Source organism: Phaseolus vulgaris, chromosome 8 (assembly GCF_000499845.2).
Source record: "Phaseolus vulgaris cultivar G19833 chromosome 8, P. vulgaris v2.0, whole genome shotgun sequence".
In the NCBI taxonomy this organism is placed as follows: Eukaryota; Viridiplantae; Streptophyta; class Magnoliopsida; order Fabales; family Fabaceae; genus Phaseolus; species Phaseolus vulgaris.
Genome location: NC_023752.2, coordinates 20,084,768 through 20,156,856, shown reverse-complemented (window position 1 = coordinate 20,156,856; position 72,089 = coordinate 20,084,768). Strand labels below are relative to the sequence as shown.

The 72,089-nt window shown below is 37.2% G+C and overlaps 2 protein-coding genes across 2 annotated transcripts; one reads left to right on the top strand and one right to left on the bottom strand.

Annotated features, from left to right (window-relative positions):
• The first annotated feature begins 17,254 nt into the window (after positions 1-17,254).
• On the top strand, positions 17,255-42,120 carry LOC137825749 (putative E3 ubiquitin-protein ligase RING1a). The gene is made up of 10 exons (XM_068631508.1): positions 17,255-17,408; positions 17,818-17,857; positions 22,640-22,698; positions 38,749-38,830; positions 38,927-39,047; positions 39,131-39,169; positions 40,123-40,584; positions 41,124-41,231; positions 41,315-41,500; positions 41,816-42,120. The coding sequence occupies exons 1-10, from the start codon at positions 17,354-17,356 to the stop codon at positions 41,879-41,881; spliced, it is 1,218 nt and encodes a 405-aa protein (XP_068487609.1). The 5' UTR covers positions 17,255-17,353; the 3' UTR covers positions 41,882-42,120.
• Positions 42,121-63,112: 20,992 nt separating this feature from the next.
• Positions 63,113-63,688, bottom strand: LOC137824725 (uncharacterized). The gene has a single exon (XM_068630396.1). The coding sequence runs from the start codon at positions 63,686-63,688 to the stop codon at positions 63,113-63,115; it is 576 nt and encodes a 191-aa protein (XP_068486497.1).
• Between the last annotated feature and the right edge of the window lie 8,401 nt (positions 63,689-72,089).

The window sequence follows — 72,089 nt, the reverse complement described above, 5'->3', positions numbered from 1 at the left end:
GTACAACAACTATGCAAAGATTTGTGAGGAAACTACCGTTAAATATATATATATATATTATATTAAATATGTGTTTTATAATTATTAAAAATTTACATGATATCATTAAAAAATAAAAATTACCCTTAATTTTATTTGTATATAATATTTAATAATATTATTAATAAAAATAAAATAGTTATTTCTATAATAATAATATTATTAATTATAATAAATAAATATATTAATTAATTATTTAAATATTTTCAAAGGAAAGAGTAAATTTGTAAACTTGCAGTTTACATCTTTTAAAAAAATAAAAAATTTTCACACAACTATAACATCACTCACAAACTTTAATAAACTTTTCTCACAAATCTACTCTAACATACCCCAATCCAAACAACCTCACTTTCCTCTTAAATCACCCCCAAATACACCCCCTCAGATCTCCTCCTCAATCCAAAACACCATTAAGAAAGGTTGTACACTTAAAACAGTTTGTCCTTATAAATTGAGAAAACATAGTTAATATTTTGATTAAGAATGTAACATTTTAATTATATATTGATAAGAATTTAGATTGATAATTGAATGGTTATACTAGTAATTATTTAAAACTTAATTATAGATTCTCTCACCAATTAGGTTTATGGGTTCAAGGAGCAATTATTAATAAGTGAAGATTTTAAAATATGAATTATTCTTTTTACGCATAATTTATTCCATGGTTATTGAGTGTTAGAGTGTTTTTATAGCTACTCCCGTTAAATCAAGAAATTGAGGAGAACATATCTTGATAGTTAAGAATAAGGAAGAGGATGTTTTGACACTAGAAAGACAGTAGTCTTGTGAATCGTTTCCTTTTTAAAACTAAGTGGTGCTTGTGGATTATCTCATCCTAGAAATAAGTGGTGTTCACTAGTGAGACTATGTAAGATATTCCAAGAAAATCACATAACATGAAATCACATCAACAAAGCAACATTGTTATTCTAAATCCTAAAGTAATATGAAATTGTAAAGAGGAAGAACCCTTAAGAGATAGAGGCTTTAAGAAACAAGAATGCATAGAGGGTAGGGCTTTCTACATCAAAGTTTCATTAAGATAACTTGAGTTCACAATCCACTAACCTTAACGATGTACGTTACTCGAGGGATGTATAAAAAAACCATGTTAATAAATATTTAAATAACTAACTAAAAATAAAATTGATAAAAATGGAAGTAAATGTAAGATTGGTGGTAATATAATCTATTAGGTAGATCTAATGAAAATCAATTTCACAACGATCGGTGATTGGACCGTAACCATGATGAATATAGTTTTATGTAAAAATTTCTTAGTTAAGATGACACACTAACCCTAACAAGGATGTTTCAAGGAATAAAATGTAAAAAAAAATTAATAAATATTTAAGTAAGCAAATAAAAACAAAATATTGAAAATGACAAATGAAATAAAAAATTTAAATAAATATAAATCAAATCCATCAAGTGGACCTAACCGAAACTCATTCACGATGATTGGACTATAAGCATGATGAACAAATATTTGTGTTAAAGTTTCAATTAAGATAACTTGAGTGGGAAACACACTACCCTTCAAAAGGTACGTTAATCTAGAATAATAATGAATAAAACAACAATGTTAATAAATATTTAAGTAATGAAATAAAAATAAAATTATTGAAAAGGAAAATTGTAATAAAAATGTAAATGAATATAAGATTGATGTAATATCGAATTGATCAGGTGGTCCCAACCAAAAAACCCTTCATGATTATTGGACCTTAACCATGAAAAACAATTTTGTGTCAAAGTTTCATTGGTTAAGATAACTTGAGTACGTAACACACTAGCCATAAAAATGTACATTACTCGAGGCTATTACTATATAAAACAACAATGTAAACACATATTTAAGTAATTAAGTAAAAATGTAAGAGTGGTGGTAATATAATCTATTAGGTAGATCTAATGAAAATTCATTTCACAACGATTGATGGTTGGGTTGTAACCATGATGAACACACTACAACAAATATTACTTTAGGCAACAACATAAAACCATGACCTAAAGTTAGGAAACTATTTTTTAGCCGTGGTCTAGGTGAACATGATTGTTTATAATAAACCATAGTTTTTATAAAGACAACAATTTTAAAATCGTTGCCTAAAATCTTTATAACAACCACAATTTTAAAAGCATTGCTTAAAGTATTGACAAAAACAACAATACATTTTTTTTTTAATTTTAGAGGAATTACTGATGGAGATCAAGCCCAAGAGGACATGGAGGCCAATCAACAAGATCAAGAGGAGGTGGAGGCACAAATAGAAGACGCCCATGGAGGTCAAAGTCCACCTCAAAGGATTACAAGAAGCATGTTCAAAGCTTTGGGAGCTAGAGGACATTTATTTTCTCTTTTTGTAATTTCTTTAGTTGAAGGTGCTTAGAGGGAAACATTAGAAACCTCTTTTGTTTTAGCATCTTTTAGTCTTTAGTTAGGAGTCTTAGGGGGGGTGTGTTAGTAGATAGGTGTAGGAGTAGAAAAGGAGGTGCCAAAGTGAAGGAAGAGGTCACACCTTCCTCATGCTTTGTTTTAGGCGCAAATTCTAGAAGCTTTTTGGGAGGGAGTTTTTGAATTTGTGTAGCTTATATTTCAGCACCTTAGGCTATAAATAGAGGTGCTCTCTTTGTATTTTTCAGATTGGAATTAATCTAAGAAAACTCTACTCAAATTTTGAGTGAACTTTGGAGAGCTTTTGGAGCCTTCTTCTCTAGTCTTATCTTGATGGATCAATGGAGTCCTCAAGTGGCGGCATCACTCTTATCTAGGAGCATTCCACACTTCTAGTGGCGAGATCATCCAACATTCTTCCATCTTCATGAGCACTCTCTTCTCCTTCCTTTCTTCTCTTTCAATTGTTCATGTTGTCTTGTGTTCTTGAGTTTTTTGGTTCGGTTTTTTTCTGTTTTTCCAGCACCTATGTTCTGTTCTTGCCTTTTAATTTCAATTCTGTTCGGTTCCTTTTAGTTTCTCCTCTTTTTTGGTTCAATTTGACTAAAATTGGTTCATCCAAATGAGTTTGGGATTTTGTACTAGTTTTTGGTGAGTTCTTGTCTTAGAACAATGATCCAACTCTAAGAAAAGTGCCTCTATAATGTCCAACTCAAGGTGATTCCTAAGAAGGTCAAGAACCTTTCTCTATGTGGCTAGTGGAATCACATCAATTACACATACAAAAGTTCAAGATGGAAATAAGTATTGAAGGATAATGTGTATTGAAATAGTAATGACCTAACAAGAATCTCACATATTTCAATGGATGTGTTAAAACTACCTAATCAAAATAATTGTCTTCTAGTAGAATGATAAGGATCAAGTCTTCAAAATTAAAATTACAAGCTTAGTTAAACTAACATAATGCATTGTTTCTTTACTACATATCAATAAGTTCATTCTTCTTCAAGATTGTCTTCATAGTCTTCATTGCCTTTAAGCAACAAAAAAATACAAAAACATATATATTAATTAAGTCTAATTGAAACAAAATAAATATAGCAACTACCAAAATATAATTGTATAAATAAAAGTGTTTTAATTAATCAATAACATGTCTTAATCAAATCAATTACACTTTCATGTAACACTAGACAATTTCATGTACGTGTTTACAAAACAACATCAAGAGTACCACATATTCCAATATGTATCACTAAACTTATTAACATGATTGAAATTCCAATACGATTATCTATGTGTTTATATCTCCATGATCCAACACATGTCATCCTCCTTAGTTACAACACATGTCATCCTCTTTAGTTACAACACATGTCATCATATTATTTATGTCATCCTCCTCTATATCTGGATTTTGCTGCTTTACCATAAATTTACAATTGCCTCTAGATCTTCAATTTTCTTCGCCATGCCACTCACTTCATTTGCATGTTCTTTTCTTATAGCAACAATTTCTTCCTTTTTTTTTAAATGTTGATGGTGTCGTAGTCTTTCCATAATAACGTACTCTCCCAAGTTTCTCTTTCCCAAATATAGATTGAAATGCTTGTTTCGAAGATTCACTGGAGTTTTCAATAAAACCTTGAAGCTTAGTATAATAAAAGAGAATGCATTTTAATTATTAAAAAGAATAGATTTTAATATGTACTTTATAAATATTTGTAAACTTACAATAACATTATATGTTTCTTCATCCATTTCTTTTCCTCTTCGGTCTTCTCGACGTTGACAAGTTGTAATAAACATTTTAACTTGGGTAACTTTTTCTCCTACCTTTTTCTTGGCACACTACAACAATTACATATTGAAAAGCAATAACAAAAAATTAATAGGATGCTTTTGTATTGGATTTAAAATATGGAGACTTAATTAGAAATATCTTACTAATTCAACATGAATTCTAGCAAAATTGGTTGGTCCCATACAATGAATATAGTTTTGTTGTGCTTTATTTGCAACATTTTGCTCACTAATGCTTTACATTGTAACAAGAGAAAATGACAATGAAGGTAGATAGTAATGCAATTTTAAAGTAATAAGTATTAAATAATCTTACCCTGATAGTGCTAGTGTTACAACATTTCATCAATTGTTTGAAATGATCTTAAAAAATAAATAATGGACAAATTTTTAGGTGATCCTTTAATATGGAGTACTTTAAAAATTGTATTTTATTGATAAAACTCTTGTACCATTTCCATGTTGTTGGGTATGAAGCCAAGACCAATTGGGTTGGGCTGACTAGACACATGTTGATGTGAATGCAACAACAAGAATACATGATTCTTTGACATTCTTAGGAGCAACTTGAGTTGGTCATGAAATGACACTTTACTTAGAATTGGATCAATGTTCTAATTCAAGAACTCACCAAGACTTTGCACCAAACCAAAGCTCATATGGAAGTCCATATATTGTCAAATGGAATCAACAACAAAGAATGAAGAACAGAATTAAACAACCGAACAGAAATGAAAAGGAAAGCTACTGCACTGAACAAAAAAATGGAAACAAAGCTAGAAACACAGATTGTAATCGGTACACATGAAAGGAAACACTAGAAACTAAGAAACTACCGAATGAAAATTGAAGAAATGAAAGAAGAACACTTATAGAAAGGAGCTTGCTGGATTTTGAGACTTGGAGAAGCAATTCACGCCACTTGGAGCCTTGTTCCAAGATAAGTGAAGGAGTGCCGCCACTTGAAGCTCACCATAGCTCACAAGATAAGGCAAAGGAAGAAGAAGACTCAAGACTCACAATTTCTCTCTAAATTTGAGTATAGTCTCTCTACTTTAAATTCCAAATCTCATTTGTACAAGGGCAGCACCTTTATTTATAGCCTATAAGGTGCTGAAATGCAAAGCCAAATGTGCCACAAATGAGACTCAAATTCGGCGCCAACTAGTGCATGAAGGAAGTGTGACTTTCCTTCCTAGTTTGGCACCTCCTAACTCCTATCTACACTCCCCCTTAGCCTCCCTTACTACTTACACCTATTTATTACATCCGCACCCTTATTCTATAAAAGAAATAAGAAGATCCATCTTATTATACTCTTGTCCCAAAGCTCTTGCCATGCTCCTAGTGATTCGTTGGGCTTGGGCCCCTTGTTGGGCTTGGACCTCTTGTTGGGCTTGGGCTTCATGGGCTTGAGCATCCTCTACTTGGTTTCCATCACATGTTTAGTAAGTGGGCTTAATCATTGTGTCCCTTTTATAATCTTTATTTAAAGAGATCATTGTACTTGTAATTGGGGTGCAACATGACAGAATGAAAACCTAATAGTTGCTCGTGTGGATGTAGGTTGCAGTTAAATATTGTGTCGTTTATTTTTCTACAGTTGATTCGTGATTGTGTGTGTTGTTTCTGTGTGCGTTTTTCCCATCATATGCATTATTTATGTAAGTAAATATTGTTTTCTCTCCTTTATCACTAATAATGAACTTTTCTTATAAAAAGAATTCGAATTATTGTATTTTCATAAATGTATGATCATTAAATCAATATAAGTTTATTTTTCATACTGTAACATATGCCATACACGAGCCTTGTTGTCTTTATGATTGAGCCAAACTTTGAAATTTGTGCAAATCAAGCGACAAAAGTAATAATTCCTAGCTATCGTGCCATGGAAATAACTTAAGTCAGTTACAATCTTGTCACAGGGCTAATTGGTTGTCCATCAATGTCCAAGATAACCTCTAAAAGCTCTTCAGTAGATCCTCCATGTATTCCTAAGCATTGAATTTGTCCTCCTGCTTTTTTTCTTATTTGCTCCTATTTTAACACTGAACTCATAAAATGAAATATTTAAAAAAAAACACAAATATTTAAAAATGTTGTCAATTTGTAATAATAAAACATTTACCTTCTATCATATTCACTTCACCATCTTCATCTTGGTATGCCTTTTCTTCTCCAACATATTGTTATTCAGCCTCACTTCCATTTTGACCATTTTATTCTTCATGTTCATTGTTTCCATCTTCTTTAAGAAATTGAACTATTATTAACATTGATGGACACAAATTTGTTTGTGTCTTATTAGGAGCATCTTGTTCTTTTGTCGTTAATTCAACATCTTCAATCACTACTCCTTCCTTAGATTTTGAGTTGTCATCCATCATTCTTGTCTTTATTCTAACTTGACCTTCTACCTTTGAACTATCAACTTTGTAGAGCATTGAAGGTTGATGTTGTGCTGCTTTTGGTTAAAAGCTTAGTTTAGGATGTTTAGAATTCTTGTAAAGATCAATCCTAGTCCTTTGCACAAGCTGGTTCAATCTATTTTAAAAGAGAAAAGTGTTTTTCTAAGCAAAGAGAAAAACAGACGGTTGAAACCACGATATAATCGATTGTTAGTCACTTAGCTTGACTGAAAGTTTTCAAAACTGTTTTTGACTTGGTTGACTAACTGTCATAACAAATTCAACTGGTTAAAACGACATTTCCACCGGTTGATTGTCACATTTCATAACAGCTTTTCAAAAACATGTTAAATCAGTTTTTAGTTGGATTAAAACTGTTTTGGCTCATGATTGACTGCCTAGAACGACTAGTTTTAAGAGCTATAAATATGGTTTCTATTTGAATTTAAAAAACAACAAGTATACACAGAAAGTGAGATTGAAACTGTTTTTGAGAAGACATTCAAATCAAAGTTTTGCAAGATTGCTAAGTAGCTGTGCATTGGTTCAATGTCTGATCTTAGGAGCTCTGTGATTCCTGTAAATCCAAGTGTAATATGTTCCTTTCTAATTCTTGTATTAGTTTCTTTTTCTGTAATTGTGAAGTGTGTAAACTTGTAAGGTCAAAGGGTATTCTAACTAAGGTTGTGTGAAGGCAAAAAGGGTGAGTGGTTCTTGTGGTATCAAGATCACCTCTTTGTGGTGTTATGTATTGTAATCCGTGATTGGTTACTAGTGGAAACCCAGTGGTTGTTCTAGGGACTGGATGTACCTCAGGGTTGAGTGTACCAGTATAAATTGGTTGTGTAATCTCTCTCTCTCTCTCTCTCTCTCACTCCTTATAAACTGTTTGATTTGTTTTTCTTATTTTTGTTACCATAAACAACTGGTTAAAACGAAGTTTCAGCCGATTGAAATTCTGCAAACAGTTTCAATTACCTTGTTTGATTGGCTTCCTTGATTACTTCTTCTGTGATTGTTGATAAAGCTTCATTCTTATTCAATCTTTGTGAAAATATTTTGTCAAACAATTCACCTCCCCTCTTGTTTAGGCCATTAATTCTAACAATTGTCATCAAGAGCTAGGTTCTTGAAAAATATTCAAGTTCTATTTTTTTTTTTAAACTGCTTTAATGGCTGGTAAACTACCTTTAGGGGAAGGTGCTTCTATAAACAAACCACCACTGTTTTGTGGTGTAAATTACCAGTTTTGGAAAGCTAGGATGAAGATTTTTATGCATTCCACAGATAAAGGTATCTAGGAAGCAATTGAAAATGGTCCTTTTATTCCTCAAGTTAAAAAAGATGATGTCTTAGCTGATAAGCCTCCATCTGAATGGACTGAGGCTGATAGCAAGAAATCAAATTTTGATTGGATTGTTAAAACTATTATAACCTCTACTTTAAGTTGTGATGAGTTTTTCAGGGTATCACAATGTAATTCAACAAAGGAGATGTGGGACATCCTTGAAGTGACACATGAAGGAACTAATGATGTAAAAAGGGCAAGAAAGCGTGCTCTCATCCAAGAGTATGAGTTATTCAGAATGCAGAAAGAGGAGACAATCTCTGATGTGCAGAAACGGTTTTCCCACATTGTGAACCATTTGATGAGCCTTGGAAAGAACTTTGACAAAGAGGAGCTGAACATAAAGATCTTGAAGTCTCTTGATAGATCTTGGCAGCCAAAGGTCACTGCTATTTCTGAGTCAAAGGATTTAACATCCATGACAACAACTTCTTTGTTTGGTAAGCTAAGGGAGCATGAACTTGAGATCAATAGGTTGGTTGTTCAAGAAAGTGAGGACAAACACAACAAGGGTATTGCACTTAAAGCTGCCAACCAGAAAAGACAACAAGACTCCAATGATAATGATGAAAACACTATGAGCTTACTGTTAAGGAAGTTTAGCAAATTCTTGAAAAAGAATAAAGGACAATCTTCAAAGAGGTACAATTCTAAGAAGCTAAATGACTTTAATTCTAACAAATATACTTGTTATAACTGTGGTGAATAGAGACATATCAAAGTTGAATGTCCTAATAATGAGAGCAAGGAAAATGTTGATTTCAAAGGAGAAAGAAGAGGAAAAACTAAGAAGGCATACATAGCTTGGGATGATAATGAGATATCCTCCTCCAACTCTTCAGAAGATGAAGAAGAAAATTTATGCTTGAAAGCATCAACATCAAGCATGTAAGCTCATCCTCATCAATCAAAGGTAACAATTATTACCAATTACTTGAAGCTTTCAATGAAACACATGAAAAAGCTAATAGATTGGCTCTCTTGAACAACCAGTTGAAAGGATTGAACAACTGGCTTGAAAATAAAGTTAAAACACTGGAAGAAGAGTTAGAAAATCTACAGTTGATTTTGAAAACTTGGATTTGATTTACAAAAAATTTGCTTGCATGTGTGACTCTAGTTTTTGTGAAAACTGTGAATCTCTTGAAAAGAAGGTTCACTACCTTGTGAAAACTGTTGATAAGCTTACAACTGGAAAACTCCAACTTTGAGAATGTTCTTGCATCTCAAAATTGTGTCTTTGGAAAAGCTGGCTTAGGATTTTATCCACAGAGCAAAGAGAATGGGATTTCAAAACCTTTTTCATCAGTGTCACAAAATCAACCGATTAAAAGAACGAAACAACCGGTTGTTACATGCTTTTACTGTATGAAGAGAGGTCATTCTGTTAGATTCTGCAGATTTCGTAAATTTCTTGTTCCTAAAGGTATCTTTAAATGGATTCCAAGAAATTTTGATGGTTCTAAAGATAAATCTAACATGAAAGGTCCCAAGTTCTTTAAGGAATCAATCTTATGATTTGATAAGCTTTCTTTTGCAGATTTTTGCCTCCACGTGAAGGATCTGTAGAATCAGGATCTCATGAATGCAAATAAGCAAGAGAATGCCTTGTTCTGATATTGTGTACTGCTTCATATGTGTACTTTAAAATCTTGAAGAATAACTCTTTGTTCTTTCTATAGTTGATCATTTCATTCTAAATAAAATTCTGATTTTTTTTTATTATGTTTGTTTTGTATTCCTTCTGTTTCAATACAAAAATAACAAATGTGCTTTAATCTGGATCCATGTATGTTCAAGTCTTTTAAAAGCATTTGGTTTTTCAAACTTCTCTAAGCTGTTGCAGAAATTCAACCGATTATTTCTATGAAATAACCGATTGTTTTAGCCCTGTCAGCACTGGTCAAATCTGTTCTAAATCTTTGTGCTTTATTGCTATTCTGTTCAAGCCCAGTGACGTTTGTGGTCAATAATGCTTTAATTAAAGCTTTAAATACGAATTTTCTCTACAATAACTGTTCTTCATGAAATAGATTCCTCTAAGCATTGGAAATTAAAACTGCTTTTAAGTTTGGTCAAATCAACATGTGTTTTCTGTGCTTTCTGTTATGTCTGACAGAACTGCCTTATGGTTCTGATTTGATTCCTTTTTTAGTTTTGAATACAACCCATTAAATGCCAACTTTGACTGACTGTTCTGGTTATATATGTGAGGCCATTAGTTGCTATTATTCACCAAGAACAATCTATTTTTCTTCTCTCTGCACTAAATTTGTTTCTGCAGTGTGCTCTCATCTTTTCTCTCTAAACCATGACATCAACTCCTGCATCATTTAAAAGAATGAAGACAAGGGAAGTAAGGAGTGGTGGAAAAATAGAAGGTTGGTTCTCAGGAGAATCAGAACTGATAGAAAAATACCTGCATGAAACTAGTAGGAAGATTGTTAACACTCCAAAGCTTGTCTCTTTCACCTTGATGAAGCAACAAAATCTGACCGTAGTAAGGAGTCTTCTAAAAGAGCAAAGGATGAAGAGATTCCTTGAGTTTTCTGGAAACATCTACCCAGATTTGGTGAAGGTATTCTACAAACCTTCAATTCAATGGTGACACTCTCAACTCTCATGTGAAGGGGGTGGATATTGTAATCACCAATGATGTGTGGACAGTTATAATTGGGCTGAAGTTTTTTAGATTAAGAATCAACAAAGGCAATCTTGGAGTGATAAAAGAATTCAATAAAATGAAAGTCTACAAGAACTGTCTCAAGAATCCTCTCTCAAAGGTGAGAAATTTTTTTGTAGGAGGATTTGCCTTCATTGTGTCCTGGATTGTCACACCAAGGGGGAGCAGTCATTCTACTCTCTCTGAAGACGACTTGCTGTTAATCTACTACATCATGAACAAAGTGAAGCTCAACTGGATTCACATCTTCAAAGACCATATGCAAAAGGCTATAAGGTTAAGTGCCTTCCATTATCCCTATGCTATTTTGATTTCTAAATTTCTACATTATTTTGAAGTAGATATTGAAGAAGAACTGGCTGAGATTGTAAAGCCTTCAAGTGAGATCAATAGTGGTTTCCTAAGCAAAATGGGGTTTACCAAGATTGGTGGAAGGTGGGTAAGCAAGGATGGTGACCAAACTGGCTCAAGTGGGACTCATGATAAAGAAGAGACTGAAGATGCAACAAATCTAGAAGAACCGGCTGTTGAGACTCATGGAGTTGTTCCAAGTACTTATCACATGGGAGAAAGGACGACTTCAATGTCTCCTTTTGAGAGGCTCATGGTAAACCAAATGGATAACTTTGTTGAGAACTAGAGAAATATTCATGAGCTGTGTGAATCAAGATTTCAGCATATGGATTCAAGGTTCCAGACCTTGGATGAATAGATTGAAGAGGTTCAGAACCAACTTCTTGATCTGTAATATGGAAGGAATGACGAAAGCAAGTTTGAGGCCTTCATTTAAATTTCTGGTATACTTTTCTGAACCCTTGTTTTTCCTCTTTTATGCTGTTTTTTAATCCTTCTATCTTTCTATTTGTGAAAAGATATAGGGGGAGAAGTGAGCTTTGGGTTGTAATGTTATAATATCCGCATCTATTTTTGTTTTGCACTTTTTATTGAACATTACTATAACTGTTTTTGATTTGATATAAAAATATAAAACTCTGATACAAATTTTAATCGGTTATTCCTGCGAAATAACCGATTGTTTTTCTATTCTGCACCTATGCATGTTTGACTGGTTTCTCACATTGATTTGGCTGATGTTCTTCATTGGAAATCACCTAGTGGAAACTAGTTTGTGGTGCCTGCTTAACTGGAATAGATTATCCTGTATTTCTATGTTTTTCTGTGAATGTAGGTTAAACAAGATTCTAAAATAGAACATTCCAAAAAGCATCCCAAGGATTTGTCTCCATCAAATAAGGGGAGATTGTAGAACATGGAAGCTTTGATGATCCAAATTTGTGTTGAAGGTTGATGCATGTGCTGCTTTTGGTTAAAAGCTTAATCTAGGGTGTTTAGAATTCTTGTAAAGATCATACCTAGTCCTTTGCACAAGTTGGTTCAATCTATTTTAAAAGAGAAAAGTGTTTTTCCAAGCAAAGAGAAAAACATCCGGTTGAAACCACGATATAATCGATTGTTAGTCACTTAGCTTGGTTGAAGGTTTTCAAAACTGTTTTTGACTTGGTTGACTAACTGTCATAACCAATTCAACCGGTTAAAACAAAATTTCAACCGGTTGATTGTCACATTTCATAACAGCTTTTCAAAAACATGTTAAATCAATTTTTAGTTGGATTAAAATTGTTTTGGCTTATGTTGACTGCCTAGAACGACTAGTTTTAAGAGCTATAAATATGGTTTCTATTTGAATTTCAAAAACAACAAGTACACAGAAAGTGAGATTGAAAATGTTTTTGAGAAGAGATTCAAATCAAAGTTTTGCAATATTGCTAAGTAGTAGTGCATTGGTTCAAGGTCTGATCTTAGGAGCTATGTGATTCCTGTAAATCCAGGTGTAATATGTTCCTTTCTGATTCTTGTATTAGTTTCTTTTTCTGTAATTGTGAAATGTGTAAACCTGTAAGGTCAGAGGGTGTTCTGACTAAGGTTGTGTGAAGGCAAAGAGGGTGAGTGGTTCTTGTGGTATCAAGATCACCTCTTTGTGGTGTTGTGTATTGTAATCTGTGATTGGTTACTAGTGGAAACCCAGTGGTTGTTCTAGGGACTGGATGTAGCTCAGGATTGAGTGAACCAGTATAAATTGGCAGTGTAATCTCTCCCTCTCTCTCTCTCTCCTTATAAACTGTTTGATTTGATTTTGTTATTGTTGCTGCCATAAACAACCGGTCAAAACGAAGTTTCAACTGATTGAAATTCTGCAAACAATTTCAATTACCTTGTTTTATGGGCTTACTTGATTACTTCTTCTGTGATTATTGATAAAGCTTCATTCTTATCCAATTTTTGCGAAAATATTTTGTCAAACAATTGACCCCCCGTCTTGTTTAGGCCATTAATTCTAACAAACTTTAGCTTGTATTGATTTCATTGACACTAGAATTACTAAGTTGAGTCAATGCTCTTTCAAGTGCTTATAGTTTTTCCTTTGACTAATTACTTGCAATTGTTGTCTTGAAATTGCAATCACTAGAATATACTAGGTGCAGTAGTACATTCATTTATTGTCAATTTTTCACATTTGACTTTCCTTTTCCTCAACAATTCTTTGCCTGATTTTACTTGAGGAAGTTCCAAATTTGCAGCACTCATTTGAATCTTGTCTTGATTTTTCATCTATCGTTTTAAGTTTGCTTCCTATCTCATTATCTGAAAACAACAATTTGATATACCAACATGAAAGTTAAAAAAAACATAGTTAATCATGTTATTAACATGCTATAAGAAGGATAATCAAACTTGGGTGTAGTAGGAACGTCCAAACTTATGACAAAAATGAGAGATGTGTACGATACAATTTGAATGGTAGGTTATCATATTCTCAACAATATATACTACATGCATGTATAACCTTTTTTTTTTCTTAGTCATTAATCATTAAACAACACAAAAAGCATATCCACTTCATATATTTTCTATAAGGAATGGTCGTCTTAATTTCTGACAAATATTCCACTAATTAATTCAGTGCAAGGAATGAAGATTGAAAGGAAATGTTAGTTATATACTATAACATTGGTCCAACCATTTTACATTTTCTCTATAGACCTTATATTATTATTGTTATTCCTGCAACAAGGTCATAATATAAATTAAAATCACTATACCTTATTGACTAAGTTTTCATCCTCTTTACTTGGCTAGCTAGGCAACTACAAAGGTAGATATGAAACAAGGAAACAAAAAAATTTCATTTCAAACTTGTACTAACTAAAAGGCAAACACTTTATCTTTAGTATGGGCAATCTCCTCTGGTTTCAAACTTTGTTCCAACAGCTGGTTTATCTTTGCATGCATATTTACAATTAAAAGATACGAGAAGGTAGTTATAGAATATAACAACCATAAAGTAAAATTTAATTGCTAATGCATATTTTAAAGTATTGAATGCAAGAAGACATGCTATAAAAGGAAAAAAAGATAATATAACAATTTAACAAACAATTAAGAAAACAAATTAAGTGGACTGAAAATAATAATAAGTATAGATAAACTAAAATTATACTTCTACAACTTAAAGTCCAAGAATTCTCATATTAAACAATTTGACATCTTATCAGCATTAATCGTCCCCCTCTTGGTCCATGTAGTCAAACAAAGTCTCATCAGAATAATTCTTCTCCAAATTTTCTCTTAAACCATGACCTCTACTATGTTTAGACAACACTTTTATATGTGTGGTCTATTTTAGCGTTGCCTAAAGTAAAAAAATGTTGTAGTGCCATAGTTTTGTGTAAAAATTTCTTAGCTAAGATCTTGAGTCCACAACACACTAACCCTAACAAGGTATGTTTTCAAAGGAAATAATGTATAAAACAACAATGTTAATAAATATTTAAGTAAGCAAATAAAAATAAAAATATTGAAAATGAAAAATGAAATAAAAATTTAAATAAATATAAATCAAATCCATCAAGTGGACCTAATCGAAACTCATTCACGATGATTGGACTATAAGCATGATGAACAAATGTTGTCTCAAAGTTTCATTGATTAAGATAACTTGAGTGGGCAACGTACTATCCTTCAAAAGGTACGTTACTCTAGGATAATAATATATAAAACGACGATGTTAATCAATATTTAAGTAATGAAATAAAAATAAAATTAATGAAAAGGACAAATGCAATAAAAATGTAAATGAATATAAGATTGGTGGTAATATCGAACCCATCAGGTGGTTCCCAACCAAAAACCCTTCATGATGATTGGACCTTGACCATGAGGACCAAATTTGTGTCAAAGTTTCATTGGTTAAGATAATTTGACTACAAAACACACTAGCCTTAACAATGTATATTACTCGAGGCTATTAATGTATGAAACAACAATGTCAACACATATCTAAGTAATTAAATAAAAGTAAAAATAATGAAAATGACAAATAAAATAAAGTTGTAAATAAATATAAGATTGCTGGCAATATCAAATCTATGAGGTGGACTCAATGGAAACCCTTTCACCGTGATTGGACCGCAATCATGATGAAAACGTTGTGTCAAAAATTTCATTGCTTAAGGTAACTTGAGTGCACAACACACTAATTCTAACAAGGTATGTTACTTGAGAGCAATAATGTATAACACAAAAATGTTAATAAATATTGACGTAATTAAATTAAAAAATAAAAATAAAATTGATAAATAAAATAAAAATTTAAATAAATATAAGATTGATGGTAATGTCTAATATTCCATCACGTGACCCAATGAAAACCCTTCATGATGAGTGAACCATAACCATGATGAACAAAGTTTTGTGGGATGAGACAACTTAAGCGTGCAACACACTAACCTTAACAACATACATTACTTTAGGATAATAATGTATATAACAACAATATCAATAAATATTTATGTAATTAAATAAAAATAAAATTAATGAAAAAATAAAATAAAATGAGAATGTAAATATAAGATTTGTGGTAATATCAATTTTGAGGTGGACCCAACAAAAACTCATTCGTGGTGATTGGACCGTAACAATGATGAAAAAATTTTTGTGTTAAAGTTTCATTAGATAACTTGAGTGAACAAAATACTAACCCTAACACATAGTACATTACTTGATGGTAATAATGTATAAATTAACAATGTCAATAAATATTTAAGTAATTAAATAAAAATAAAATTAGTGAAGAAAAAAAATAAAATGAAAATGTAAATAAATATAAGATTGATGATAATATTAAATCTATCAATGAACCTAACGAAAACTCCTTCACAGTGTGATTATATCTTCATTGTGATGAATAATATATTTATGTAAGTTTCATTGGTTAAGATAACTTGAGTGCACACGACACTAATCCTAATATGGTATGTTACTTGAGGATAACAATCTTTAAAACAGACAATGTTAATAAATATTTAAGTAATTAAATAAAACTAAAATGAATGAAAATGACAGATGAAATAAAAATGTAAATAAATGTAAGATTGGTGGTAATGTCAAATGCATTAGGTGGACCCAACAAAGGTCTCTTCATAGTGATTGGACCGTAACTATGATGGTCGAACTTCTATATCAAAGTTTCATTGGTTAAGAGAACTTGAGTGCACAACACACAAACCCTAACAAGGCATGTTAATGAGGGGCAATCATATATAAAATAAAAGTCTCAACGTTACTCTTTCTTTGTTACCTTCCTTTTGAAAAAATGTTAATAAATATTTAAGTAATTAAATAAAACTAAAATTAATGAAAATGACAGATGAAATAAAAATGTAAATAAATGTAAGATTGGTGGTAATGTCAAATGCATTAGGTGGACCCAACAAAGGTCTCTTCATAGTGATTGGACCGTAACTATGATGGTCGAACTTCTATATCAAAGTTTCATTGGTTAAGAGAACTTGAGTGCACAACACACAAACCCTAACAAGGCATGTTAATGAGGGGCAATCATATATAAAATAAAAGTCTCAACGTTACTCTTTCTTTGTTACCTTCCTTTTGATAAAATGTTAATAAATATTTAAGTAATTAAATAAAACTAAAATTAATGAAAATGTCAGATGAAATAAAATGGTAAATAAATGTAAGATTGGTGGTAATATCAAATCCATCAGGTGGACCCAACGAAAGTCCCTTCATAGTGATTGGACCGTAACTATGATGGTCGAACTTCTGTATCAAAGTTTCATTGGTTAAGAGAACTTGAGTGCACAACGCACAAACCCTAACAAGACATGTTAATGAGGGGCAACCATGTATAAAACAAAAGTCTCAACCTTACTCTTTCTTTGTTACCTTTCTTTTGACAATGTTAATAAATATTGAAGTAATTAAATAAAACTAAAATTAATGAAAATGACAGATGAAATAAAATGGTAAATAAATGTAAGATTGGTGGTAATATCAAATCCATCAGGTGGACCCAACGAAAGTCCCTTCCTAGTGATTGGACCGCAACTATGATGATCGAACTTCTGTGTCAAACTTTCATTGGTTAAGAGAACTTGAGTTCACAACACACAAACCCTAACAAGGCATGTTAATGAGGCGCAATCGTGTATAAAAAGAAGTCTCAACCTTACTCTTTCTTTGTCACCTTTCTTTTGCTGCTTCCACCTATTCTTTTCTTTCTTCAAATATATTAGAGAATAGCTAGTGTAGAACACACTTGAAACACCAAGGTTAACCCTATGCATAATAAGAGAAGGAAGCAAAAGCAAAAGCTTCGCCAAAATGTACCTCAAGGTTAGTTTTGTTAATTAATTACTATCAATGTTTTCGATACTGGTTATTGAGATTACAGTCATGATTCCCAAATTTTTTATTTATCTAGATGCATCATAATTGTATTTGCATTGGTTATGTGTGTTCTCAATTTCTTGAAATGTTAAGGAACATGGTGAAGTTTAAATCATGATTGCAATTTAAAACATTAAATTTTGTGATCAATTTTCCAAATCATTTAGAATTCTCTTCTATATATGTGGAATTTGTTAGTCTTTGACATTCATTGCTCACGATCCTGCTTTTATCTTTACAATTATTTTTTTGCTTTATCTTTACAACTATTTTTGTTGATGTTGTACTGTTATTGTTGTTGGATTTTTTTTTTATTGTTGTTGTTTACCTTCTCTTCTCTTACATGTTTTCTTAGGTCCTACAAGTCAACCGGTGATTGACGACGATGATAAAGTGTATGTTAGCCCAATTTTTATTTACCTATTTTCTGTTTTATTAAATTTAATTTCCCTTTTTATTTTTTCCAGACTTTATTTTTAATTAGACTTTATTTTTAATTTGTTGCTCTGTGAATTTTCTTATATTAGTTAATTCTAACATAATTAATTGTGTTATTTTTTTTTCAATTTGTGCACAATAATCTTATTAAAGGTTCATTTTTTTAATTATAATTGAAGTAATGATCATTAAATAATATTTTTGTTAATTGAAATTTGTGCCTTTTGTGCAATTTTAGTTTCTTGAATTCTAATTTTGTAAATTGAGTCTTCAATGCCTTCCAACAAAAAATTGGCATCTTTCTCAAGCATCAAAAATATTTTTTAAGATAATGTTATCGATTCTACTATTTTGTTGTCTTCATAAAAGAAAAACTTTTTTTCTAGTCAATTAGTGTATGCAAATTAATTTTCAGCTATATTTATTCATTAACTTATTTTTGCAAAATTTATACCAATTCTTTGAAAGACAAGTTTCATTATGAAAGGGAAAAGTTCAGTGAAGAGTTTCTATTTAAATTGGTTTAACTTTATTCAATCCAAATGACTAGAATAGTCATATGTTAACAATATTGACATATTCATTTGGAGAGGTTGTTCCAAAATGTTGTTTAGGATTTTATTAATTAAAAAATGTGCAAACCTTTGTTCTCTCTTTTGGTATAGTGTTCTTATATATTTTTGTTTTTTTTAGTTTTATGTTTTTTTCAATGTGATTGTACTGATAATATGAGTTTTACTAAAAAAACATATGTTCTTATCTTTTTATTATAAATATTTTTTTATTGTTTTTTACTTGAATTTTAGTTTCTTTTTTCAAAGTAAACAATTATACAGAATAGTGATTTACTCAATTTGATATTTACAGAATATTCTACAAATAATTTGAAATAATGTTAGCTTTAAAATTTAAATATAAAGTTTAAAGGGTTTTGCAATTATCTGGATAATTCTTAACTGGTAGATGGTGTAATGTACAAGCATTTATACTTTTAAAAAGACTTTTAATACTAGATTAATCTTAATTACAAAAAGTATTCTATATTAGTAAACAAATTATTCCTAGAAAATTCCTTAATCTCAAGACATTAATAACATCAAATAATATATACAAATGCACAATCTTCTTAACAAATACTTAACTTCAATAAGTGAAAGATGTGACAAAATGTTTATTTATGATATTGAAGATTTGGAAGTCTCCTTCATATATACGCTCTTAATTAGTTGTGATAACATTTGTCTTGACCTTGGGGTGCTCCAACCCATAAACATGATGTATCATCTTTATAACACCTCCTGTAAAATATACCTTTAAACATAAAAAAATTATGGAGGCACATTACATAAAGATTCCTAGAATTATTGTATGAATACTGCATAACCTCTTGATCCTTTATACCTAAACTATAACAATGTCTATCTTTAATTTTTGTTTTCTCCTTCGGGATTATGAATTTGACCAAAAACACAAATGTTTTGATTTTGAAACAACTTGTTATTGAGATTTTTTTCTTCTTGTATATCTGATGCAATCTCCATCTCATTGTGAATTTTGCAAGAGTGTTATTGAGATTCAGCTGCATATGTTTTTGCATTTCACCAGCCACATGTTTTTTTACATTGTTGATACGTATCTCCTACACATCATAAGCTAACAAAACGGAAATAGATACTATCCTGATGTTTCCTCCTTCCCACTCTGCTCACCACTTACACAAATGATATTTATATCAGACTTCCAACTTTTGAACAATACCCTATTAAACTCTTTTTATGGGCATGTATGGTTTAATAGTTTAGTTTGGTGTAACTAAAAGTATGGTTATGAGGCAAAAGGTTGATGGGTAGAAGGTTGATTAAAGAGTTACTTATCATCACTCATAAGGATTGGTCCTTAACCTTTCCTTACTTACTAAATAGTAGTTTTTATGGTGTAAACTCTTCGTGAGTGTTGTCTAACAACTAGAGGTTAAGTGTCCTTTAAATCAACATATTTGTTTGTTGTAGTGGTTGGTGTTGTAAAGCACATTCAATCTTCATCCTCTTTAGATGGTATTGTTAGGCTCTATGTCTATTGCTATGATGTCCTTCATTCTGTGGTGTATTCTTTCTTCTTTTGTTCTGAAATCTATTGGAAAGTCCAATGATAGTGAAGGGTGTCTCTCATTCATCTTGTCAATAAGACACAATTCAAATAATGATACTCTAATACTATAATGCTAATTTAAGTATCAAGTTAACTCTAAGTGGATTGAATGTTTAAGAATATTTTGTAATTATTTGGAAAACAAAAAGCAACTGGTAGACAATCTAATAGATGAATTTTGATAAAAACAGTTTTTTTTTAAACTTGAATTCAAAGGTTTAATAGAGTAGAGAACATACAAGTATAAGAAGAACATATAGTTTTGTTATTGATTCAGTTGTATCTAGTTTTCTTTCAACAAATTCTATAAGATTTTTATTATAACTAATCTTAGTTGTAATAACTATTTTTTCCTATCCCTTTTTGGCTTACATGAGTGTGTGTTACTCTTAAAAAACTCTTAATTCCTCTTCCTAAAATAAAAAAAACATCATATATTCTTAAGTTGTTTTCAACTTTCACAAATATTATTTAATCTGCTACTTTTGACTAAATAGAAATTTTAATAAAAATGGTAGAAAAAAACTCAAAGATATACTAATGCATCTTTGATGATAATACCTCTTCATTTAATAATAGATACATCATAAACTAGATGGTTTGATAGTTTATGATTCCATATGTAATAAGGATTTAATAATATAATAAATTTTGTTCTTGTGTTCATGATTTTCAGTCTTTTATAAGCTTTGAAGAAAATCTTCTTGTCATTTTTTTTAGAGATTACAAATAGTTTTGATTTTGTGCAATGTGCTTTGATAATTTCTTTTTTTTTTTGACAATATTTGTTATAAAAATACATAGGATATCATATGGAATATAGATAATATCTTTCCTTTCGTATGCGAAGTATTACTTTCAAATGAGTGAAAGGGTGGTTAATGAGTTTGAAATTAAAGATATTTTATAGTGCAATCAATATTGGATTTAATTTGTAATTCTGTAAAAATATTTTTATTAATTTTATTCATTTATATCTCTAGGAAAATATGTTTGACATCACGTTGTGAAATCTTAATATACAATAAAAAAAATTATGGATATAAATAAGTTATTTTTAGGATAAAGGCTCTGTTTAGCTAAGGTTCTATTAGTATTTTTAGGAGTGACAAAGCGGGCCACCCTGCAAAGTTATTGCGGGCTAGAATTCTCAACCCGCCCCACATAAGAGCTGGCCCGCGGGTTTGCGGGCCAGCCCGCGTTTTTTTTAAATTAAATATATTTTTTTTTACATTTTGTTCTTAAAAAATTGTCAAATTAAACCTGTATATTTGTTACTATCAAACTTAAATTCTTTTTCTTCCTTTCCAAACATAGTCAAACATCAAAACATTAAACGTTAAGATAAATATCAAATATCACTATTCTCCCACTTTCAAAACATTAAAAATACCTAATTCCAAAACATTATTGACGCGATTGTGTTGTGTTTCTTTCTTTGAAATTTTGTGAAAACTTAATTATGTTGCCTTGCTGCTGCTAAGTGCCAATTTTTTTTTTCTTGCGGGTTAGCGAGCCCGCCTGCCCCGCCCCGCTGCTGGCCCGCGCGAGTTGCGGGCTAATGCGGGACGGGCCAATGCGGGTTAGCGGGTTGAAAATGTCAGTCCGCCCGCGTGTTTTAGCAACGCCGCGGGCCGGTCTGCACGGCCCGCCCCGCTTTGCCATCCCTAAGTATTTTAGTTTAATTAGATGAATATATCTTAATGGACTTTGAGTATTTTAAAACTAATCTTATTTATTAAAATACCTAACGTGTTTTGTTTTTTTTAAGCATTAAAATACCTAACTAAGGCCATCCCAATATGCTTAGACTATTTGAAATTAGATTGCCTCAATATAATATATTTCCCTCCCGAATGTAATCGAAATGTCCGATCAACAACGGTGCTTACTTTTAGATATTATATATATATATATATATATATATATAAAATCCTCATATAGTTTTATGATATAGGGTTTGTTTGGACAAAATTTAAACACGAAAAAGAAAGATAAGTCAAAAGAAAAAATTAAATTCTTTTTTTAACTTGTGTTTTTAGTTTATTATAAAGTGTTTTTTTCATTTTTTTAGAATAATTTCTTGATAAGTTTATTGTGATATATTTTTTTTATCAGTAGATAATAAATTAATAATTAAAAAAAAGTACTGGAAGGTATCTCATTCTTATATCTATCTAACTAACCACCAAAACCACATTGAAAATCACATCACTACAAATTTACTGTAATATATACTTGTTTAATATAGTATACAATCATGTCTCATACACCTTACTAAAGGTTTTGGTATAAGTATTTTTTCTAAAATTTGAGACTAAACGTGTCAATTTTAGATAAACCAAATTGAAACATTTTAAACATAAAGAAATAAAGGAACAAACTTACCTCAGTTAAAAGTGTAATAAAAAACAATATAATATTATTAAATTGTTATTATCTATTGTGTACTGGGCCTCTTGTTTGTTTAATTTTATCGTTTTAATGAATTTAATATATATTGTCAAGCTAGAAAAACTATATAATTCAACCAAAAAGTGTAAGTTTGACAACTTTGAGTTTTCACAATATCCTAACGTTTGATTTTTTAGGTTGTTTGCTTTAAACTTGGAGGAGATGCGAAAGGATGTTGAATGCCCAATCTGTCTTGGTATGTATATACTTTATTTTAGAGAACTAAAATATAATGGAAGTAGGGTTTTGTTGAAACATAATTGTTTTAGTAAAATAAGACAATGATTACTGTACTGTTTTTAATTGTCAAGATAATTGTGATAAAATGTTATATGATGATAAATTCATGCTATCTTTTTAGTGAACAACAAATTTTGATATCAAAACTTAACTAAAAGTCTTAGGTGGTTTTTGATGAAGCTAATTCAAAATTAAGTTATAAAATGTCATGTTCTGATTAACTTTGGAATTAAGTTTTATTTGTATTGTTGCTTATAAAGTGTATACCGGCAAGCAAACCTTTTCCATTTTTGTTTTACTTAATAAACTTTATCAGCAGAGGTTATTCTCTGTCAATTTGGACATAAACAAATAAATTCAAAGCATGTGTGCATGAACATACTTCTTTTGATGTATGTGCTTCTATAAAAATCCCAACATTTATCTCTCATTCTTTGCTTAGTTTTGCATCTTCTTGTGCTCTAGTGTCTTATATTTAGCTCATGGTCATACCACCCCTTGACTATACTCACATTTATATCATGTTTTTAATCATACACAACCTATGATAATCTAAAGACATGGTTAGTTTTGTTTTCACCATCTTCGTACTTTCTTTTCTTCTCTTAATCAACATTTTTATTTTCTATTCCCTTTATTTTTTTATCAACAAAAAATTAATTGAATTAAAACATGACTCTTTATAGGTATCCCGATACCATCCTAACCACTTCTTTCTCTAAAAAACACTAGACTAAACCAAAACATCAAGGATCTTTAAATCTCCCTTCACATATATATATGCCCCACAAAAGAGAGCAACAGGAAGAGCCTGGAAAAGCCCCTTCCATTGACTGTCAAAAAATGAAGACAGCTGCATGAACCATACTCCTACCTACCTAACCCTACATATACCCAGATCAAAAGACAAAACAGAATTTAACTTCAACATAAACACATGTGCAACATTCTACATTTAATATTTGGTCCTTCATAAACAAAACCTGCGGAACCCCGCATCTTCCTGCAAACCCATAAAACAAAAACCAGAATACAGATTCAGAGGAATATTGCCTCTGTTGAACTGGGTGTTGAGCTACGACACCAACACCAGGGTCGTTGCCTGCATAGATAACAACATCTAGAAAACAACTAGGGGACCAGCATCTAAGAACTCCATGCATATACTCGTGATCCCTTCTTCTCCAAAAAGAAAGCCAATTTACCTGCAGCTTTTAATGCACAAAACTGGATTCAAGTGCCAATCCAAAAAAAGAATGGTTAAAGGTTTTAACCCTATGTTTCAACCAAAGGCACAATCTAAGTTGAGCCATCTAGAAAAAACTCCACATCCAATACACCTTAGCTTAAAAATGACTGTGTTCGTCTATTTCCAAATACCCCTGTCATCTACCTACCCTTCCACACCAAATTTTGCGAGTTCAAATGGAACAAAAAAGAAACTTTCAAAATGAACCTTTAAATCCTTATGTTGAACACCCAAAGTACCTATCCACCTAAAACAAACTGACCAAACCCGCTGAGCAACATTACAATCAAAGAACAAATGTTGAGTTGTCCTCTCTGTGCCCCTACACATCACACACCCAGAATATGTCACTGTCACTATCACTCCTCTCCTACTAAGGTTACTGCATGTTGGTATCTTATCCACTAGAATCCTCTAAGCAGTGGTTAAAACATTGGGAAAAGCTTTAATTTTCCAAAGTTGATAAAAAATACCTTTAACTTGCCCTCCTCCATAGTTACCTAAGCAATCATAGGCTGATTTCACCGAAAATCCCCTATAATATCGTCTTTCCAAATTTTCATATCATTTTCCTCCCTCTTGATAGAGCCATAGAGATAATCCTATACAATTCTTCCTCTTGTAATGATTCACACACAAACCTCTCCCTTCTCCACCTTAACCGTCACCTCCATACCGACCCTTCCCAACCTCCAACCTCTCCCACTTTACTCCCTTATCCATAGACAAAGAGAACAACCTAGGGAAAAGATTAGAAAGTTTATTACTCCCCAACCATACATCCTCCCAAAATCTAATCTTATCTCCCGATCCAACTTTCCATTGTATAACTGATTGAAACCACCCTTCTTCTACCTCCTCACTGCAAACCTTAGTGAAGTCTCTCCACCACCACGATTGAAGTTTTGCCTGTAGTCTTTGATCTATTTCCATAAAATATTTTGTTATATCCTAAAGTTTTGGGATTTGATTAATATTATTGTTGGGTTGTTAAGATTTAATTAGTTAGGATTTTATTAGGATTTAATCATTTATTTAATTAGTTAGGATTTTATTAGGATTTTATCAGGATTTTATCACTTATTTAATTAGTTAAGATTTTATTAGGATTTTATCATTTATTTAATTAGTTAGGATTTTATTAAGATTTTATAATCTTTAGTACTCTATAAATAGAGTATTGAACTATTATTTGATACATGAATAATATATGCAGTTTGTTTCCTTTTCTCAATTCTCTATCATTGTTTTTGTTCTTGGTATAATCGGAAGCCACCTAAAGGTTCCCTTTGTCCAAAGCCTAATCGTTCTTCGAAATCTCTTACGAGATGACCTAGACGCTTCTACACACGATCGTTCATATCATATTTTGACACCAAGACTTCTTTCCACTTTCCTTGTTCTTCACTTACTAGCCCCCACTTCCACTTAGCCAAAAGAAAACTATTGAATCGACTAATATCTTTGATCCCCAACCCCTTTTCTCCATCGGTTTGCACACTTTGTCCCAACTTACCTAAGCGATTGACCTCTTTTCTCTTCACCACGCCCAAAGAAAGCTTCTTTGGATACTAATGATTCTGTTATACACCAACGCCCGGAGCTTTAGAAAAGGATAAGTAGAACAAGGGCAAAGCCGTAGGAACCGATTTTACTAAGAAAATCCTCTCTGCCAGAGACAAGAACCTTCCTTTCCAAGTACTCAGTCTATCACTTAAATTATTAAGGATATGCTCCCAGAAGGACGTCTTTCTTGGGTTGCCTCCAACAACAATTCTCAGGTATTTAAATGGAACCCCCATAATAGCACAAATTAGGGTACTCGCATAGAACCGTAGAACATTCCTTTCAACATTTATTCTAGCCAATTTGGATTTGTGAAAGTTGATTTTTAACCCAGAGGCAATCTCATAACACCTTAGGATTGCTTTACAGTAAAAACACTATTATAAGAATCTTCGCACATGAATAGGGTGTCGTCAGCAAATTACAACATACAAACTTCAACCTCATTCCTCCCCACCTTGACACCTTTAATGAGTCTTGTTTTGAGAGCTTGTCTTACATGCCCTGCTAACCCTTCTACAACAATGAGAAAGAGAAACAGGGCTAAGAGATCTCTCAGTCTCAACCCTCTTGTTGGTCTAAATTCCCTCGTAGGGCTTCCATTGACCAACACAGATACCGATGCAGACTCCAAACACCATTTTACCCACTTTAACCATTTACTATGGAAGTCCAACCTCTGTAACATGTAAAAAAGGAATTCCCAACTGACCGAGTCATATGCCTTTTCGTAGTCCACCTTTAAACACAAACCTCTCCTACCATTCCTTCTTAACTCCTCTACTACCTCATTGGTCACAAGCACGCTGTCTAACATGACTCTTCCCTTCAAAAAAGCCGATTGACTAGCATCAATTACCAACGGAAGAACCTCCTTTACCCAACATGACAACACCTTGGTAATAATTTTATATAGGGTTCCCACAAGGGAGATAGGCCTATACTGGTCTAAAGAAGAGGGATCTGTCACTTTAGGTATTAATGTTATAAATGAAGCATTACACCCCTTTAGAATGCACCCTGATTCCTTAAACGACTTCACAACTTCTATAATGTCCTGTTTAAGAACATGCCAATTATCCCTTATTAAATTAAAGTTGAACCCGTTCGGACCAAGGCTTTTTGAACCGTCACATTGCCAAGCTGTTTCCTTTATTTCCTCCTCTGTGAAGTCAGCAATCAAACTAGCACTAGTCTCTAGAGATAAAATCTTAAACTCAATTCCTTCAAGTCTAACCCTAAAATCTTGTGTTGCCTGAAATCTAGTTTGAAACATATTTTTGGCTTCCCTGTGTACTAATTCGGGTTCCTCACTCCACAAATTATTTACCTCCACACCTTTCACTTCATTTCTTAAACATCTCCACCTTAGCATAGAGTATTAGTACCTTGTATTACTTGGCTCTCGCTTTTTGCCTACAAAGGGATTCCATCTTCGAATCAAGAAACCTCAACTGGCTTATAAGCTCCATTCTTCTCAACATTGCCTCTTCTCCAATTGAATTGGTATCATCTTGGTTGTCGATATCCTCTATTTCCTTCACAATCCTCTTCTTACTTGTACCCATACTTCCAAACACATCTCGATTCCAAACCTTTAAGTCAACCTTTAGCAATTTCAGCTTCTCTTTGAACCTAGTTATGCTATTACCTTGAACACAGTATGACCTCCATTTAACCTCTAGCATCTTCTTAAACCCAGGCTCCAACAACTAAGCATCAATGGATCTGAATGGTTTTTGGACCCCAGTCTCTGACTAGAGATTTCACCACAATGGCACAGTGATCTGAAACCACTCTCGGTTGAACATACTGTTTACACCCGGACCATCTTGGGATCCATTCCCCCGACACCATCACCCTATCAAGTCTGCTCTTCATTGAACCGCTAACTTTGAACTAAGTGTATTTCTTTCCTATAACTAGTAATTCCACCATATAATTCCTCTCAATAAAGCTATTAAAACCCCTGATCTTGTTTTTTTTGTTACCCCTAACGCTAGACCCTCTTCTTTCGCTTTCATTCCTAACTGCATTAAATTCACCACAGAAACACCAGGGCAAGTTCTGATGAGCACCCCTGATATTCGACAGCTCCGCCCAAAGAGCCTCATTTTCAACCAAGTTGCATGAGGCATAAATATTTATCACTGCACAAAGACACTTCGATGCAATATGTTGCCCAAAGATAGCTATATAACCCTTTCCCTCCATATGCCTCTCATAGCCAAACACATCTTTATGCCACATAGTTAGCAAACTCCCTGCTCCACTTTCGCCTTCATTGTGGATCCAATCTACCTTATTATCTTCCCATAGTGAAAAGCATCTAGAATCTAAAGAAGTAGATGCTTTAACCTCTTGAAGACACAATAAATCCGCACCCTCCTTAGCAATAATTTGCCTAATATATTTAGCTTTTACCCCCCCTCCTAACTCTCTTATATTAAGGTTGACAATAATCATGATAAGTCATGTTGGGTTCCCTCCTCTGACTTCTCCCTAAGCTCCTTATCTCTATCTTCGATCCTTCTAAATTCCTCAATTATCTCCTACTCATTCTCGCAACATGACGTTCCTAAGAGTTTACCCACCTCCCATGGGTCGTCTGGGTTACCCTCCTTCCTCAATCTACTATTACATAGAAAAATGTCACTTTAAGAAGCATAATTAGAATTAAAACTGAACCTGGAAGATGAGTTATTCCCGTAGTGTAGGGATCCTGCTCCCCCCTTGGATATCTACCTTGGTCTCGCACTGGTTTCCCCCTTCTCCCACAATTCCCTCTGCCTACACACATGCAAAGGGGTATTGAAATTATCCTCCATCGACGGACTCTGTATTTCGCTCTGCTTGTGCCCGTTAAACAGGTTTGCACCTGCTGTTGTCGCACTACCACTGTCGCACATGGTTGCTTCATAGGTCCGATTGATAAGACTTGTTTACGGACCCTCACTAGATTCATAGTGTTCAAACACAACCCCAACGTTACCCACAGATGAACCCGCTTATGTGCCTCCATCGCTGTCAATGTTTCTTCCGCTTTCGGAGTATGTTTTGGTTCCCCTTTCTCCCCCTCACTACTAAAGCCACCTTCCTTACTGCACCTTACTTCGACATCGTCCCCCGCAACCCCCCACACACTTTGATTATGGACCTTCCAACGCACCCTCTGCGCTTCTCGTAACGAGTTGGTCTTCACTGCCTTGTAGATGGGCCTCAGCATTTTCCATTATTAAAAATGACTTTTTGAAAAGTTTGACTCACACTGTTTACTTGTTCCAGCACTGATACATCCTGTTGATCCCATCTACACATGCAAATCTTCTTTTATGAAAGGAAACATACCTTGTTTCTGCACTTCTTTCCCACTGCCTGAGATCCATTCTTCAACTAAACTTTTGTTTGTATTAGTCGTTGAGAATTCCTAACTGTCCCTCTTGCATGTGATCTCTTGCCTCAACTACTCTCCTTCCCCTTCGTCGCTCTTCCTCCCGGAAAAGATGGTTTCTTGGACAAAAGAATCCCTTAAAGACACATTGTCTGAAGAAGCATAACAAAACCTCATGCACTCGCATGATTCCCCAACTTGGTTAAAGATCTCCTCTACAATACGTACACAGTATGCTTTTCCATTAATTCACAATTTTTTTGTCAAGGAAGCGCTACTGGACTTCCTGGTCCTCACTTGGATTCTAGCATATTCAAGATTTTCCCACAAAACTGTACCATCATCAATGGATACCAAGGTAGCCACTTCCCCAACCACCTTTGAAAGGCAATCCTTATTCCACAGACTTAAGGGCAAACCATAACATCTAACCCATATCAATCTATGACTGGCAGCAAGGGAGTCAGACCATGGCTTAAAGTCTCTAAACACACTATCGAACCAATCCTTCTTAAGTTTGATAATATTGTCGATACGTTCTCCCTCTCTAGGTGTTAGTAAAATTAGATTATCCTTCATATATCTCACCCTAACCATACTAATCCCGCCTTTGAAGAATTCTTCTTGGAGTTAATTGAATTTGAGATCTGGCAACCTTTTACCCACCACACTGCTAGCCATCCACGGTAGAACTTGCGGCTTGGTACTAAAATCAGTTCTTTTCCATTTCACATTTGGAGAGTGTTCCCACCAGTTGACTCGAAGGACAGTCTTTGGCCCTCCTATATCCGCCTGAGAATCGTACTTCCTTGATCAAAGAATCTCTCACCTGCAAAGACAAAGGGCGCCTTTACGGTCGTTTGCACTCCGACGCTCAAGTCAGTATTAGGGCAAAGAAACACTAAGTGTATAAAGTAGTTTCTGTCTTAGAAATTGTGTACCTTGCTAGGGTTTTTGGCACCCTTTATATAGGTTGAAACTAGAGTTTACCTTTGTTATGTTACCCTTGTCTAGGGTTCCTTGGGGAACGTCCTTGCGCCGCTATTTACATAATCTTAATGTATCTGGCACATAGAACTTCCCTTAACTGGAGTGCAACGACTAACAGAGTGGCCACCTAGGTACCAACGTGTGCACCTATGGCGCCATCTGTTTCTGCGGGTGCCCTAAGTATTCACGTGTCATGCATGCAACTTCCTTGAAAACCCTAACCCTAGTGGGCCTTAGAGCCTCCAAGGATTACTTACTCATGTCGCGCCTGAATGCGCTATACACACCACGTGCATGAATCCATCGTGACTTAGGCTTCCCTCTTGTCTGACGTTTTAACTGATAAGTTAGTATAATTCTAGGGTCCACCTTACGTGGCCCACTATAACATTCAGACCGTTGATGTCCGATCTCTCCTTCTGACGTGGATGTTTGTGGTACCGATGTCCGAAGACTGACCAATCTCCTGATAGGTGCGTCTAGGGCCCCCCTTACGTGGCCCACTTCCACTATCAGGCACCGGTGCGATGTCTAAGGTCAGTCTCTGGAATCGATGAGCAAGGACTGGTCGGGACAGAAAGCTTCTGACTACATGAAAGAAACTCACAAACCCATGCCTCCTTCCCCACCTATTTGGTCTACGCGAGATGAAAACCTCTTTCACTCTTGCCCATTTTTAAAAAACCCTAAACATATTGTATTCCCCATGTGTAGCTGGAAAGTTGGAAAAGAAAAACGTGGTAGCACCTCTTGACGACCTACAACCCTTCACTGGCCTCCCCCGCTCCTTCCTAAACCTCTCATCCACCTCTTGACGACCTACAACCCTCCATTGGCCTCCCCCGCTCCTTCCAAAAACCATTGGCCATATCTTCATTGCATTATTCGGTTTGAGATCTTGGCCAGACTGCCCTCATCCAGTGACATACTTCTTTTTGACAGATACTCATTCTTCCAACTCTGCAAGAAACCAAAACCACATTTAAAATTTTATCTTCCTAAGCAGCAGATACGGTCAATTGCAAATAAACTTAGCCAAATAGAAAAAGGCTTTGTTATTGCTATGTAGCGAAAAACCAGAACCTAGACCCCTTGCAGATAACAATTAAGCACCTATAACACTAGCTTTATGCATAGTATGGGATTGATATACCAATATGAATACAAGAAGGATGCTTTTGGACAATAGGTTCTTATCCAGTCCCACACACTTCTCTGAGCAGTGCATAAAATTCCTCAGCATTAGGATGTACTGAGTGGTTCCTTTGCTTCCATAGATAAAAAAGATTGAAATTTTTAGTAAAGTTATTATGAATCACATTAGTTATGTCTACCCATCTTTCACACATATGTCAAACTTTTTTTGGCTATCCTACACTAAAATGTTCAATTGATTCTAGGCTTAAGAACAAATAGGACATTCTAGGAAGATAGATTAAGTCCTTTATACTCTACACTCAACTTGGTTGGTATCCTATGTTTGAGAAGTCTCCATCCAAAGAATTTCGCAGAAGGTAGGGCTTTGACTTTCCACATATAAGAAAAGTTGTTTACACAGTCCATTATAACCCCCAACTGAATACATTCATATGCAGATTTACTGAATAAATGCAATTTTCTGTTTTATTCCATTTCCATGTTTCTGTTTTTTCCCATTTAGGCTTGATAGTTTCTAAGCCACTTAAAAAACTATCTACCATCATTTTCCCCACTCAAATTAAGGTTTTCTCCACTCTAACTTACGTTCTCATTTACCTTCTACCCATAAGCCAGCTTTGGACAGTCCTATAACTTTGTCTTTTGTATTAGAAAATATTTTAGTCCAACTTTTCGTTAAGGGTTTCTCCCCAACCAACCTATCCTTCCAAAAGAAAATATCTTGTCCATCTACTACTTCCCATGATTTATTGTCCTAAAACCAATTCCCCACATATTTCGTCCCAATTGTTTTAATATCTCCACCATCTAGATTCCTTACAACCATTTCTCTCTTGTGTAGACCTCCACCCCCATAATTCAATAACCTTTCTCCATTTTCCTTTAGACACAGTCCCCAATCTTCACATCCACTTACCTAAAACAACAAGATTTATTCTTTTAATATCCCTTACACTCAAGACCCCTTGTTCCTTTGCTTTTATATATGTCCGCCCATTTAACCCATGATATTTTTCTCTTTTCAAAACCCCATCCCACTTAAAATTCAATTGAATTTTCCTAATTTGTCTTACAACAATGAACATTTTGAAAAAAGAAAAGAAAAAGAGGGAAATGGTAGTAAGAACAAACTTAACCAGACATACCCTTCCAACAAAAATAAAGGATAGAAATTTTCATTTCCAAATTGCGAACTTATCCCGTATTCAATTATCACTGGTTTCCCAAAAATGTCTTGATTGGTTGACCCCAACCCATAGTCCAAGGTATTTGAAAGGCATGTTCGTAGGTGCACAATTTAACAATCAAGATAATCTAACCAACTCATAACTCTGCAGCCTAATTCCACCTAACTTTGTATTTTTAAAGTTCTCTATTAAACATGGCATGATCACCTAATCCATGTACTACAAAAGTCTAATCTAAACATCATATACTCCAAGTAATCTCATCTCACCATGTCATACCTTTTCATGCTTCAAGTTGAGTCACATGACAAAACATTAGTATGTAGGATCAACAAGGCTATTTATAACCTAAACCAAGCTTCTCAGTCATTTTATATAGGTTTCAGTCTACCTTATTGCCATTAGTTTTAAGGCCACCAAATGATCCAGATCATTATAGTTTAAGGTAATGCCATTAGTTTAAGGTAATGGCATTTATTGTTACATGTAGCAATCTTGCACTAATTCAAACCTTAATCACTTAAGCTCATGTAGAAATCTTGCTCTAATTCAAACCTTAATCACTTAAGCTCAATTCCTTATGACATACAACATTAACCAGATTAGGATAATTAACTAGATTAGGATAATTTTGAGTATGATTTTTCAAGTAATAAGACAACATCAACTAACATTAACCATATTAGGATAATTTTGAGTATGAGTGTGACATATTTGTTTTCAAGTAATAGGATATCAATTAGTGAAGAGAGCATTTTTGTGGTGGGATATCCATGGAAAATACAATCAAGTATAAGGATAGGAACCTAGGAGATGTTTTCATGATTCTTGATTTTTTTTTTCAGTTTTCTTCTTTTGTATAGCGTATGGCATTGAATATATTAATTTGCTGATAAAAATGAAATATTTTTTTTTTTATAATTGAGACAACACATTTTTATTATGAATTTATTTATGAACAAAAATAAATAAATAATTTAGAATATTTAAGGGATGTTTCAACTCTATTACAAATATAAAAAAGTTATATGTTGTAGTCCCAAAAACACCTCAAACCAGTTTGCCCTTTCATCCACCAAAACCCTACATCTTTAAGCTTTTGTACAACAAAAAATAACCTGACAGTAATAAAAAAAACCATTGCAATTCCCCAATACTCTCAATGCAAAAAAATTTGGAATTTGTAGTGACTTAATTTTCATAGCAATTCATATGATTCCTCCGCATAATCACACGTGGATCTCTATTTTGAAAAAACAACCAATTTGGCCAAAGTTAACATGCACACTCTGTTTATCTAAAAAATCACTCTTCTTCTAGTTCTCTGTTGTATATCTTTTTGTGGTACATCTTACAATTGAGAGAGCAACCTATTTATAATCAAACTCTTCTAAAACAGAAAATAATAAAATCTCATTATGGCCTTAAAACCCCGCTCACAACTCTTGGCCTTTCACCTATCAAAACTCTCATTCTTTTATTTTCCACTAACTTCTAAATTTAAAACCCACAAAAAGAACACTTAAAGTTTATTCAACAAAACTCCTCCATAAACTTAAATGTTTCTACCATCCATCATACTAATCATCTTCTTGTATTTGACGAAAAGTACTTTCGGTAGCGGTTTTGTGAAGATATCCGCAACTTGTTCCTGACTTGCCACATGCACCAATTCCACATTTCCCTTCTTCCCATAATCACAGATAAAGTGAAAACCAACGTCAATGTGTTTGCTTCTTTCATGGTTCACTGGATTCTTTGCTAACTCAATTGTTAATTTATTATCAACATGAATCACGGTTGCACCTATTTGCTTTAGCTCCATCTTGCTCAACAAGTTTCTAAGCCATATCGCATGACATACACACCAAGATGCTGCCACATGTTCAACTTCACATGTTGAGAGCGTCACGATCGGTTGCTTCTTTGAAAGCCAAGAAAATGTTGTGTTGCCTATAAAGAATACATGTCCCAATGTACTTTTCTAATCATTTATGTCTCTGCACCAATCGTTGTCAAAGTAACCAATCAACCAGTAATCTTCTGCTTTCGAGTAGAACAATCCGAGTGATGCAGTACCTTGGATGTACCGTAGGACTCGCTTCAACGTCTTCCAATGTGAGTAAACCGACTCCTCCATGAATCAACTTATAATGTCGACATTTCATGAAAGATCAGGCCTTGTGCATGTGAGATAGTGAAGGCTTCCTACCAAACTCCGGTATATACTCGCATCGACATGTTCTCCTCCATCGAACTTCGAGAGTTTTGCACCTGGCTCAATTGGTATTGATATTGGGTTGCAATTTTCCATCTTGTACTTCTTGAAAATCCCTTTTGCATATGTCTCCTATGATACAAAAATACCCGTCTTTTCTTGTCTAACCTCCAAACCAAGGAAAAACTTCATCAATCCCAAATTTGTCATCTCAAATTCTCGTGTCATTATACCCTTTAACTCTTCTATCATCTCATCATTGTTACCCATAAAAATGAGATCATTGACATAAAGAGCAACAAATATCATGTTACCTCCACTATTCTTTGCGTAAAGAGCATCCTCGTAAGGACATTGCTACAACCTGTAAAGTGCCTTATTCAATTTTAGCACTTTTTTCTCTTCTCCGATTTTCATGTACCTGGTGGTTGTTCGATGTAGACTTCTTCTTCAAGCACACCATTCAAGAATGCTGACTTGACATCCATTTGAAATATTGACCATTTAAATTAGTTGCTTGGGAAATGAGCAATTGAATTGTCTCCATTCTTAAAACGGAGGCAAACACCTCATCGTAGTTGATTCCCTCCTTTTATTTGTATCCCTTCGCAACGAGTCGCGCCTTGTACCGCTCTATCTCGCCTTGAGCATTCATCTATTTCTTGAATATCCACTTCACACCAATGGGTTGACTTCCCTCTGTCAATTTTGTTAGCTCTCACGTGTTGTTGCGGTTAATCGCTTTAATCTCCTCATCCATGGCAGTTTGCCACTTCTTATCTCGCACCGCCTCTTCAAAGTTAATATTTTTATGCATCTGCAAAAAGATATACAAGGTGTACCTCATTTTTCAAATCATACAAATCTTGCAAACTTCGCATTTTGGGTTGTCGTGGTTCATCTTCATCATTGGTAGTTTCAGATTTTTTTTGTATACTTGATGATGCAACGATTGATGATTCTCCAACTTCAATGATAACCTCTGAATTGTTCCAATCTCACACGCTTGCTTCATTTATTTGCACATCATGACTCACCATCACCTTCTTGCTTATCGGGTCAAGTAGCTTGTACCCTTTTTATCTTCTCATCATACCCAATAAAGATATACCTTTTGGTTTTTCTTCGAGCTTCACTCTTTGTTGACCTGGTATGTGTGCATAAGCCACACTACCAAACACTTTGAGGAGAGAAACTGCCGGCTTTTGTCTGCTCCATGCCTCTTGTGGTGTTTGATCATCTAACTTCACATGTGGACAACGATTTTGCACATAGATGGCACATTGCACGACTTCTGCCCAAAATCCTTTGCCATCTTTTTGCTTTTAAGCATTGACCGAACCATGATGAGAATGGTCTGATTCTCCCTCTCGGCCACACCATTTTGTTGAGGAGTGTACGGTGCGGTTAGAAATCGCCTTATGCCTTTCTCCTCATAATACTCCATGAAAGTCGTCGAGGTATACTGACCACCTCTATCGGATCGTACAACTTTGATGTGTCTATCAGTTGCCTTCTTCACCATCACTTTGAACTTTTTGAACACCTCGAATGCCTTGGATTTTTCTTTCAGAAAATAAACCCAAGTTTTTTTTGAGAAATCATCAATAAAGGTAATGAAATACCTTTTACCGTTGAAGGATTCGAGAGTAATTGGTCCACGTATGTCAGTATGAATCAATTCGAGATGTTGTTTAGCCTAATATTCAGCCTTCTTTTGAAACGAGGTTCTCACATGCTTGTTGAGCACACATTCTTCACAAAAATTTTCCTCGTAGTCCATGTAGGGTAGCTCGTGCACCATATTCTTCTTCGCTAACTCTTTTAGGACACCATGATGTAGGTGACCAAAATGGAGATGCCACAACGATGCCTTATCTTATATGTCGATATGCAAACATTTTTCTCGTATGCTTCTCAAATTCATCTTGTATATCCAATTTCTTGTCATCTCAATTCAAGCAACCAAACACCCTTGCTTGTTCTTCAAGTGTAGTAGCCGATCTTTTAAAAATATCGAGTAACCTATCTTCGTGAGTTGCTCCGTACTCAAAATGTTGGTTTTGAGGTATGGTACGTAATAAACATCTTGGAGTGACCCAATTAAGCCATTTTTTTGTAAGTAGCAAACTGTACCTCGACCTTTGACCTCCACCTTTGATGCATCTCCAAATTACACATGACCATCTTCAATCTTTTGCATCTCTTTGAATAGGTACCCGTGACCGCACATATGGTTGTTTGTCCCCGAGTCGAGGTACCACAAAGTGTCATTGTTAATATTGACTTCATTTTGAGCCATCAAGGGAACACCTTCATTCGTTTCGTCTTCCAAGGCTAGGTTGGCTTCTATCTTTATATCGGCTCGACAATCTTTTGCAAAATGCCCCACTTTACCAAAATTATAACAATTGTTGGAATTGCAATCCTTCGCATAGTGACCATATTTGTGACATTTGTAGCACTCGATGTTGGAATAATTCGATCGACCGCCTCTTTCTCAACCACGTCCTCTTCCATGCCAATTTGTTTGGCTCGACAGTTCCTTCTCCTTATAGTACCCTTCATGATTGTTGCCTTTACCATCACGACCATTTCCATGACTTCCACGACCACACCCTCTACTTTGAGAATTTTGATGATAGAGTACCTTTTCTTCTATGATTGACCCTTAATTTGAAGTGCTTGCTCGAGTGTTTCCTCCTCCTCCTTCTTCTTTCGTTGCTCGTGTGCCTCGATAGAACCGAAGAGCTCGTCAACTATGAGCGTTGTCGGTTAATGTTTTCAAAATCTTCTCCACAACTCGTGCATCGATTAACGTTTCACCGTTTTGGTTTAGTTGATTCACCACAGTCTGTACACGCGTGATGTAGTCAAATACACTTTGACTCCATCATCATCATGCTCTCCAATTCGCCACGAAAAGTTTGTGAACACATTTGCTTAACTCGACCGGCTCCTTTGAACACCTTTTTTAAGATGTCCCACGCTTCTTTTGAAGTAGTTGCACTGACAATCTTCTCAAAGCCCGACTCATCAATGGCTCAGAACAACATGTATAATGTCGTTTTATCCTTTGATCACGTCTCTTTCAACACCTTGGTTTGAGTCGTCGTATAACCCATGATATATGTTGGTTCTTCGACCACCTCCCATGCATCTTCAGAACCAAGAAAGGCTTTCATTTGAATGCTCCAGTTATCATATCTGGTCGCCTTCGTTAATCGTTGTAGCGGCATTTGACCCGTCACATTCGCCATTGGCTCTTGATACCAAATTGTAAAAACAATCAATTTGGCCAAAGTTAACACACACACTCTCTTTCTCTACAAAATCACTCTTCTTCTATTTCTCTGTTGTATATCTTTTTGTGGTGCATCTTACAATTGAGAGCAACCTATTTATAGGCATTATCAAGCTCTTCTAGAACAGAAAATAATAAAATCTCATTATGGCCTTAAAACCCCACTAACAACATAATAAAATCTCACTCACAACTTTTGGCCTTTCACCTATTAAAACTTTCATTCTCTGTCGTATATCTTTATGTGGTGCATCTTACAATTGAGAGCAACCTATTTATAGACATTATCAAGCTCTTCTAGAATAGAAAATAATAAAATCTCATTATGGCCTTAAAACCCCACTAACAACATAATAAAATCTCACTCACAACTTTTGGTCTTTCACCTATCAAAACTCTCATTCTTCTATTTTCTACTAACTTCTAAATTTAAAACCCACAAAAATAGCATTTAAAGTTTATTCAACATATTTCAGCTAACTCATCAGGATTTGAGCTCACAAATCTACACTTTGATTGGGGTTTCGGTGATTAAAACTTATCCTACTATGAGAAAGGAAATATTACGTGAAAATTAGAAGATGTATAAGTTGAAGCATATATCTGTTCTAACCAAACTGGTGTAAAATTCAAGTTCTAAACCCATGTCAATCTCTGAATATAATTCAAATAACTTATGTAAAATCTCTTATTTATAAAATCTCTAAAGCATAATAATGACAACACTCACCTTGAATTTGATTTCTTGGCTCAGTTTCAGTACACAAGATTTGTAGAACTCCATAAAAAATATTTATGCATATATGAAATACATAAGAAGAGATACTTAACAACTATGAATTTCTTAAATTACAATTTCTTAAAGGGTGATAGGGATACATAGATTTATAATATCTAACTTGTTATTTTGTTCACTATTTTGATGATGGTCTTATTTGTGTAGGGATCATTCGAAATACAAGGATTGTTAAGGAGTGCTTGCATCGCTTTTGCAAGGAGTGCATAGAGAAATCCTTTCGCCTTGGGTTTATCCTCAAACTACCACCATTTTTTGTTTACATACAAATTGGGTGTTTTTTTCCATTTATAATTTTGAATACTATGGAATGGTTTTATTGCAGTAACAATGAATGTCCTGCTTGTCGTACGCATTGTTCAAGCCGACGATCACTAAGGGAAGACACCGAATTTGATGAGTTGATTAATCTCCTTTTTCCCAACATTGATGAATACGAGGAAAAGGTAATATCCATATATATGTTATGAACATTGCCTTGTTTTTCATTTTTAAAATGGAAAAACCTCATTAGAATGTTTTGACGCAGGAAATGGCTTTTTCTGATGATGCAAAGAATAATATAAAGGTGAGATTGATACGTTACTAAATTTTCTTTCTCATAAATTAGTCCACTGAAGTGCTTTAGTTAATGCAGAACTAGACTATATTTAGTTATGTGGATATGTATATTGAAGTCAAAAACTTTAACTAGGCAACTTCAATGACTCTTACTATTTAATAAGTCTAACTTATAATTTTATAATTTCTGATAAACTTTAACCAATATCAGTAAGTTAGGAAGAAGATAGTAAACAATGTATCATTTGATTTGGCATTATCTCTCCTTCAAGTAAAAAATCCTTATGCCCCACATTACCACTTATTCACTCAAACCCTTAGAAAGCCTTTCGTTGCACTACCCATAATTCCTTCAATATTTTGCCAATTTAAAAACTAATTAAGGACTAGTGATTTAGAATAATTGCATTCTTTCAGTTGCATAAATTAAAATGAAGTACACCATTATTGTAATCCATAAAAAAAGTACTCTTCTCTATATATAATTCCAGTTATATATTTTTTTTTATCTAAAAAATTGGAGCAATATTATGCCTCAACCTATATAAAAAAATATTTGAGGCATATCTATCTCAGTGAGCATTACAAAAATATTGTACATCACTACTGCTAATCTTACACACATAACCTATAATTACAGTTATTAAAGCTATGATTGGTTAGCCAAATTCACTATTTGCAGCATTTATCCCTACTTATGAAGTGCTGTCATGTGTCATGGAAGAGGGTGTTAACCTTCCAAAAAAATCACTGCAATTATGTATCAGAATAATTGCATCAGAAGAAGTGTTATGTGTATGTTGATTGAGAGTGCTCCAACAAAGTTATATATTGTCCTTAAAGCTTTGATTTGTTGTGTGGACAACATAATAACTATGAACCACATATTATCATTGTCCACAAGACTTTTTGCTTGTTTTTGTAATTATAACAATTGGGGTGTCTTTTGTGATTTGGAAGTCAATGCAAGAAGCGTATGGCAAGACTCTTGAACGACAAAGTGATGCACTGGGAAAGAAGGCTGCTGCTGCAACAACTAGGTCAAAAGATAGATACTCAAGGAGTGCAAATCAACCGTTGAGAAGAAGTTCACGAAATGCAACTGCATTTTCCGAATCTGGTTCTAGCAGGGACATGACATTGCCTCCTGTTGCTGAAGAGAGAGAGACACAAGTCATAGCCGACAGTGACATAAATGAGTTTGTGATAGAGGGACAAAGTTCTCAACATGAGACTACTGCAAGCATAGTTGCAGGTGTAACATGTCAATTGCAAGATCTCATTAGCTCATCTGATAAACTTGTATGGGGGCGATTTGGCCTGAGGAGTCACACCAATGCTAGGCATGCTGCTTCTTCGAGGAGCAATCGCTTGGGGAGATTCATTGATCATCTGCAAAACTCCAATCAAAATGATGATGAGGTACCTTTTTTCTTCAAACCTATACTTAACTCTAATTGCTGATTAATATAAAGCGATATATGTACAAACTTAGTAAAAGGATTTTATATTTTGAAGAACTTGGAGCAAAAGCTTTTTTCCACTATTTATTATCATTTTATTATTTCAATGATAATGGTAGGGTTGAACAAGGAAATCCTTATAAAAGCATGAGCAGAGAAGACCTTTAGCTATTTAGCATTTAGGTGTATGAATTTGGACAAGGGTTTGAATGGTAATTGGTTGTTTTCTGTTTAAAAATCTCCTTATAATTTAGGTATATAAAGTAAATAAATTAACATCTTATAATACATATTATTTAACTATTTACTATTTATGTGGATATAAGCCTTCTATTGAAGGGTAGGTCAAAAGCATGTTATCATCTTCTCTTCTCCCTATTCGTTATTTGTCCACCCTGATTACAACAAAATGTCTTCTATTTTCACTATATTTGTTACTCTATTCTGATTATAGTTTATTTTACTACAAGAATTAATGATTTTTTAACCTAATTTCAGTTGGACATCTGTATCAAACTTGTCTCTTTTGAGGAGGAAAGAGTGCCCAATTTGGCAAGGCCATACCTTAACTGCAGACCTACATTGTTAATCAACCAACTGTGCCAGGTTTTTCTCTTCCCATTTTCTGAAACCTTTGATTTTAGTATATCTCTTTTTGGTGCTAAGGTTGTTGTACTATCCGCATGCAGTATGTTGCCAGTGAAACCTTGCTGCAAACTGAAGAAATTGAATTGTACGTGGTGAAAGAGTGTGAGCCCGAGTTTGTAAGTGGTGAGGGAAAGCTTGATCCAGACAAATATGAGACTCAATTTCTTGAGAGAGAGGATCAAACTTTGTCTGAACTCAAAACAAACAATCTCAGCTTTGGCCATCTGGTATAAATTTTCTCTTTAAAGTTTCAACATGTTACTTAAAACAAAGAAACCATGGCTGGTTTTTTCACACTAAACTAGTATTTTCTTTTTGGAAATTACATTTTTAAATAATTTTTTTATGAAAATAAATAAGTCATAAACTTCCAATCTAAAATTGTGTCTATATAGTATGATTTATTATTTTTATATATAAAAAAAATTTACCCATACTTTTTCTATAAAATATACACTATTTTAGTGCAAAAAAAAAAAACTACCATTTATTTTACGAATATTAATGGTTTTCACTGTTCACATTTTTCTCTTTGTTTTCAGGTCATAGCTTATAAGAGGAAGAAGTGGAACTTAAATGAAGTGTTGTCCTGCGCTGGTTCTGAATGATGAGTTTCTTACCTAAACTATCATTTATTGAAGGAATAATACATATACTATGAAACTATGAAACCATGAAAACTTTCGATTATGCTTTCTATCATTTCTCTTTCTCGAAGCACAAAGAACTTGACTTTACAATCCTTACAATAAGATACTATGTGTATCAATCATGTCATCATGATGAACATGAAAACCATTACAGTTTGTTAAAGGTTGGTATTATCTGACATTGGTTACAGATTTCATTATCTCTTTTCTTTTTTTTCTTTCTTGGCTGGGAATTGTTTAGATCAGTTTTTCCATGAATTATATAGAAAAGAAAAATCAGAAAATTTGAATTCTAGTTTTTTAAAAAAATTTAAAATTACTTTATGGATAAACTCATTTGAAAAAAAAACTCTTTTGCATATAATTTCTTCAATTTTTTTTTTATTTTTAACAGTTAATTTTAATTTATAAAAAAATCTATAAGGCCTTTTATTATTTTGATATAATACGTTGAAGTTTACTTTTGTGAAACTCACGTAAAAAAGTTTTCACGTTAAAAAGTTACACTTATTTATCCCTCCAAAATATGGTTAATGATTTTATCAGAGATGCAGTGCTTTTTGAAACTGAAGTACTCTTTTATGACGATGAATTGAGGGATGAAAAATGGCGCGGTTTTATTTTTTAGGATCTTAGATATATAGATTTACTTCCAACCTTTTTTCTTTAAATATTTTTTTTATCAGTAAAAAATAAATTAAATTAAAAGAGATATAATAGAATATTCCAAACTTTTTACACAAACCAAAGGCCAGCATATATAAAAAAGTGTTGTTTCTTGCATAAACTAAGAAACACCTGCACTAGCAAGCACCCTGCCTCAAAAGGTCTGCTTCAATAGTTATAATCTGCAACTTCTAAACCACCAAAACTCATCAAAAGTAAAGAAACCTCCATCTTGTCATTGATATTACTTTAGCTTCAATTCACTTCAAGAAAGATCAATGCACTCACCTTCCTTATCACCACAAATACACGGTTGTGTTTTCTCCATACCAGAATTAATGTGATTCTAATAGCCACATAGAACAAGATTCTTGACACTTTGAGGAATCACCTTGAGCTGGAAAATGTAGAGGCACTTTCTTAGAAGTTGGATCATAGTTCTAAGATCAAGAACTCACCAAAACAAGTACCAAATCCCAAACTCATTTGGATGAACCAAATATTGTCAAATTGAATCAACAAAGGAGAAGGAAAAGAACAAACCGAACAGAAATTGAAACTTAAACAAAAGAACCGAACAGATTTAAGAACAAAAAGAAAATAGATGCTGGAAAAAGGAATAGCCGAACCAAAAACATGCTCAAGAACACAAGACAACAAGAGTAATTGAAAGAGAAGAAAGGAAGGAGAAGAGAATGCTCATGAAGATGGAGGAATGGTTGGATGATCACGCCACTAGAAGAATGGATGCTCTTAGATGAGTGTGGAAGCCGCCACTTGAGGAAACCATGGTCCTTCAAGATAAGACTAGAGAAGAAGCTCAAAGCTCTCCAAATGCTCACTCCAATTTTGAGTATAGTTTCTTTAGATAAAATTCAAATCTGAATTTTACAAAGGAAGCACCTCTATTTATAGCCTAAGGTGCTGAAAAATAGGTGGGAAATTTCAAATAAACTCATTTGAAATTCCCACAAAAAACAAGTCACATGGGAGGTGTGACCTTTTTCTACTATGACACCTCCCAAAAACTACACCTACACCACTCTCCTAAGTCACATGGACAATGTGACTTTATTTTACATTTTCACACACCTTTATTTAATAACCAAACCTCCTAAAACTATACAAGAGTATTTCAAAGCTTGGCCTTGCCCCTCATGGGATGGACTTGGGCTCTTTGGGCTTTGGCCTTCTTGGGCTTGGGCTTGGGCTTTGGGCTTGGGCCTCATCTTTATTTTATTTCTTCTTTTAATTTTGAGAAGACTAGAAGGAAGAACTTCAAATGTGAGGGTGGATGTCCTCTTCCTCCATTAATAAAAGCCTCCTTTATTTGATTCTCATCAAGAATCATCCAACATAAGCTAAAATGACAACCCTTCCTCCAAATCTTCATCCCTGTCAGACCTGCCTAGGCAATTAGCGCTGGATTGAGCCGCCACTGTTGGACCCTTGTTGGAATCCCCTGCCAACAACAGTTACGCCAATTTGAACATAAGTTTCACCCTATTTCTACCATTAGACTCACTAGAGAGCCAGCTGTTAAGGCCTTTAATTAATTCCAACGTGAAATTCAGCTTGTCTTTAAATACCTTCCAGCATGTCTAGCAGCAAGACCAACACACTTTTATCTACATTCCACCCTCTTTTTCCTAGTTGCCAGAACCCATCTCGTTCTCAAATTGATTGGATGTTGATTCTTTAACTTGGATCCCACATAACTTCACAGCTTAGATCCCTCTATCCTGAGATGACTATATCAGAAGTTAAAGTCTCCTGAACATTCTTCAAATCACTTCCAAGCCTTTTCCTCCTAAACCTCCTTGCTTAGGCTTAAACCCCTATAGCTCCATCTGCTCCCTGTTATGCACAACAGCTCCATCAAGCCCCTCCTTTGACTAACATAACTGTGACCGTGTTTGCTACCACGGTTTCAAGTTAGTACACCACACCGCACCCTCAACTTCTGGACATCACAGTTAACTCCTCCAGCTGTTTTCTTCCTTCCATTACAAAGCAAACCAACTAGGTGAGAATGTGTTAGCAAAACCTGAAAGCCCTTCATCTCTCACTGCGTGCAGAAAGCAGTGACATAGCAGCCCTGGCATGACCTTCTAGAGCAGCTTCCACAGTCCCTGGGCACACTTACATACCCATTGCATCATCGAACAACCATCTCTGGCTTCATAGATAACCAATCACAAGGTTCTCATACGATGCAAAAGCCTTAAACCAGATAAATCAAATGAACATCACAAGCATCACAATAGCAAGGGTAACTTGGGATTATTCCCTCTTCCATCTAACATCAGCTCCAGTACCTGGCTCCTATACCTCAAACCAGATACAAATTCAAGCATAGGCCAAAAATTAAACACTAGTACCCCTGCACTTACAGCTTAATAATCCATAATACAATAGTGCAATCCTCTTCCCAATCCAACTACTAACTACTGCACCATTAACTTAACTATTCTAGGCACCTAAGATCCTAATTATAGTTTCTAATGCATAATATTGGGTTAAGAACCCAATCTACGAAGGAATAGATAAAGGAATGCACCTTATGTTTCATCCAGAGTCAGGATTTTAGTTGAGCCTTCAGAAACACCTCCTCCGCATCTACTAGCCCTTGTTTGAATACAATCAGGTTCCTTTGATCCTAGATACATCTAATAATAGACGCCCAAACACCTTTCCATACCAGATTTTGCTTATTACTGGTTTTGCTCAGATAGAAACTTAGGAAGTGCGAGTTTAAGTCATTTTGTTGAACAAAAGAAATACCTCTCCATTTGAAGCACATGGACCAAATCCTTTGAGCGTATTTACACTCCAGAAAGAGATGTTAGCATGACTCCTCCTTGACCTGACACATTGCACATAGCGTCGTATCCATCATCACCCCTCTCCTGCTCAAGCACACCCTTGTTGGAATTCTATCCAACAACACTCTCCAAGTTGTCGTTACCACATTTGGAAATGCCTTTGCCTTCCAAAGGAGATTAAACACTTCAGATTGGGTACCTCTAGATTGCTTATCTAGGCGCTCATAAGCGTTGTTCACTGAAAATAACCCTGGTACTTCCTTCCCCCACAACAGCACATCCATGACATTCTTTTTTCATGGGTGCCCCAGATAACAGCGTAGAGAGATCAGCTTCCATTGAGGATTCCCACTCAAATCTAGCACGCCTCCACCCCAGACTCCATCTCCATTCCGAATTAATCCACACACCAACTTCACCCACTGTTTGGCCATGATTTAAGGACAGGGAATACAATCTGGGGAACATGGATTTGAGATCATTACTGCCAACCCACACCTCCTCCCATAACTTTACTTTGTCTCCACCACCTAGTTCCCAACTTAATTCTTCTTGGAACCGTCCTTTTCCTCCTCCCTCCTTGCACACTTTGGAAAGATCTCTCCACCACCAAGATTGGAGTTTAACAGGTGTTTGGGCATTTCCAGGCTCCAGCCCATACTTTGAGACCAAAATCTCTTTCCACCTCCCTTCCTCTTGAGAAATACAGCGCCATCTCCATTTAGCTAGGAGGGCATGATTAAACTTACGTATTTCTCTTAAACCCAGTCCTCCCTGCTCTCTAGGTCTGCATACATCTTTCCAACTTACCCAACAAATTGGCTTACTTTCCCCTAATCCCATAAGAATCTCCTTTGGATACTAGTAATCCTCTTGCAGATTGGGTCTGGTGCTTTGAATAGAGAGAGATAATACAGAGGTATAACGGTTATAACAGAGTTAATAAGGCAAATTCTCCCCGCCATGGTTAAGAATCTCCCTTTCCACACGTTGAGCCTTGTTTTTAACTTATTAATGACCGGTTCCCAAAACTGCTTCTTCCTGGGGTTACCTCCCACTTCAAGGACTAGGTATTTAAACGGCACCCCATCTGGGTATAGTTCAAGGTCTTTGTGTAGCATGCTACAACATTACTTTGAACATTGATGCTCGTTAGCTTTGACTTGTGGAAGTTAATCTTCAACCCTGAGGCTAATTCATAACCCCTTAGGATGGCCTTCAAGGTTACCACGTTATTAAGGGAATCTTCACATAAGAAGAGAGTATCATCCTCAAATTGGAGGATGCACACCTCTATCTCCTTCCTTCCAATCTTAAGGCCTGTCAGCGAGTCAATTTTGCTAGCTCTTCTAACTAACCCAGTAAGGCCTTCAGCTACAACTAGGAACAGAAAGGGTGTTAGGGAGTCTCCCTGCCTCAACCCTCTTGTTGGCTTGAGCTCCTCCGTAGGGCTCTCGTTGACTAACACACACAGAGGCGGATTCCAGACATTCTTTAATCCAAGCAATCCATAGGTTGTGGAACCCCATCCTGGATAGCATATCATATAAGAATTCCCATCTAACCGAGTCATATGCTTTTTCGAAGTCCACCTTTAGGCACATTACTTCATTTCTTCTTAGGTCCTCTACTACTTCATTTTCCATAAGCACACTGTCTAAGATCCCTCTTCCTTTTACAAAAGCTGATTGACATTCATCTATCAAAGCGGGCAACACCTTATTCATTCTAATAGCTAACACCTTAGAAATAATTTTGTATAGGGCTCCAACTAATGAGATGGGTCTATATTGCTCTAGCTTAGAGGGATCCCTAACTATAGGAACCAAAGCTATGAAGGAAGCATTACAGCCCTTCGAGATACTCCCCGTCTCATGAAACAGGGTCAATGCTGCCATGATATCATCTTTTAAGAACTCCCAGCTCTTCTTAATGAAGTTAAAGTTGAAGCCATCTGGTTCAGGGCTCTTTGATCCTTCACACTGCCACACTGCATCCCTAATCTCTTTCTCAGAGAACACAGCTAGGAGGCCCTCATTATCAATCGGGGATAGCGACTTAAACTCAACTTCATCCAACCTTACCCCTAAATCTTTCGTTGCTCGGAATCTAGCTTCGAAAAGATTTTTAGCTTCTAAACGGACAATACTTGGTTCCTCACACCATTGGTCCCCTACCTGGACACCCTTCACTTCAGTTCTGAGCCTTCTCCACCTCACAAATGAGTGAAAGAATCTGGTACAGGAATCCCCATTCTTAAACTAGCTTGCTCTCGCCTTTTGACAGCTGAGGGATTCAATTTTCTTATCATTCTCTTTCAGGCGGCTTGCCAACTCCAATCTTTTCAACCTGTCATTTTCCACTAAGCCCCCAGAGCAATCTTGGCAGTCTAAAGCCTCCAGATCCTGTAGAATCCTCCTATTATCAGTGTCAAGGTTACCAAAAACATCCCTATTCCAAAACTTCAGATCTGATTTGAGGAGTTTCAGCTTTTCTTTAAACTTCGTCATGCCATACCCCTGCACCGAGTAGGACTGCCATTTATCCTGCACCATCCTGTTGAAACCTCTCTTCAAGAACCAAACATCAATGGTTCTGAAAGGTTTGGGACCCCAGTCCTTCTCCACAGACTTAACCACCAGAGCACAGTGGTCAGACACTTCCCTTCGTAGGACATATTGTTTACTCATGGGCCAGAGCTGTAACCAATCTTCATCTACAAGCAATCTATCTATTCTTCTCTTTGTCATTACATCTGGTTTAAACTACGTATACTTCTTACCTACTAGAGGTAACTCTAATAAAAAGATGGTGTCAATGAAACTATTAAAGCCAATTAACTCACTTGACTACTCTCCCCTACCATTGATGCCTTTCCTTTCACTTCTATTTCTTACCGCGTTGAAATCACGACAGAAGCACCAAGTTGATTCGTGAGATGCCAATTTTTCTTTAAAGGTCCTCCCATAAAGTCTTCTTCCCATTCAACGAGCATGGAGAGTAGACATTTACAACCGCACACCTAGAGGAAGTTTTGATGTATTGGTCGTAGATGATAATAAAGCCTGTTTCCATCAGATGACTTTCATAATCAAATACTTCTTTATGCCACATAGATAGTAAGCTTCCGCTTCCATCGTCTCCTTTGTTATGAATCCACCCAACTTTGTTATCCCCCCAAAGAGAAAAACATCTTGCATCCGAGAGCTCTTTAGATTTTGTTTCTTGCACGCAGACAAAATCTGCTCCCTCCCTTTCTATAATTTGTCTCATATACCTTGCTTTGGTAGATCCCCCCAAACCTCTGATGTTTAAGTTTACTATAATCATGCAAACCCATCCTCCTTACCTACTGAACCTTGTGATGTTCAATGTTTTGAAGAATCCAAATCCTTTGAAGGATGTTGAAGCCTCTGCTTTGCTTGATGTTGCTGTGCTTGTTTAAGCTTTGTTCTAGGGTAGTTTATATGTTGTAATCCACCCTTGTATTAAATCTCAAGCAATTAGCATCTCAATCTTTATAAAAGTAAAATGTTTTTCAAACTAAGTTGAAACAACCGATTGTTTTGTCGAAACAACCGATTGTTTATACTTAGGTGTTTTGAGAAAGATTGAAAACTGTTTTTCAAATAGTTGAAACTGTTAAGTACCAAAACAACCGATTGATTCGAGGAAACAACCGATTGTTTGTTTTGGGACCATAACAGAAAAATTGTTTTCTTTGTCTGAGCTTTAAATGCTTTAACTGTATACGCTCCAGTCATTAAATGCTTTGACCAATCTTTTAATGCAATTTAAGAGTTTGTTAAGATTTGATAACAAACTATATCTTTGAATATATTCAGAAAAACAGTTTTAAGAATTAAGAATCTTTTGACAAAGTTTTTCTAAGAGAGTTTTTCAAAGTGCTGAGATTGCTTAAGAGTTTTGTGATTGATCTAGGTGCTGGAATAGGATTCTACTTGTATTGATTTCAGATATTCATCTGTAACAAGTGTAATCTTTGTAATATGTTGAACAATTCGTTTCTGTGTTTGCTGAGATTGTTTGTGTGTTCTTGAGGTGTTCAAGATCAGCAATCTTAGTGTTGGCCAAGGAGAGTGTGTTTCTTGAGGTGTTTAAGGTCATTCTCTTGGTCGTGGTGTAAGTGATCAAGTGGTGATTGCTTAGTGGATATCCTCAGGGTTTCTGAGAAGACTGGATGTAGCTCTAGTTTGGAGTGAACCAGTATAAACAACTGTGTAAAAATCTCTCTATCTCTAACTCTTTAAATTCAGTTTATTTGTTGTTTGCTGGTATAAACAACCAATTGTTTCTACGAAACAACCGATTGTTTTTCTGGTACTACAACTTTTGCTTGCTGTTTTGGCTAACTGAATTGCTTAATCAATTGGTTTCTGAAATAAGTTCATTCTAGTTTTGAAAAGTTTGCGAGAACCCCTTTAAACAATTCACCCCCCTCTAGTTTAAAGCCATCTTTTCTAACATTACCCTCCTCAATGCTTTTCATAAGCTCCATATCTCTTGCTTTCAGGCACGAATATTCCTGGACTACCTCTTGTTCATCCAAACGACACGTGATCCCTACACGTCTACTGATTTCCCAGAGTTTGGACGGTTCCGCCAACGGTTCAGATCCAACAACCGTTAATTACAATTGTCAATATCCCCATCAGAGAGAGATACTGAGGACATACCTTGTCTGGATTGAGAAAAAATTCCAGCCTGAGAGGATTTTGTGATTAATCTTGCAGAACACCTAGGGTGAGAGTTTGACACTCCTAATTCCAGTAGACCTTTTTTCTTGCGTTGGCGTTGTAAGGTTTTTGATAGCTTTCCCATTGTTGCTTCAACTTCTTCTGGGCTTGACGAGAGACCTCCACCTTCGCATAGCACCCCTGGCCCGATTGCAATTTCCTTGACTTCACAAGGGTTACCAAAGTTCTACAGCTCCACTTGTGCCATCTCCTTCTTCTCCATCCCATTCTCCAATCTGATGTTGCCATTGTTTCTTGTCTCCATCGTGGCATTCTGCTCGTCCTGGAGGGTGTTCACCTTCTGACCTCCTTGTGAACCACCATTTCCGTCCGACCCAATTCCTTCCTCACTCTCCGAACCGTAATCTTCCTGAGTTGGCCTTGACCCGGATCCACCAAATCTCGCTATCGCCTGACCCTCACATTCATGGGCATCCATCTTCTTATTTTGGCCCAAACCCACTTTGTTTACTCTGAAGGAACTCATGGTTTCTATGTCCACCACAACTTTTTCTAGTTCAGCATGTGTACAGGGTATATTAGAAGCAAAACTGCAGGCTTGATCAAGAGCGTTGACAATCCCATGTTCCACAATTGCCTTCTGCTCCTGCGTTTCCTCATGCATGTAAGGTTTTTCACCTTTTCTCTGACACACTCTGCTATTTGAAGAGGTTTCCTCAATTAGAACCTTTGACTTAATCTTCTCTTCACCTACCCCTTCCCTTCCCTAACCTCCTTTCCGGTTAACCGGAATTCCTCCTCAACCCTGCAGCTCGCTCCTCCTCACCGCTTCCCACAGAGAAGACAGATTGTTGAACATAAGTTTCTGATGATGAAATACTATGAGAAGACTCATAGTTGTTATGAGAACCATTGCATTGATCAAAAGGAACACTGAAAACTCCTCAATAATAAAGATACTTAGCAGATGGTCATTAATCTTCATCTTCTTTGCCACCCTTACATAGCGATCAATCTCTAGGCGAATTTTCAGACGAGCGTACTGAAGATTTTCCCACAACAGCGTGGCATTGTCAATAGAGATAAGAGTGGTTGTTTCCCCCACCACTCTTGCAAAGCAGTCTTTATTCCATAGAGAGATCGGTAAGACATAGCACCTCACCCAGACTTCTTTGTGGCTCGCTAGCCGTGCCACTGACCATGGCTTGATACTTACAAAAATGCTATCAAACCACTCTCTATTCAACTTTATCAATTCCACCATGGTTTCTCCTTCTTTAGGTGTTAGGAGTGCTAGGTTGTCCCCCATAGATGATGAGAATCAAATAAAGGAGGCTTTTATTAATGGAGGAAGAGGACATCTACCCTCACATTTGAAGTTCTTCCTTCTAGTCTTCTCAAAATTAAAAGAAGACATAAAATAAAGATGAGGCCCAAGCCCAAAGCCTAAGCCCAAGCCCAAGCCCAAGAAGGCAAAAGCCCAAAGAGCCCAAGTCCATCCCATGAGGGGCAAGGCCAACCTTTGAAATACTCTTGTATAGTTTTAGGAGGTGTGGTTATTAAATAAAGGAGTGTGAAAATGTAAAAATAAAGTCACATTGTCCATGTGACTTAGGAGAGTGGTGTAGGTGTAGTTTTTTAGGAGGTGTCATAGTAGAAAAAGGTCACACCTCCCATGTGACTTGTTTTTGGTGGGAATTTCAAATGAGTTTTATTTGAAATTTTCCACCTATTTTTCAGCACCTTAGGCTATAAATAAAGGTGCTTAGCTTGTACAATTTAGATTGGAATTTTGTATTAGAGAAACTCTACTCATTTTGAGAGAGAATTGGAGAGCTTTGTGCCTTCCTCACTTAGTCTTATCTTGAGAGTTCTTTGGTTACCTCAAGTGGCGGCTTGCACACTCATCTTGGAGTCACCAACCTCTAAGTGGCGTGATCATCCAACCATTATTCCATCTTCATGAGCTTTCTCTTCTCCTTCCTTCCTTCTCTTTTTATGTTCATGTCTTACCTTGTTGTTCTTGCATTTTCAGTTCGGTATTTCCATTTCCTTTGAGTTTTGCTTCGCTCATTTAATTTCTGCAGTTCATCTTTGCTTCTTCTTCAATTCTAGTTGCTGTTTTTGATTCAATTTGACAATACATGGAACTTCCATGTGAGTTTGGGTTTTGGTACTAGTTTTGGTGAGTTCTTGAACTTAGAACCTTGATCCAATTCTATGAAAAAGTGCCTATCTCATATCCAACTCAAGTTGATTCCTAAGAATGTCAAGAATCATTCATATTGTGCTATTGGAATCATATCATGTGGTATCATGAGTCTTAGGTTTATTCTTGTTTAATTTTTGAGTTGTGTGCACTTTATTTCAAGAGCTCTTTAATTCTTGTAATTTACCTTTCTGTTTTTACGCTTATTTTGAGTTTGCTTGCTGTTTTCTTTATTTTGCCTATCATGTGTTTGAGTATTTTCCTTTTTGAATCCATACAAGTTTTGTCTTAGTCTTGTTTTTCCATAATTGTCATCACTTCTTGTAGTACTTTTCTTGAATTTTTTGTTTCTTGCTTTGGTGTCATATAATTTTCTGAGTTTGATATTTGATCCTTTGTGCATTTTCTATTTTAGAATTGAGTTCATACTTGTATTTTAGACCTATACAAGTTCCTATACATAATTTTCCATTATGTCTTTGCTAGTTCTTAATTCAGTTTTTCATTCCTGTTAGGATTCCTCTGTTTTTCTGAAAAACGTGCTTACTGTTTTTTCTTATTGCAATTGATTTACTCTCTGGAAAATTCTGAAATTATGGATTTATGTTCTTAAAAGTGTTATAAAATCATAGAAAAAAGAAATACTCAAAAATTCAAAGTACACAAAAAATGATAAATAAAATACAAAAAGTGTACAATTCTGCCGAAAAAAATACGGTAATCCGGCAGCGATTTTGAAAAATTTATCTCAATTAATTGGCTTACTTTTTTTAAGTAATTCTAGTGCCATTGTTGAGCTCAGATCTTGAAGTTTCTGTGGTTAAAATTTCATAATCCAGTTCGCTCTATATCATTCCAGTTAAATCAGTGAACATCAAGCACAATTTGCATAAAAAATATTTTCCAGTAGCTTGTTTTTGTTTTCTTCATCTACTCTAGTGCTTTTCTTTAAGTATTCTTTTGTGTGCCTACTTTTTTCATTGAGTTCCTTATTTTCTTGCTTGTCTATTGGTCTTTAATATTTGAGTTTGTCATACATCTAGTATTCCTTTTGTTATAGCCTTTTATTGCTTATACCTTTTTTTGTTTGTCTTTATTGCTTCATTGGTTTTGTTGTGGTTGGCTTTGAGATTGGTGTGCCTTGCTTTGACATCTTTCATTTGAGGATTCCTAGACCTCAAGATCAGCTTGGTGCAGGGACATTATTTCTTTGAGAGTGACTTCTTTTCAAGCCAAATTCACTTCGGCAGTTTGGTTACCAAATTATTTTTTTAGCTAACTTTGTTTCTTAACTTGTTTGCTGTTTTTTGTGTTTGCTGTTTTCTTTTGCAAATGGCTGGTTATTCAAGTGGTGCATCTTACAAGGAGCACTCTCCTTCCAAAGCTTCAGTCCTTAGTGAATTACATGAAGCTCAACGCACCATTCGGCGTTTGGAAGAGAAATTGCAAAAGATGGAGGTGCAACAAGCTAGGCCATCTCACTCTATCCATGATGGACATCATTCACATAGACCTTCATCAAGAGGTTCTTCAAATGACTTAGGCCGTGAAGAGAACCATAGGAGAAGGCGAACTCCACCCCAATACCTTGGACATAGACATCACAACCAATGGGAGAGACATCACCATGGAAATGGCTACTACCAAGATGCAAAGGCTAGGCTACCTTCGGTCAAAATTCCTTGTTTCAATGGCTCTAGTGATCCTAATGTGTATTTAGATTGGGAGGCTAAGTGTGAAAAAATATTTGAGATCCATAAGATCCTAGATGAGCACAAATATAAGCTAGCCACCTCAGAATTTAGTGATTATGCCAAAGAATGGTGACATAAAATTGTAATGGACATTATATATTGCAAGAAACCTTCCGTGGTTTCTTGGAATACTTTGAAAGAGTATATGCGCGCGAGGTTTGTTCCTCATTCTAGGAAGGAACACTTGTTGAAGTTCCAAAGGCTTCCTCAAGGACATAGGATGGTAGATGAATACTTTAAAGATTTTGAAAAACCACTTTGACTAAAATGAATATGCATGCTAATGAAAAGTCAAAGATAAAATGGTTTGTACGTGGTTTAAGAAGAGATATTAGAGAATTTATAGAATTAAATGAGTACTCTTCTTTGAAGCAAGTGCTTCGCATAGCCATCAAGATGGAATTATATCTTTTGAAAACCACGTCTACAAAACAAGTTTCTACTACAAATTCTTCTACTCCTAAGTCACCTACCAAAACTTCAAATATAAAATGTTTTAAATGTTTAGGTTTTGGGCACATAGCTCTTCATTGTCCACAAAAAACCTTAATGACAAACAAGGTAAAACAAGACCTACCTCACCCACCTCCCTCACGTAAAAATGAAAAAGACAAAGAAAGCCAAGTTGACATGAGTCTTATCCTTTCACCTCCAAGGTGTTTTCCATCCTTATCTTTTTCATTACCAAAGGTTTCTATTTCAACACCATCTTGGTTAAAAAGTGTTAGGGATGATTTTATACCTCCTAATGGTTTTCACCATTTAAGAGGCCTTTTTCCAAAAGATATCATCATTCCCAAACACATTTTTCCAACTTGGTCGATTTATAGAACCTCCTTTTCTGAAATCCCATTATTTACAAATGATAAGTCATGTTTACATTTTTCTTCCACTTTTAATTGTAAAACTCAACTGACTTTGTTATATGCAGGGATTCAGAATTCGTGGACGAATTCTCTCCAACTCGAGGAGTATGATGAGAATCAAATAAAGGAGGCTTTTATTAATGGAGGAAGAGGACATCCACCCTCACATTTGAAGTTCTTCCTTCTAGTCTTCTCAAAATTAAAAGAAGACATAAAATAAAGATGAGGCCCAAGCCCAAAGCCCAAGCCCAAGAAGGCCAAAGCGCAAAGAGCCCAAGTCCATCCCATGAGGGGCAAGGCCAAGCTTTGAAATACTCTTGTATAGTTTTAGGAGGTGTGGTTATTAAATAAAGGAGTGTGAAAATGTAAAATAAAGTCACATTGTCCATGTGACTTAGGAGAGTGGTGTAGGTGTAGTTTTTTAGGAGGTGTCATAGTAGAAAAAGGTCACACCTCCCATGTGACTTGTTTTTGGTGGGAATTTCAAATGAGTTTTATTTGAAATTTCCCACCTATTTTTCAGTGCCTCTAGGCTATAAATAAAGGTGCTTAATTTGTAAAATTCAGATTGGAATTTTGTATTAGAGAAACTCTACTCATTTTGAGAGAGAATTGGAGAGCTTTGTGCCTTCCTCACTTAGTCTTATCTTGAGAGTTCTTTGGTTACCTCAAGTGGCGGCTTGCACACTCATCTTGGAGTCACCAACCTCTAAGTGGCGTGATCATCCAACCATTCTTCCATCTTCATGAGCTTTCTCTTCTCCTTCCTTCCTTCTCTTTTTATGTTCATGTTTTACCTTGTTGTTCTTGCATTTTCAGTTCGGTATTTCCATTTCCTTTGAGTTTTGCTTCGGTCTTTTAATTTCTGCAGTTCATCTTTGCTTCTTCTTCAATTCTAGTTGTTGTTTTTGATTCAATTTGACAATACATGGAACTTCCATGTGAGTTTGGGTTTTGGTACTAGTTTTGGTGAGTTCTTGAACTTAGAACCTTGATCCAATTCTATGAAAAAGTGTCTATCTCATATCCAACTCAAGTTGATTCCTAAGAATGTCAAGAATCATTCATATTGTGCTATTGGAATCATATCAATAGATCTCACTCTTACCATGTTCATTCCTCCTCTCACGAATTCTTCTCCCAACTATTCGAAGTTTAGACCAGCCTTATATAGACCTACTGCACTACTCTCCATCCACGGCAAGGTAAGAATCTGTGTTTTAAAGCCTGTTTCCTTCTAGTCCCTTCATGCATACCCTTTAACAGCTTCCGCATAAGATTTTTTCTCCCTTTTTTCCACCCAGACCTCCTTCCCTTTCTTGGTCAAGTTTCCAAAGGTATCATTTGACTTCATCTTCTCATATTTGGGCATCACCGTGTTCAGTTGTCGAGCATCCTTTCTCTCCACCTTGTAGCGCTCCTCTTGTTGACGATGGTATTTCAGAATGTTCACGTTGAGTTTTGTATTCCCTACGTAAATCTGATCAAGCTTCCTCCCCAACTTCCCACATTTCTCACGTCAAAAAACCTGACAAACCCGAATCTTCTACCACACCTGTTGAGTCTACGCGATATGAAGACTTCTTTCACCCTAGCCAATCTTTGGAAATTTTTTAACATATCCCTTTCCCCGAAGCCACGGGGAAAGTTGGAAAAGAAAAATGTTATAAAGTCATTAGACTTAACAGGTGGTTTACGACCTAAACCATGGCCAATGCGCCTCACCGCAGCGTGTGCTCTGCTTCCCTCACCATGTCCCTCAAATGAGTTTGGTGTTTTTTTTCTCTTAATACTAATAATAATATTATTTTAATTTTATATCATTTAATTCTAAAACTATTAAATAAAAAATTATATACAACTCTAAAGATGTCAAAATATAATTTTTCTATTTTTTTATGTGTTTTTAGACATTTAATTAACTTGTTAAATATTCATTTATTAATTTTTTTTATCACATGGGAATGATAAATAACCAACTTATATGTTAAAAAAATAGATTTTTTTTATTATATCACATTTATATTAAGCAGAATATTCACGACAGACATTTTAGAGATACTTTTAGACATTGTACTCAGTCTGAATAAGAGAACCTGGTTGTAGGTATCTTATGTGTTAGTCATACCCAAGCATTTAGTTGTGTTATATAAAAAAACTTCTTGTACATTTATCTTCCCTAGTTTGCTATGATTCCATATCATTCAAATTATCGTTATCCACACACTATAAAAAATATTGTATATGGTGACGATTATTTTCGTATAAACTGACGTTTATAAATGCCACAATATACGCGTGTCACGGTTTCCCAAACCGTCACAGAAGTGGCCGCCACAAAGTTTAATGTGGCAGTCTTACGCTAACCGCCGCAACACCCGTCATTTTAACACTTTGTTTAAAATGACGATTTTTATATGTAAGTAGCGTGAGTCATAACTGTCACAATTTAATTCATTGAAAAACATTTAAACACCATTATATAGGGTATAATGTGACATTTTTAACTGTCAGTATTATAATAAAATTGTAAAAATAATATTTCGGTTTCAATTGACGTAATTTTAATTCTAAATAAATGGAATTTAGCCACCAGTTTTTTATAATCTGGTTTGCACAATTAAACCAAACATAATATATTTTCATTAGAAAAATAAAATACTAATAAAATGAAATAATATATAAAGTTATAAGCATCTGTTCATTGCATTGAAAATTAAAACACACATAATATTTTTCAAAAGTTGATACATAATTGAAAATTAAAACACAAATAATTGTCCAAAAGTTGATGCATAATTTAAAATTAAAACAAACTGTTCAAAAGTTGATAGATAATTTAAAATTAAAACATATATTGTTCACCCCTAATAAGTTTTGTTTCCTACACTTGATCCTATTATTTGTTTAGGTGATGGAGTACCATTTTCGGTATCCGATATCTGAAATAAATAATTTGAAGTTAATGAATTTGAATGTCTATAATTATAAAATAAAAAACACCAATAAATATTTAAATATATTAATACATGATGGATGCATGAAGAAAAGAAAACAATATGAACAAAATAATATTTATTCATTAGTTAGAACTAACATAAGCATGAATTAAAATCAGATTTATATATTAACGAAAAATTAGTTTCATTTTATTTTTTCTTATAAATGATTATCCAAAAGGAAACGACACAGTAGTAATAACCTTGGATTGTCGTGTTAAGATGCGTTTGAGAAGCAAACAGGTCTGGCGAAAGACAAAGCAGCTTGCAGAAGAGCTCCCTCTGCATGACACGCTTTTCGTGAAGCAATATCTGATAGCAGATCTCCATCGCCTTCCACACTGCAAGTCAAAGATTAAATTTATATCCCAAAAGCACAAAAAATTGGAAAGAAAAGAATAAGAAAAATGAAAAAACTGCATATGCAATCGGTACCCCTAACGAAGGCCTTTGCTGCAATAGGTCTCATCAGAAAAACACGTGACAGTTCCGTCAACAGGCCATGAATGACTCGACTATTTCTATATTTTCTCTGAATCTGTTTGTTTCTTAGGATTATTAAGCTAAAATTTGAAATAAATTCTTGTTTGTTTTCTTATAGCAAATAAGCTAAGAATAAGATAACACAGTGACTAAAACAAGTAAACTAGTGTTTAAAAGTTTATTAAAGTGAAACAGGAACATTATAACTTTTTTTTTTTATCAACAAAATATAATAGAATAATAGAATAAAAGAGATACTTAGTTACTGAACCCAAAACCATATAGTCCAATACAAAAATAGATAGAGACTCCTAATAACACCTTACAAACAATACAAACAGGGCCTAGCAAAAGTAATATACCATTTCCTATGAGCTCCTAGCGGACCCACAACCAGCACCTATTGAAACAAATTCTTCAGAGAATAAAGATTTGTGACTGCATGAGCTGGTATGCACCGCGCTATAAAGCTCAAAGAAACCCCAACACAGCTGCATCTTTTGCAAAACAGAAACTACCTTTCTTTTATACCTCTTAAGCTGCACAAAACAGAACTCGCAGCATTCTTTGTCTATCACAGAGCAGCTTCAAACCTACCTTCTACTCCTTCGAACGACTTCCAGCTCCAAAATGCTCAACCCTGATTCAAACTCCAGACTATAGGAGCTACCCTATTGTTATTCTCCTTCCCTAGCTCAGCTGTGATATTAGAACTACCTGAAAGCCATCTAACAAAACTAGACATCCTTGAACCATCACATGCTCGGGACTAGAAGCACCTTGTTTTCCTATGCTCACATACTTTCCTCCACCTTATAACCTGCAAAAAATACTCCAGCAAGGATTATAGCATTTCCTTTTACTGAAACATTACATCTATAGTACATTTTATTTCCACCCTGCAACACCCCAGCTTCTCCTTAATCCTGTAGCAGTTTATGAATGTCTCCGTGGAGGACTTGATTTTATCAAAGATGATGAAAATGTGAATTCCCAACCATTTATGCGTTGGAGAGACCGTTTCTTATTTTGTGCTGAAGCGATCTACTAAAACTCGAAGTGCCCTTACCCAACACATCCCTGTAACAAACCTGCAAAAGGCCTCCCAACTCTTATAACAAAGGCCAGATTAATATCTCCAATACTAGAAACCTGCTTTTTATTCTTAACAACATTACCACTACAGCTACCTGCTATCCTCGTACCACTCCTAGCTAGCACAGTTACCTTATACAAGACATGAATATACAAAAAAATCTCAACATCCTCCTCCATATAGTAACTTTGCAAACAAGTGTTATTATTAAGAATCCAATCCGAGTAGGAATATCTAAAGGAAGCCGCCCCAAACTTCAAACATAACCATGTGACCACTTGAGCTGAATGGAAGATTTCTTCAGCGTCCGGTATCCCTTGTTTAAACACAACCAGATTTCTCTGATCCCATATACTCCGAACAATTGCAACCCATAAACCCTTCCAAACTTGATTCTGCTTAGTAGTTAAATGAGTTAGGTGGAAGCTCTCAAAGTGATTTATGAGATCCTTGTGCTGAACAGACACGATACCCATCCACCTTAGACAAAGTAACCAAACCCGTTGTGCAAAAATACAAGTCATAAAAATATGTTGAGATGATTCTTCAGCTGCTTTACACAGCACATACATGGAAGAATTGACAACCATACCTCTCTTGATAAGGTTATCATAAGTTGGTAGCCTCCCAATTAAAACCCTCCATGCCGTAAATACATCTTTGGGTGTTGCTTTGGCTTGCCATAACTGTACCGGTATGGGCGAGGCCGAGGTCCACCTGGCTGCCCGAGGCCGAGTCCACATGACCGAGACCAGGGGAACTTAGCTGAAACATTAGAAGACTTGGCCGAGAGGCCGAGAGACGACCGAGAGGCCGAGACCTTAAAAGACTTGGTCGAGAGGCCGAGAGGCCGAGACCTTAGAAGACTTGGCCGAAAGGCCGAGAGGCCGAGACCTTAGAAGACTTGGCCGAAAGGCCGAGAGGCCGAGAGGCCGAGAGGCCGAGACCTTAGAAGACTTGGCCGAGACCTTATAAGACTCGACCAAGACCAGTGGAATTTGGCCGATGGCCGACCCACACCATGGGAACTTGGCCGACGGCCGACCCCTACTACAGCTAACGCTCAAACCAAGATCAGTGAAGTTAATCCATCATCAAGAATTAGGTAATGCAACCCTAAGCGGTATCCACCTCGATAAACGGGCCCAACAAGGTAGGCCCATTAGAATAATATAAATAGCACGCATTCCAAGGAGTAAGGTATGTCATTTATTACTGTTCACCTACCTGAGAGCTGACCACTCGCTTTACTGACTTGAGCGTCGGAGTGCCTTCGCAGGTACCCCCACCATCCGGTGTCCACCCGAGACCGAGTGCCGAAGGAGAGGCAGGAGGACGAGAAGAATTCCAGCTCATCACCCAGTTACCTGACTGACCGAAGGGAGGAGAAGAAGACTTCAATAGTTCTCTAGGTCCCATCTCCCTAGCAGGAACAATAACAACGAAAACACATTATGCGAACTGCCATTGGGAGAGTTAAACAATGTTAGGTATGCAGATTTGACAGAGAATACACCTTTGGAATCCCCACTCCATTCAATAATATCCTCAGAGTCCTTGTTCAAAGTCTTCCCTGTAATGAGGTTCATCATTTCTTCCTCTATAGAGTTTTCCCACTCAAATCTAGTCCTTCTCCACCTTAACCTCCATGACCACCCTAACGCCCCCCACGAGCCTACCTCTCCCACCATTTTTCTTGCTTTAAGGATATGGAATACAATTTAGGAAACAGTGATTTAAGCTTATTATTGTCCAGCCAGGCATCTTCCCCAAACCTAATTTTGTCCCCATTTCCCACTTTCCATGCAACATGATTACAGAACCAGCCCTCACCTTCTCCCTCGTCACATACCTTACGAAGATCACTCCACCACCAAGAATGATGTTTACCACAGTCTTGATTACTTACCACACCATTACAATACTTAGATACCAAGATCTCTTTCCATTTCCCCTTTTCTTCACTCATCATCCTCCACTTTCATTTTGCTAGCAAAGCCCGATTGAACTTTTTAATATCCTTGACCCCCAATCCCCCTTCCTCCTTTGATTTGCATACATTTTCCCAACGAACCCAGGATATATATTTGCTATCCTTGCCCCACGCCCAAAGAAACCTCCTATGCATACTGATATCTTATCACAGACTGATGTCGACGCTTTATAGAAAGAAAGGTAGAACAAGGGTATAGTTGTTGAAACCGACTTAATCAAGCATAACCTACCTGCAAACGATAGACATTTCCCCTTCCAAGCACTAAGTCTGGTTTTAACTTTCTCCACGACTGGTTCCCAAAACTGTGTCCTCCTTGGGTTACCACCTACTTGCATCCCCAGATAGATAAAAGGTATCTGCATGACATCACAATTGAGAGTTCTCGCATATAACTCAAGATTACTTTTTTCTACCTGTAAACCTGTTATCTTTGATTTGTAGAAGTTAACTTTAAGCCCAGAAGCAAGCTCAAAGACCCTGAGAATCGCCTTAATTGTGAAAACATTGGAGAAGGAATCTTCACACATGAACATGGTGTCATCTGCAAATTGTAGCAGACAACATTCTAACTCAACTCTCCCCACCTTGATACCTCTTAGCAAGTCCTCCTTTACAGCTTTGCGAACTAAACCAGTTAGCCCTTCTGCTACAATAAGGAAAAGAAACGGCGCCAAAGGATCTCCTTTCCTCAACCCCCTCATAGGTCTGAACTCCTTTGTTGGACTACCATTAACCAGGACAGACACTGTAGCCGTCTCCAAACTTTATCCATTTGTTATGGAACCCCATCCTTTGTAAAGTCTACCTTCAGGCACACCCCACTCTTCCGATTTCTCTGAACCTCTTCAATTACCTCATTAGCCATCATGACACTGTCTAACATACCTCTATCTTCCAAGAAAGCTGACTGAACATCGTTTATAACCAAATGCATGACTTCCTTGATACGGCACAACAAGACCTTAGTAATGATCTTATAAAGAGCTCCCACTAGAGATATAGGTCTGAAGTAATCAATCAAGACAAGGTTCTTCACTTTGGGAATAAGAGCGATAAATGACGCATTGCAACCCTTTGAAAAGCTCCCAGATTCTTGAAACATGTACACCACTTCCATGATATCCTCCTTTAGGATCTCCCAATTACTCTTAATGAAGTTAAAATTATAGCCGTCTGGACCCAGACTTTTTGATCCCTCACACAACCACACTGCAGCCTTTACCTCTTCTTCAGAAAAAAACCTTTACCATTTTCAGGCTAACCGCCTCGGGAAGAGACATGAAGTCCACGAGACCAAGTCTAACACCATGATCAGGAGTGGCCATGAACCTTTGTTCAAACACTCGTTTAGCTTCCCTTCGCACAGATTCCGGTTCTTCGCACCACTAGTTGTCTATTTCAACACCTTTAACTTTGTTCCTGAGTTTCCTCCACCTAATTATAGAATGATAAAATTTGGAATTAGAATCCCCATGCTTAAACCAAATAGATCTAGCTTTCTGCCTATTTATAGATTCCATCTTTTTCTTTAATATCTTCTGTTGACTGAGTAACTCCAATCTTCTCAATTTTCCCCCCTACAATAAATCACATTCAGCATCCTTGACGTCAAGCTTCTCAATCTCCATCATGATTATACGTTTACTCTCCTCAATATTCCCGAAAATGCTCCTATTCCACTCCTTGATGTCACCCTTCAACAACTTCAATTTATCTTTGAGCTTGGACATTCTATTCCCCTGTACCTCATAATTGTTCCATTTATCCTTCACCAAATCCTTGAACCCAGGTTCCAAGAGCCAAGCGTCAATTGTTTTAAATGGTCCAGGGTCCCAATCTTTATCCCAAGATTTGGCCACTATAGCACAGTGATCCGAGACCTCCCTCTGTTGCACATATTGCTTGCTCGTAGGCCACATTTGGAGCCATTCCATGGATACTAAAAATCTATCTAATCTACTTTTAGCAAACCCATCTGGCTTATACCATGTGAACTTTTTACCTACAAGAGGTAACTCCACCAACATATTCTTATCAATGAACTCATTGAAGTCTCCAATCTTCCTTTTTTTGGCTGGAATAACCTCTAACACCTTTCCTTTCCTCCATAATCCTAACAGCATTAAAATCCCCGCAGCAACACCACTCCTCATTCTGACTAGCCCTTTTAATGGTTAACAGAGTGTCCCACATGACAGCCTTATCACTAAGCGAGCATGCAACATACACATTCACAATGACGAATAAACAATTCAATTTAACATTGATCCTGCCGGTTGACTAGAACGCTGGAAACTGCCTCGTCAAAAGATCGACGTGTGCACCGCTTTAAACCTCCGTTCCTCTTCGAGATCCACCTCAAGAACCTGCAAAGAAACAGAGCGGCGCCGCTGCGGCCGATCGCACTCCAACGCCCAAGTCAGTGACCGAATCACCAAATACTAAGAGAACAAGAACCGTGCAAATTCTCTCTCACAGTAAGCTCTAGAACTCGCAAGCGTAAAGAGTGTAATCTCAACGTGCGTACCTCAGAAAGTTCGTTAAGAACTCTTATATACCTGGTTGCTTTCTCTCTCCTGGCAGTTACAGACTTGGACACGTGGCTCGCATCCAACTGTACACGTGCCATCACCTGGAGGCTCCTTGACTTGGGCGCTGCTTCTGACTCTCTTTTTGGCTAAGTTACTTATGCATGGTGTTGCCCAGTGCATAGCTAACTTGGGAGTGCGATCTCTACTGGAACTGGCGAGTTAGGGTGCTTTCATACACCTTCCCTGTGGTCTCGCCGGCCGCCTTCATAATCTGCACCACCTTCATCTCTGGCGATGTGCTTGCTCTGGCGATCTCCAATCACTAGGTCGCCTGAGTCTACATCTGGCGACTTCATCAGTAGCTGGGCGATCGCCTGGTATCTCCAACTTAATAACTGGCGCTTACACGAGCCCCCCGACTTCCTTCCCTTCTGCCAACCTGGCGCCTTGTCAACACGCCTATACTGTAGCTCGATGCCACGTCATCACTTCTGACTTCCAGGGCGGTACACAAGCCCCCCAGTCTTAAGCGAAGACTTGTCCAGCGAAAAGACTGAAAGAGCCACGCCAACACCGGTCTACGTGGCACTGACGCAGAATTCCAAGCGGTTTGTACTTTCTGCTGCTCTGACGCTCCACCAAACCCCTTGTCCATCACGCGACACGTGGCTTCATCAACGGTCACCTTCAGTTACCGTTTGCGCTTCCCAAACCCATTTCGAAAAAACTCTTAAACCCATTTTCACTTCACACTGTTCCATCACTTTTCTTCGTGTTTACAAACGCTCTAACTTCCTTCTGCAAAAAACTCTCAGCGCTCTTCAACATCCTGAACCATCATCATCCTTCGTCGTCTTCCTGATCATCAAAAGGTACCTACTTTCCTTCTTCTGCTGGTTTTCCTTGCATTTTAACCGATTCGCATCATCCTGTAACTGCCTGGTGCATACGCTGTGGGTTGTTTTTTCCATTTCTCCTTCTACGTAACTTAGGGCTTCGTCAATCATCGCAACGAACCTACGTTCGTTCGTTTTTCACCTTCCTTCTATGATCGAGTCAGCCTCTGTAACCCCTGATCATTTTTCCTTTTCTTCTTCCTTTGCAGCTGCAACAATGACTCGCACAAAGATCACCCCGAATCCTCCTCCTTCACCACGAAACCCCCTTTCACAAGCACACGACCCACCACGAGTTCGTGGCGCTTCATCTTCCCAGGCTGAGAGGCCTGCGTCTTCCCGCCCTAACCTGGCCCAGGCGACTCCACCTATCGCCGGAGGAGCCCCTGTTCCCTTGCCAGACTTCAAAACCCTGTATCCCTGGGCCAACTCGACCCTTCTGAAGGAGACATCTTCTGTGAACACTGCTGGAGCAGTTTTGCGGCTGACAAAGGGGGATGAGCCTAACCAGACGTTTCATAAGGAGCACGATGAGAAAATGATAGTGCTACCTTGCCCCCCCGATCTGCCCGTTTGTGCTGATGACAAGGTGAGTGCTGACGGGCCCTTCTGCTTCGTCTACACAACCTTATTCAAGAAGGTGAAGCTCAAGTTCCCCTTCACCCGTTTCGAAAGGGAGCTCCTTACCGAGCTCAACATCGCCGCCGCCCAGCTCCATCCCAACAGCTGGGCGTTTGTGCGAGCGTTCCAAGTGATGTGCGACCATCTGGGGTTGCCCGCATCGGTGGACGTATTCCTATTCCTCTTCGAAGCCAAGCACCCAGGAGACCGCCTGTGGGTCAGCTTGAATGGGATTGCTGGGAGGTCGATCTTTGCCATCTTCCAGCAGTCCTATAAAGACTGGAAAGGGAGGTTCGTTCAAGTGCGCCCTAACGATAAGGACGCCTCCCTACTCGACGGCTTCCCCTTGTACTGGGTGGACAAGGGGAAGAAAGAGTCCAAGAGCTGCTTCAGGAGACCCAGAAGTCCTGACAGCATGGGAGCGTTGGACAGAGATCTCTGTCTCTTCTGGAAAAGGGTGGCGGATGCCAACATCACTTTCCTCACCACCACCCTAATCTGCTTCGAATTCTACGAGGACCAACTCGAAATTCGAATAGGTTAGGACATTTAAACTCTTGTTTTGATACTGCTTCTGTTTAGCTGTTTCTGGGCGTCTTGTGCGTTATGCGCAAGGCTTTGGTTTTATTTTTCCTGCACATATCATCTGCTTTGCTGCATACTGCCTTATGCACTTATTTTCTCCTTGAGTTAACCCATGCATTTTCGTTCCATGCAGATAACATGTTGGGTAAGGGCATGCTTGCTGAATTGAAGGCGCTCGCCCGAAACCACGGGTTGGCGACGGGCTCTCAAACAGTGCCTAACTCGGTGGTGGAGAAAGCCATCGTCCACGGACGATCGCCACCTAAGGAACCCGCCGCCCAACGCAAGAAACTGGTTCTTAAAAGGCCTAAGAGGAAAGCTCCTCAAGTCATCCACGAGGAGGAAGAAGAAGATGAGGAGGTCACCGAAGATGGCCTCGTTACAAAGAGGAAGAGGGTGGCACCTTCTTCACCACCTGCACCACCCCCTCTTCCCACGTCAACGCCACCATCTACACCTGCTCCTCCTCCATCATCGCCACCCCCACAAGCCCCTGCTTCGCCAGTCCAAGCGCTCCCGCTGCGCCACTGCGCCACCTGCAGTTGAGGCCCAAGAGCCAAACTTCATGGAGGACCCCCCGAGTGCCTCCACACCATATGTATCAGCTGGAGGGGGTCCCCCTTCAAACGCCTCAGCTGCAGAGGTTGAACCAATCGGGGATGAGGTTGCCCATACGTCGCCGATTCTGATCACCGAATCCCCGATTCCGTCACCACGCCAACAAGCGCCTACTGAAGAACCTGCTAAGGAAGGTGGCGACGAGAACCAACAACAGGCTCCCACAGCGCCTCTAGTGCCTCTACAAGCAGCAAACCTCCCCCTTGAGGTCACGAGGATGTGGGAGCCTCTATCTGCTAAGCTAAAGACAATAGCAGAGGACATCCCTGCCATCATCGCCAGAGCTGTGGAGAGCTCCACCAGGAGGCTCCAAGACGACCTCTTCAACCTCAAAACTAAAAACAGCACCATGAGGGTCGAGGTGGAGAAGTTGTCTTTCAACCTGACGCTCGCGGAAATCGAACACTCCCGAGTGGAGGACGCAATGAGCACCGAGCTCAGGCTGGCGCGCAAGGAGGCCACTGACCTTCGCCACATGGTGCAACAACTTGCTCAAGAAAAGATCGAACTCGAGAGCAAGATTGTGCCTTACCGCGTCAAGGTGGTTGACCTGGAGGCTCTGATAAAGGCCGACGCCGTCAAGGTGCAGAAATTAGAGTGTCAGCCGAGCGAGAGACCCTCCTTGGGCAGGTGGAAAAGGCAAGGGACAACGCCATAGTTGATCTCGCCGAGGCCAACAAAGAGAAAGGAAAGGCAGCTGCTGAATTGGCCCAAGCACAAGCGGAATCCAAGAAGGTCGCTGAAGACCTTCTCCAGGCTCAAGAGACCAACGAACAACTCAAGAAGCAGGTCGAAGAGCTGGAGCAGCAGAATAAGGAGCTGAAAGAGCAAACTGAAGATCTCAAGAAGCGAATTGAGGAACTTCAGAAGTAGATTGAAGAACTCAAGCTGAACTCTGCTCAAATTCTGGCTGCTGGATTCGAAGCTGCGCGGGAACAATTTGCTTGCTTGTTCCCCGACCTGGATCTTAGCATGGTGTCACTGAACAATGAAGTGGTGGATGGAAAAGTGGTGCCCGCCGAAGACTAATCAATTCAATCCATCCATCGCCTTTTACACTTTCCTCTGTATATAACTTGTAACAGACTTTATGCCTTTTCGTATATATGTTTTGAACTGACGTTAACTGTTAATAATAAAGGTCTACGTTCATCCTCCTATAACTTCTTTAATTGCTTCGACTTTCCTTGCTTGTTTAATTCCAAAGAAATGACTTAGGAAAACTGTAGGCACGACCTTTGACTTAACTGCTTCGAATCACTTCAGCCCTAAGCAACAATCACTTTAACAATTCGTAAACTTAAGGCAATTAACTTTATCGTAAAAACATTCTTCAAGCAACAAACTTTAAATCAGCTATTGGCTTAAACACGGCTTCACCCGATCTGCTCCATCAAAACGGGTCCTTTAACTTTCTCGCCGCTGTTTGAACCTTTCCTGGTCGCCGGAGACTCTTGGCGATCAGCTTCTTTCTGGCTTCACGCCTTGGCCATTGTCCTTTGATCTGGGGGTAGAGACGTCGTTCGGATCCTTCTCTACCTCCTGGTGCTTCAGAACAAGAGACCGGGTGGTTAGGCGCTCTCTTCGAACCAACCTTAGCCACCCTCAGAACTTCTTCCACCCTCTACACCGTACCTGAACTCGTTCGAGACGAGAAGGATTTTACCTTGCCTGAGCTCGCTCATAGGCGAGAAGGTCTTTAACTCGCCTGAACTCGCTCATAGGCGAGAAGGTCTTTTACTCGCCTGAACTCGCTCATAGGCGAGAAGGTCTTTTACTCGTGCCTCTACATTGCCCCAGGGGTTACATCTTCTCGCCCCCAGAAACACGGAGGACTTTTACTTGCCTCTACATTGCCCCAAGGGTTACATCTTCTCGCCCCAGAAACACTGAGGACTTTCGCTTGCCTCTACATTGCCCCAGGGGTTACATCTTCTCGCCACCAGAAACACTGAGGACTTTTACTCTTCCTTGCCTGCACTCGCTTGACAACGAGGAGGTCTTTAACTTGCCTCAGGACGCGCGAGGGCGTTGAGGTCTTTTAACTGGTGCCTCCGATCGCCGAAAAACGATGAGGACTTGAAAAACTTTAACTGATGCCTCTAATCGCCGAAAAACGATGAGGACTTAAAAAACTTTAACTGATGCCTCCAATCGCCGAAAGACGATGAGGACTTAAAAACTTTAACTGATGCCTCCAATCGTCGAAGAACGATGAGGTCTTAAAAAACTTTAACTGATGCCTCCAATCGCCGAAAGACGATGAGGACTTAAAAAAAACTTTTCAGAAAGCATACAATATATCTTTACTTGCCTTAAATCACGTATAAGTGACAAGGTCTTTCTTCAAAACTTTTTGGAAAATAGCAAGCATGCAATCTGAAAACGCCTTATACTTCGAAAACTCTTCTTTATTGGGTGGCCTCATTAAAAACCCTCCTTAGGGAAAAAAGAGTGCCCCCTTCAAACTGTTTCATCAGAGACATTGTAATATAACTTTTGTGTTTGTCTTTACTTACAAAGCTCTTAACTATAGTACAACTTCAGGTGCGTGGCTTTCCAGGTGCGAGGAATTGCCCCTCCTTCCAGCGTCTCTAAGCGGTAGGCGCCGTTCCCGAGCGCCTCGGTTATTCTGAACGGTCCAGTCCACTTGGGCGACAGTTTATTCTCCATTTCGTACTGGTGGGCCTTCCTCATCACCAGGTCGCCTTCTTTAAACTGCCTTGGCCTCACCTTCGAGTTATATCTTCGTTCAATCCTCCTCTTCACCGCCTCAGCCTTCAATCTCGCTTCCTCTCTGACTTCATCCAGTAGATCCAGGTTCAGCCTTCTCTCTTCATTCGAGTCTTCCTCTACGAAGTTTTGGAATCTCGGCGAGCTCTCCTGAATCTCTACTGGAATCATCGCATCACACCCATAGACCAAGCTGAACGGGGTCTCATGGGTTCCTGACTGCTCGGTGGTGTGGTATGCCCAGACTATACGGGGCACTTCCTCAGCCCAGCTTCCCTTGGCTTTCTCTAGCCTTCTCTTCAAACCTCTCAGCAACACCCGATTAGCTGACTCTACCTGGCCATTTGTCTAAGGGTGCTCGACGGATGCAAACACTTGTTGAATTCCTACCCCTTCGCAAAGCTTCTTCAACAAATGGCTTGCAAACTGAGTCCCATTATCCGACACCAGGCACTTAGGCACTCCGAACCGGCACACAATGTTTTTCCACACGAAACCTTCGATCTTGTGTGCGGTGATCTGGGCCACTGGTTCTGCTTCGATCCACTTGGTGAAATATTCAATCGCCACCACCAAGTACTTCATCTGCCTGATCGCCAGCGGGAAAGGTCCCAGGATGTCGATTCCCCAGGTATGAAACGGCCAAGGGCTGTAGATCGACTTCAACTCCTCAGGAGGCGCCTTATGCCAATCGGCGTGCTGTTGGCATTGTTTGCAACATTGGGCATACTTCTTGCAATCTTCTCTCATCGATGGCCAGAGCTCGACCCCCGACGTGGCTTCCGCATATACCTTCGTGGAGCTCTGCCATGATTCTCGTGCACTTCTCGCCATGTACACATTCCAGGAGTGGGTGAGTGAACCCAAACCTGTACAGATCACCATCAATCAACGTGTACTTGCTAGAATTTTTCTTTACCTTCCTAGCTTCTATCGGATCCAGTGGGAGAAGGCCATCTGCCAGGCATCGCTTGTACTGTGTTATCCAAGTATCTGGCTCATGGATGGCACATACCTGCGTCATGCTCACCTTCTCTCCTCGACATGCTCTAATTCTTGGCGATCTGAGAGTTTCTTGCGTCAAGGACTTATGGCTCCTCGCTGCGTTCTCCGTCGACTTGCTTATCTGAAGGACCAGGTGATCTGCCACAAATGCTCTCGGCGTCTTCAGAGTTTCTTGAATCACTATCCTCTGTCTACCCCCCTTGCCTGAACTGGCGAGCTTGGCTAGCAAGTCAGCTTGGGCATTCTGCTCTCTGGGCACATGCACTACTTCAAAGGAGGCAAAGGAACTCTTCAATTCCTGCACATACGCCAAGTAAGCCGCCATTTGTGGATCTTTAGCCTGGAATTCGCCTGTCACTTGCCCCGTGACCAGCAGCGAGTCGCTCTTAGCCATCAGCACCCTGGCTCCCATCTCTTTGGCCAGCAAAATCCCGGCGATCAGCGCTTCGTATTCCGCTTGATTGTTACTGGCTTTGAAGGCAAATCTCAAAGATTGTTCGATCAGCACGCCGTTGGGTCCTTCCAAAATGACTCCAGCACCGCTACCCTGTTGGTTCGACGATCCATCCACCGAGAGTACCCAACGGAAATCGTCCCCTTCAACTCGGGTTGCCTCAGATGAGAGCTCGACCACGAAATCTGCAAAGATTTGCCCCTTGATCGGGCCTCGGGGCTAATATTTAATATCAAACTCTGACAATTCCACTGCCCACTTCACCATCCTTCTCGCAACGTCAGGCTTCTTCAGGACCTTCTGGATGGGTAGGTCAGTCATCACCAGTATTGTGAAGCTATGGAAGTAGTGGCGCAACCTCCTCGCCGAAAACACCACTGCCAACGCAGCTTTTTCTAGGGCCTGATATATCGTTTCTGGGCCCTGCAGCACCTTACTAACAAAGTAGATAGGCTTTTGGACCTGATCTTGGTCTTGGGCGAGCACCGCACTCACCGCCCTCTCAGTCACAGCAAAATACAACCTGAGAGGGATTCCCACCAGCGGTTTGCACAGAACCGGCGGGCTCGCCAGATACTCCTTCAGTTTGACGAAAGCTTCCTCGCACTCTTTCATCCAAACGAACTTATTATTGCGCCGCAGACACTGAAAATAGGGATGGCCCTTTTCTCCGCTAGCTGACACGAAGCGAGACAGGGCTGCCATCCGACCTGTTAGCTGTTGGACTTCTTTCACCGTAGCTGGGCTCCTCATCGCCAAGATGGCGGCACACTTGTCTGGGTTGGCTTCTATTCCTCTTTCAGTCAAGAGGAAACCCAAAAACTTTCCAGCCTCCACGCCGAAAATGCATTTCTCCGGATTGAGCTTTAATCTGAACTTGGCGATCGTCGTGAACAATTCTTCCAAGTCTGCAACGTGCTTGCTCTTTTCCGGCGAGGTCACGACCATGTCATCGACGTACGCTTGCACGTTCCTTCCCAGCATTGGTGCAAGTACTCGATCCATCAGCCTCTGGTACGTGGCCCCCGCGTTCTTCAGCCCGAACGGCATCACCTTATAGCAATAGCACGATCTCTCCGTCATGAAGGCTGTCTTCTCTTCATCCATGGGA

Bases quoted from the DNA above. Each gene is read 5' to 3' on its own strand.
- LOC137825749 (XM_068631508.1), top strand. From the start codon at position 17,354: ATGCATAATAAGAGAAGGAAGCAAAAGCAAAAGCTTCGCCAAAATGTA. The intron at 39,048-39,130 runs GTAATATCCATA...GTTTTGACGCAG, and splicing joins TTGATGAATACGAGGAAAAG to GAAATGGCTTTTTCTGATGA. The intron at 39,170-40,122 runs GTGAGATTGATA...GTGATTTGGAAG, and splicing joins ATGCAAAGAATAATATAAAG to TCAATGCAAGAAGCGTATGG.
- LOC137824725 (XM_068630396.1), bottom strand. From the start codon at position 63,688: ATGAGGAGTGGTGTTGCTGCGGGGATTTTAATGCTGTTAGGATTATGG.